We start from the raw sequence: 63106 nt of genomic DNA on the forward strand, positions 1-63106 counted from the left end.
TGATAGAATACAGATATTTCAATATGGTTTCTTCATTGCATTCCGCACTAAATTATCTATCAAATAATCTATAACGATGGTATTGTGATCTATAACACAAATGTACCAAGATTTTCACAATTTTTGCCAGTAGTGGGGTCTCTCTTTCTCACTCACACCCTGAGGGTGTGGTCCGCACCCCCTAGTGACACCACTGCAGCTGACAACAATATTACAATAAAATACAACAAAACAGCAATATTACAATAAACCCACAGAAAGCCAGCAAGAAAGATTATAGCAAAAAAAGGCAGAAGACAAAAAGAGGTCTCTAGCCCAGGTTCCCACCAGAATACCAACAGGGAGGGTGCTGTTACTCCACCTCCCTTCCCCTCCTCTGTCTCCCTTGTGCTAGTATCTAAATTGTCAGCCCCTCAGGGCAGGGACTGCTCCTCTCCATTCCTTGTAAAGCACCTTGTATTCAGATGGCACAATTTAAATAATAGCACAACTTGGGGAAAACTACACCCCAGATGCTGTTTCTGGTATGTATCTGTTAAAAGAGCTTCTGTTGGGGGCAGGGAAGAGGCATCCCTGCAGACCACAGCAGCTGTAGAGGCAAAAAGAGATGGGATCTACCCTGAAGAAATCGTGAAGAAACTCACCAAAGAAGGGCTTTCCCCACTTTTCCAGAGACAGCTCAAAGCAACTAACAAATTCAGACAAATATAAATTCATCAATAAAACATCAAAAGTTATAAATACAATAGAGCTAATCTTTTAAAAAAAATTCACAAAAAAACCCACATGCAGCCACCTAGAAACCCACAGCAACAAATTGTTCCCTTTTTCATAAGCTGTAGCATAAACAAACTTAATACCTATAACAGACTTAACAACCCAATCTTATGTATGTTTCCTTGGAAGTGGGTTCCACTTAATTCATCACAAACAATGTGTAGCCTTGGCACTCAATAGTTTAAACAATATATACAGTTATATCCCCAGGTTTTGCAAATCGCTGTGATCAGAAAGTCTTAATGATACAAACTTGCTCCCTGTGTCCTCTGCATCTAGCCCTGTGTCAATGTAATCCTAATTAAGAATTCCTGTTTATACAAATTTCCCCATTATCCAAACTTTTCAGAAGTCCCTCAAGCGTGTTGATAAATGAGATTGTACAGTATATGAATTGCACTGGAAATCTCCCTTATCTCTGCCGCACAGCCACTTATACATCACTCTGATCATTGTTCCCATTTTCCTTTATGCCTACAATGTGACAAAATCCACACATAATAAGACTAAGGTTATTTTGATGTCAAATCAGCCCACAGCATTGCCGGCTTTGAAGCCACGTGGGCATGATTCACACATCTGCTTTTGAGATAGTGGTCCCCACGCAACAATTTTCAACACCTCATGTTCATGCAGGGAGGCAAAGCAAGTGCCATTTCCTCGGAGGTGAGACATTCTGAAACGTTCACATGGGCACCATTTCACACAAACAGCTTCCCAAATGGAGGCAAATAAGTGGGTAGGAGTTTACTGCTTCAATAACAAACTTGCAGATTTCTTTCTGAGGTTACTAAGAGAAGAACTGAAATGGCACCACTTCTTCGACTACAATGATGGCACAGGCCCAGCTCACCTGGCTCAGGAGTGAAGGTCACAAACAAGTGACCGTGAGCAGGCTCCCTGGCAGCAACATTCATACCGCAAAGCTATTCAACTGGACCAACAAGTGTCAACTGTGTCAACAAGTTTCAACAAGATCCCAGTGCATACAGACTAAGGGCACAAGATGCAGCAACTTGCAGGCTCAGGGAGTGCTTTGAGGGCAGCAACTGCCTGGGAAGGAAGCCCACATATGCAGCCTTGAATTCTATTAGTGTAATAAAGATATTTGAGTTCCAGCAGTGGCACCACTGAAGGCTATACACCAGGTGTTGCAAACCTTGGGCAGGCTTCATATGGGGCAGTTGTCATCCGTGGAGCTTTGTTCCCAGCCTCCCAGGCCTTCCCAGTGGGGGAGGAGGCCTAACAAAGGGTAGAGGGAAGTGTCTCAGGAGCCTAAGCTGCTTGACCAGAGGGAGGGGAGTACAGCACCCTTCTCCTCTCTGTCTCTTGAGGGTGGCATTCACCGGCATCCTTCAGTCTCAGAAGACTATGGTATTGCACTCTGAATGGTGGTTCTGGAACAGAATGTCCTCTCCAGTGTGCAAAGCCTGGAGGATAGACTGTTTCCCATGCAGTAAATCCCCCCTCTCCACATTGCTGAAATGGTCTAATGGAGAGGCAGAGGCCAATACAGTTGGTTCCAGCAGCATCACAAGAGTTGCCAAAACGTGACAGTGTTCAGCCATGAATTGCCTCAGGGACTCCAGCTCCAGATTTTGCCTCAAGATTGACTCCTGAAGCCTTTTCCATAACTGGATGTAGCCACAAGGCAGTGGAGGCTTGGGATCAGAGTTTTCCTCCTCTCAGATGAGCTACCTTCCCACACTAACAAGTCCCATCTACATTCACCAGCAGCAACTGCTCCACACCTTGCCATCCTCACAGCTTCCCTTATGAAGCCCTCTCTGCTCTACCCTTCCTCCCTCTCTCTCCTCCCACTTCCTTTGTGAGAGCTTTAAAGGGGCTCTAGTCCCTGCCTCCCTTCTTTCCCTTGTGTTTGGTGGACCAGGCAGCTGGGCAGGAGTGCCTAGGGTCCAGGCAGCCTCTCCCCCTCCTCTTCTCAAGGCTTTTGCTGCCAGTCTGGGGACCCTCTCTAGGTTAGTTGGGACAGGAGGGAAGTAGCTGACCCCAACAACCTTTTTAGGCAAAGGGGCCAGACATTCAGCAACATCATTGCCAAACTTGTGGGTTGTTTAACTCCAGGAAGCAGCTGTGTGGAGCTTAGCTTGGGAGGCAATGCCTCTTGACAATTTGCCACACACCAAACAGGGAATGGCAGAGCTGCCTGCCCAGGCTCATAGAGTCCCTGTGCTGTGAGCCAGGGCAGGTAGCACTACCATTCCCTCTCTGGCACACAGCAAATTTGGCAGGAGGCTTTGCCTTGCAAGCCAAGCTCCATGCAGGATGGATTACTTTGGATGGTGGGTCAGATCCAGCCAGCAGGCCATAGGTTGCCAACCCGTACTCAAGAATTGACAAGAATCAACTCTGTTATTTTCAATGCAGTTACATCAGAAGTGAGAAAAATCATTTGTGGTTTCACACTTTCAAGTAGCTGCCCACTTCCCACCCACCCCCCCCACACACACACACATACACACATTGTGTGCACTAGAAGAACAGGAAAAGTATTCCTGTAACCCCTGCAGAAGACAACATCAGTTTCTGTTCAAAACAATGGTGCCACACCTCATGCACACTCTGAAAAAGCCTTTGGTGTTTTGTTTTTTTTTGCTGATTAGATAATGTGGCATGTCAATGAGGCCTCTGTGTATACATAAAAATTGGTTGTTCTTATTATCCATGGTCAGGTTAAGTTCAGACGACTTAAGTCAGTATCAGACATGCATAAGGACATAATAAGGTTCCCATAAGGGACTCACAGCCCAATCCTATGCCTGCCTACTCAGATGTAAGTCCCATTAGAGTCAATGGGGCTTACTCCCAGGTAAGTGGGGATAGGATTGGACTGTCATACTACCTCAAATTTCACACAGAGGCAGCATTTGTTTAATAGTGCCACCACGTAAAAGTGGCCACGTACCCACAAGATTGCACATCTGACTAGCTTCAAATGATAACTTGGAAATGCAAGCAGTTTCAAGCATCTCTTCTCATGAAACCCAGTGGTACAATGAGGACTGTATTGCCTCACTATGAACATCTAATAGGCCCTTACACTTGGCTAGCAGCAGGCAGACCGATCTTATTGAAATTCCCCTGTGATGATGCAGCAGGGTCAGTGCAGCTTGTGCTGTATCCCACAAAGGAATTTTGCAGTCTAGAGGTCTCCTCGAGGTACATTTGTCTCCTTCTCCAGTGAAAGCCCCAGCCGCAGCAATGGGTCTACTAAGACTAAATCGCTGGTGCAAATCCAAGCGGATCCATGTCAGCAGATCTAGCTGAAGAAGGGGGATAGGATACTGCACAAGCCAGTGTTACCTATCGCATCCCCTCCCATGACCTGATCTGTCCACTTCCTGCCCCTCTACTGCTCAGCATAGAACTTATCTGCTCTGACACGTGATGGGTCCTGCACTGGCACTAGCGAGACAGCGCAAGCCTTCCTACTGGTGCTACTAACTCCAACCCTGTTGCAACATGCTTTATGGCATGCTTGTGACACTTGCTCCACCAGCCAAAGGCACCATAGGATTGTGCATAAGGCAGTCATCCTATACATACTTACCTGGAAGTAAGTTCCAAGGAACTCAGTGGTGCTTACTTCTGAGTAGGCATGCGCAGGATTGCACTGTTAGCCTGCACAGCATTAATGCTCTTTAAACCGCAAGAGTAAACTGCATGGTTAATGTCTTGCTAGCCTCAGTTTTTCAAAAAGCAGCCTTTTACTCTAAGAGTATACCTGACGCACATGAAATCAGTGCTCCTAGACTGCTTTGAGGATCTCTTTTAAAAAAAAAATCTGCTTTTAGCAAACAAAGAAGTTCACTTCAAAGTGAGATGTTCCCAATGTTGCACACCATGGCATAGAGAGATAATTTGGTGTAGTTATGCTAAATGTCCTGCGCACTGGCACAAAACAGCTAAGAACTGGTTCAAAGGAATGCTAAGATTAAGTGCATTTAAGTAATTATCTGGGGAACTGTCTTGCTGGCCATGTACTGTCTTGTTTTTACAATATGCAGCACACAGAAATGCTACTGACGTGTACACGTTGAACTGTGGTATTTCTGAGAATTACAAAAAAGGAGATATATGCAGCAAGGCGCTCTTCTGAGGACTAATTTTGGTATGGTGGAAAAAGAAACAACAGACATGTTTAGCCACTACTGCAGTGGTTCCTATATTCACAAATTTGAGTGGGTAGCAGCAACACACTTATTTTAGCAGGTCTGGTTCCTGTCTTTCGCAGAATCCCCCTGCTTAACATTAGATTGCGTTAATCTAACACACATGACTTTTAGCCTGCCACAACAAAAGGAAGTTTAAAAAAAACCTTAATCCTGGCCACACAACTTTGTGCATGTGCGCTCTCTCTCTCTCTCTCTCTCTCTCACACACACACACACACACACACACACACAAAAGTTATCATGAAAGAAGGAAGCTTGTATGTGCTATGAACAGGATACAATACACAAGGCTTATAAAGTTACAAGAGCAATGGAGAAGGGCCATAGTTTCTGAAGCAGAGCTCATGTACATCTCCAGTTAAACTAACTTGGGAAACAGGGGTCCAGTTTGGAAGACTCTTCGACTATCAAACTAGCCCTGTATGACCATCTTAGCCCTTCACCTTGCACCCAGGCAAGTTTGCTTAATTGTGGCCAAGGGACGTTTGTCCAAACTGACCCTCATTGGCATCCTTCAGTCTCAGAAGACTATGGTATCGCACTCTGAATGGTGGTTCTGGAACAGAATGTCCTCTCCAGAGCACGAAGCCTGGGTAAAGTAGATATGGAGGATAGACTGTTTTCCATGCAGCAAATCCCCCCTCTCCACATCACTGAAATGGTCCAGTGGAAAGGCAGAAGCCAATACGGTTGGTTCCAGCGGCATCGCAGGAGTTGCCAGAACGTGACTGTGTTTAGCCATGAACTGCCTCAGGGACTCCAACTCTGGATTTTGTCTCAAGGTTGACTCCTGAAGCCTTTTCCATAACTGGATGTAGCCACAAGGCAGTGGAGGTTTGGGATCAGAGTTTTCCTTCTCTCAGCTGCCTTCCCAGGCTATCGAATCCCATCTACCCGGTGGTTGTTTAGTCGCCTCTTACAATAAGTACAGCCAAACTGAGGGCCTATTCTTATTCCCCAGCCCCCAGGGGTGATACCTGGCGGGTGAGGGGTTGAACCCTCAACACACCCTGCAAATATATGTATTCTTTACAGCTAACGCTGCAATCTGATTTCCACAAATCCTACTAAACTCAGAGTAATTTTACTTTCAAGTGGACATGCATCAGATTGCACTGTAGATGTAGTATTTGCTGCACGTGTAGTGGGGTGGTTTGGAAACATACATGCGCATGCACACACTCAATTAAGCAGACTCATCTGGGAATGCGGAGAGGGGCCAGGATGTGCAGGCCCTGTTGAGTGGGCCTGGGCTTAAAAGTGTGGGCTGCGTCAGGACTGAAGTTCTCCTCTACACTGGCTCTCTGTTGGGACAGAGCTGCTGCTGTTCAGATAATACTGGGCAAAGCAGGGCAACACACAAGACAATTTCTTATGTGCAAGAGGCACAATTCTGCTTCTTGGACGCATGAAAAGGGAGCGACCTCATTATTTACCAGAAGATGGCAGCATGGGTAGTTGAGACAACAGTTTCCCCAAGAGCCTCCTCTAACTGGCCTTCTATTGGTTTGTCGTAGGGCCCAGTCCCATCCAGTTTTCCAGCCCTGGTGCATTGCAGTGCAGCCCCTAGGCAAGGGAACAAATGTTCCCTTACCTTGTGGAGCCCTCCATAGTTGCCCTCCCACCACAGGATGCAGTGCAAACCCAATTGGCACGGCTACACCAGAGCTGGAAAGTTGGATAGGATTTGGCCCTTAGTTTCTTCATTTCCATCTAGCACTCTGCTGCTCGTTGCACTGACCACACCACACTGACCTTCATTAAATCAAATCACTGGCTCAATGGCTCTTTCCAGGTCCAGCACCTGCCCTTGTCCTCACATTCAAAGGCTTCTAGGGCTTTACTTTCCCTACCTCTCAGCCCTAACACTCTTGCGTGTGACCTTCTCTCTTCCAGCTCCATTACTCTCAACCATCCCAGCATGTAATCAACCCATTGTTGCCCAGCCCACAGGTGTACACATTTGATCCCTGTTGTGTATATGCATCGTTGGGCAGAAATGGCTTAATCGTCGTAACTCCTTACCACAAGATGTGGTGACCGAACCTGGCCTAAATGCCATGATGGATATACTCAGCTTCCTGGTTCTAGAAGTAGGCTATGTCTAAATGCCAGATACAGGGAGGTGGGGGGAGGCAATAGGATATGGGTCTCCTGTTGTTTTGTGCATTCTCTGATGGTACAGGAAGCTGGACTAGATGGGCCCTGGGCCTGATCCAACAGGGCTCTTCTTATGTTCTTATCCAAAGGGCTTCTGCTCCCTCAAATGACTCCATCCTTTCTTCTGATGTCTTCCTTACAGGTAACAGCAACAACAGCCTGAAGTTGCTACTCTATTTAATTGGGACTCTGCAGGCTGGCCTTTTTTTTTTTAAAGTTCTGAAATAGATAACTCAAGATGCACATGCGTCTGCTAAGAAGACCCATTCTCTTCCACGGCTGCTGAGGGTTGGGGGTGGATGTTATTTTATTTTAGCTTGCGTGGGGAGGGGGCAGTTCCTAACAGCATATGCCAGGCCTGGAATTCTCTGCGTCTTGCTGGAGATCCTGTTACTCAATTGAGGTATTAAGGACTGAACCCGGGGTCCTGGAATGCAGCCGTCTGCATGCTTTCCCTGCAATAGTTTACTCCGCTCGGTCGTATTTTTGTACTTGAAAACTCCACATGCAAACTGTGGCAGGAGCAGCAGAATCAGCAGACCAAAAATACATAGCAAAGCCTTCACATATGTTCTAGCCTCTCAGACTAAAATGTGGGGGGAAGAGAGAAAGAGAGAGAGAGAGCAGGGCAGACAAACACCCACCCTCCACATGTCCAGTAATTTTGTTAGTCAGCTGTCTTTTCCTTGACTGGCCTTCCGGTTGCTGTTGCCTGATAAACACAGGACCATAAAGGTGGGATACATACCTAATCTCAAAACAGAATGCTGAAGGAATACATTTGTGGGCCAATTTACAATGTAATGAACAGCCATCTATTCAAGCATTTAAAGATTAAAAGCCAGTACTGTTCCTCTGAGTGCTATTTCAGCCATTGTTTCTCTCTTTGTTTAAACTTATGCCTTGTTTGCAAGGATCAAGGTCTTGCTGTTTTCCTACTTGTCCCCTCCCCCTTCCAAAGGAGAAAAAAAAAAAAGGCCTGCTCTCCAGGCCATTTTTAACTGAGGCTGCAATCCTGACCACATTTTTATGAGAGTAAGCCCCATTGAACAAAATAGGACTTACTTCTGAGTAGACCTGGTTAGGATTGTGCCCTGAGCCTGCAAGAGAAATCAACAGAGAGGTTAGCAAAAAGACTGAAAATCAAATGGCAAGCAAGATGAATTAGACACAAATTCCAAAGTGATCTCCCAATTACCCACATCAAGTCCTCCTACCAACCAGGTTAACTGCATACTCTCCCTTCTTCGGGGCATTACTGTAACAATACAAAGGCAAGTTTGTAGATAAACATCACAGTCCTTGAGGTTTCTTGGCTCCTTTCCTTCTTGTGGCTCACACAGAATGTTCTCAGCCTTTCCCTAGTCTTGGGCAATTCCTAAACTAATGAGTTGAACTAACAGGGTTAACATGAGGCTTTACAAATTTGGACTGCATCACGGTGAAAAAAATGTCCTCTTATCACCAGCCAGCCAAATTCAGGCAAATCATAACAGTCACAATTCCCATTTTCAAAATCACAGCTTTTCTTTTTCCCAGTGCCCCCATCCAAGCCTCCTTTCATACAGACTTGACCAAATCATTCATGAAATCAATAAATGGCTGCAATAGCATCACCCACACCCCGAAGTATGGATTTTTGCCAGTGGCTCTTTGTCCATGGATTAGCATCTTCACAAGGAACAGAGGGAGAGTCCAGTCTCATTAGCAAATGGTGGAAAGGGTCCCTTGCTCTCCTTCCAGTTGCTCTGAACCTGGTTTTTGGGTCCAGAGCAGAAACCTGCTCCAGAGATTTCTGGGACAGTCCAAATATTCCCTGGGGTCACTCTGCAAATCTGGGAAACTCCACAAATCTTCCTCTGAGGGTTTCTTGCACAGGATCAGCTAGGCTCAACTCCTCAAACCAGCAGGTTGAATTCCAGGATGGGAACTCAAGTCAGTGACTTGGACTTGAGTCATGAAAATGTGCATTTTTGGTGACTCATTGACTCGTGAGTCTTGCGTGTGGAAGACTCTGAAAAACATTCAAATCAGGGGACCCCTAACTTGGCACTCATCCCCACACATGCTGATTCGAGTCTGTCTGTGTCTGGGTGTGCTTGCTTACTGTTTTCGCAGCATGAAAAACCTTATAGGGCTATCATTCAGACCAGGCAAGCAGCAGGGAGGTTCCAGCCATGAGGCAGGGAAGGGTTAATGTTTTGCAATGAATTTGGGGGAGGCAGGAGCAGGCTTTTTGCCCATCTGTGATAGGAAGGAAGGAAGGAAGGAAGGAAGGAAAGAAAGAAAGAAAGAATGATCACTGGACACAGCAGGAGAAGACCAAGGGAGTTCTTGCCTTAGGATTGGTTGTAGAACTCCAGGGAGGGAGAGAAAGGAAACAGGGAAGTTGGGGGGGAGGGAGGTGGTTTGTAGTAAACATGCTTTCCTTCGCATGGCTGCTGAAAGCTCCATTGTTACTTGGGGGAGGGAGCCTCATTGAATGACCAGCCAAAGTGGGACTACTTCTGAATCGAGCTGCAAAGGATTGGGTCATCCTGCTAAGCCTCACAGCTGCTGCGTGTGACCCTCCTCCCTCTTGCTGCTTCTGTCCCCACTCTCTTGCAGTCCCTCCCACCCCCTCCTGCCCTCTTTACAGATGGAACAGGACAGCAGGGGAGTTTTTAAAGTGAACTCCCACACACATACAGAGAGAGAGAGAGCCTGGCAGCAGTCCCGTTTTTTTTCTGCAGCTGGCTTTTTAAAGGGGGGGGTAATTTGACTCGAGTCTTATCGAGTCACAAAGGAGTGATTTGGTGACTCAGAAAATGCCCATTATGACTCATTTTCGAATCAAGTCATGGGGGCTGTGACTCTGGACTCAACTTGAGTCAAGCCCTGCTGGATTTTCCCATCCCTACTGAATTCCCTCTTTCTCTCCATAATCTCAGTCATTTACACTGGGCAGGATCTCAAACCAAGGCAGGAAAAAAAATCTTCCCAGTCTCTTTTACATCCATGACTTGCAGGCATCTGACTTGTTGTCACTGCTGGAACTTGCCTCTGGGGAGTACCAACTGCAGAGATTTGATCCCACCCACCAAAGCCTACCCAGGGTAACAAAGACCACAAGAAGCTTCCAATATCTCCAGGTGGTGCTTGTACCCCTTCTGGTCCACACGCCCCTCCCCCCAGCACTTCCTCCTGAGTGTATTATTCTGCAGGCACACATGGAATGGAGCAATCTGTCAGCAGGATCTCCTCGCCTTTGGGTTTCAACTTGTCTGTCTCCACGGCACTCACTTCCAGCACAGGCTGCGCTCTCTTCATCTTTATCTCCATCATCATCACCTCTACCTGCTACTCCCTTTTCAAAAGCTTAGACTGTGCCCCACCCCCATGGCCATGGGGCTCCAACTGCCTTGTGAGGAGGAGGAAGGGCAGGAGAAGCAGAAGCAGCAAGGAAAAGAACTCATTATTGTATTTTTTTTAAATCGTATCATATAGTTTAATTGATGTAAGCTGCACTGGAGAACAAAACATGGAATAAAAACCTCCATAATAAATAAAACTGAATACTGTATACATCTCCAACTCCTGCACATTATTTACTGGTTTTGAGGCTTTTCTTGCCACTTTGTACTTCCATTGCTCTGGCCCTCCAGAGATTTGTTGGAGCCCACACTGGCCCGACGCAACTGCTGTCAGCATGAGGGTGACTGTTTGACCACTCATGTGAGCTGTGGGATGAGGGCTCCCTCCACTGCTTGTTGTTTCACGTCTGTGATGCAGTAGCGGTAGCAAAGGAAAGGCCAGCCTTGCTTTGTGTAAGGCCTTTTGTAGGCCTTGAGCTATTGCAAGACCTTCATTCATTTCATATTCATTTATGTAAACTTATGTAAATTTATTCAAATTTTAAATGCAAATTAATTTTCCCCCCCCCAGCCCCTGACACAGTGTCAGAGAGACGATGTGGCCCTCCTGCCAAAAACTTTGGACACCCCTGCTGTGTAGGATCCTGAGGGTTCCAATGGAGGCTTCTATTCAGGACCATCAGGGAGTTGTTATGAAGCATTAGCTAACCTCTTGGAGTATTAGCTTAACAAGAGCAGTGGCTGGCATAGTATTCCTGCTAACCTGCCACAGTGCAATGATATTCATTAAAGTTGCAATTCTAAACTCCTTTCCTAGAGAGTAACTCCCACTGGACACACTGACTCATCAACATGCTTAGGAATGCTCATGCCTGCTCCCCCAGCGTCAGCATGGGGAATCTGGATTTCCATGCACAAATACCATTGAAAAATCAAGATCTACAAACACTGACACTGCATATGTAGATTCTCTGGCTAGACATCCACATCCAGCAGTTGGGATAATGCAGATGCTTCCTCATTTCGAGGCAGGAACCACTTGCATGTTACTGCAAGTGCATTGCATTGCATTGCAACGCACATTGCAACTGCATTGCAACGCACATTAGATATATCAAGCCTCATTAGGACTGCACTGTGTGGACAGGGATGCTTCACCCTCAACTATCTTGTGAAGCAGATGAAAATCAGGCTCCCAAGCTTCTGTAGAGGCCACCACACTTAGGCCCCAGAACTAGTGTTCCAACAGCACAAGGCCCTTCACAGTGGCATGAAAGCTGGGCCACTGTTGCGCGCTTCCAGGCTGCTGCCATAATTGGGCAGCAACATGGCATGTACAGCAGCAGCTCCCAAAGCCTCCACCAGTGCTGGTAAGCTGGTGGGAGAGGCATGCTGTGGGTGGGGAGAGAAGGGGTGGAGAGGGGAGGAAGAGGGTGGATCCCAGCAACAGTTACTGTACATGCACCATGATTCTATCCCCTCTTTCCCAGGACACACTGCCCCTTTTCTCTCCTTGGACTTATGCCAGCAAAATGGCTGCCATAGGTCAAGGAGACCCACAGGCAGGGTGACCAGATAAAATGGATGACAGCAGGCTTATACCTTTAAACATTGTATAGAAGAGGCAGGTGCCACTCATCATGGAAGGATTTAAAAAGCTGCACCTGCCAAAATTCCCTCCTCTATACAGTGGTTAAAGGTATAGGCACTCTGTCCTCCATTATATCTGGTCACCCTGCCCATTGGCGACTGAGCAACCTATTGGGGGGGGGAGTAAAAATATTGTTACTTCCTGCTGGTTGTTCATTTCCTTTCCCCCCACCACCACTGGATACAGAGCATGTTCTATCAGCACAGTTGCATTGGCACCAATGGTTGGGGGGTAGGTTTGGGCAGTTAGCCTGCAACCCTACTTACCTGAGAGTAAGCTCCATTGAACAACATGAGACTTACTTCTGAATAAACTTGGATAGACTTGTCTAGTTAGGGTATAATACTATGCGCACTTTCCTGAAGTTCAGTTCCATTGAACACAGTGGGACTTACTTCCAAGTAAACACACATAGGACTGTGCTGTGATTTGGCATGCATTCTGAGTTGCGTGCAACATACTGTGAATACAACTAACAGTCGGTGGATCAGGGCCATAAACCCTCTGAAGTAGCAGCTGTGAACATTTTTAGTATTTACTTATTAGATTTATATTTATTTAGTACATTATATTGGCAAAAATGCTTATAAAAGAGGTCGCTGGCAAAATTCTGTAAGCAAACAGTCACTCTTGTGCTTTCATACTTCAAGTAAGGTGAATTCTTGGGGTCAAGTCTTTAGAAGCTAAACATTCATTCTGCCGTTTGGCAACATCTCCCCCTTCTGGACATAAATTTTGCACTTTTAAAAAAAATCCATCAATGGTTAAGAACAGTACTGGGGGAAGGATAATTTCAAGCATCTCAGCAGGAAACTCAGATGCCAACGTTGGCAAAATGAAGCTCTAAAGCTGAGCCTCGCAGGCTACCAAGTTGTACAGTTCTCTGCTCCATTCATTTCTCCCAAGTCAGGGTTCAGCTTCCATGAATGGAAGGCCTCTGAGAACAATATGATACCATCTGCTATTTGCATGGGGGAATTTAAAAATGGACAAAGTAGAGCAAATACAGGCAGCAACTCTCTCTCTCTCTCTCTCTCTCTCTCTCTCTCTCTCTCTCTGACCTTTTCTTTGAAATTCTGAGTGATATATTATCAATTGTACAGCTCAAAGGAGCTGAAATCTATGCCCTGAGTCACTGGAAAAATCAATGCCCTAGCAACTACAGTTCTTCTAGTCTGAGACTGGTCAGTTTCAGGAACTGAAGGCAGCTTGCAAGGGGTGGCACAAGCTCCTCCTTCATCCTAACAATCCAAGTTTTTGTATAACTGGTTCAAGAGGCAGTGTGCCAAGCCATTGTTCTCCCAATCAGGCAGTGTGGGTGAGTGTAATCTTAGGATCTCTGCTGATTAAACAGTGCTGGAGGGCACTATACAATGGCTTTCCCATTTCAGTAGGCATGGACAGAACTTGCTTAGTCTAAACAGAGCCCAGTATGCCTGCTCTAGACTGACTTGCAAGCTGCTGCCTCAGCTGATCTTGTTGAGTAACTTCCTCTTTGAGAACACATGGGGAAGATCCTTTTCTTGTCCCCCTTTAGGTAAGAAACTTTACCGGAAGCTTGAACACTGGGATGCAACATTACAAAATGTTGACAGTTTCACTCTTAGTCAGTAATGTTGCCAAAACTATTACTAGCTTAGCATCTATATCAGGAATGTAACACATAAGGCCCGTGGTCCAAATGTGGCCCCCAGAAGCAATTTATCTGGCCCCCATTATAATTGGGTTCTCCCAACATGATAACTGTGCTCTCTAATATCTTGAAAATATGAACAAGATTTGCACATTTTCTCTTCTGCCATTTGCAGCTAATGAGTTTCTAAGTGAGAACGAAATGCTTATTTCTGGCCATCATCTGCTTAATGACATCACTTTCTTCGTAATGATGTCACTTCCAGTCCTCAGCAGGCACCATGAATACTAACTCTGGTTGTCTGTATGAAACGAGTTTGACATTCCTGATCTATATAGTGCTTTTAGAATATCCGTAGTGCTTTGGAGAGCTAGTGCAGTACTGTATAGTGGTTTGAGTATGGGGATAGGACTAGGAAGACCCAAATTCAAATCCTCATGTAGCCATGAAGCCCACTGGATAACCTTGGCCCTTTTCAGCCTGACCCATTTCAGGATAAAGGGAATATTTCCAGTGAGAGAGGGGGAAATGTGTGCCATCCTGAATGCTTTGGAGGAAGAGCAAGGTAATCATCTCAGAAACATATGATACTTTAATTTAGGGCACAATCCTGGCTCACCCATGGGCCGGCACAAGTCCCTTGAGCCAGCCCACAAATGTTGCCAGTATGCTGTAAGGCACATTTGCACCTCCTTGTGAGTCAGCTGGGCCAGCACAAGGACATGTGCCAGCCATGTGCCAAATTATGCATGGGAAGGATAGAGTGGATAGAGAGATGCTCTTTACAACCTCACATAACACCAAAATCAGGGGACATTCACTGAAATTTAGTGTTGGGAGAGTTAGGACAGACAAAAGAAAATATTTCTTTACTCAGCGTGTTGTTGGTCTGTGGAACTCCTTGCCACAAGATGTGATGATGGCATTTTGCCTAGGTGCCTTTAAAAGGGGATTGGACAAATTTCTGGAGGAAGAATCCATCACAGGTTACAAGCCATGATGTGTATGTGCAACCTCCTGATTTTAGAAATGGGCTATGTCAGAATGCCAGATGCAAGGGAGGGCACCAGGATGCAGGTCTCTTGTTGTCTTGTGTGCTTCCTGGGGCATTTGGTAGTTCACTGTGAGATACAGGAAGCTGGACTAGATGGGCCTATGGACTGATCCAGTGGGGCTGATCTTATGTTCTTAGCCCTCTGAAACCAGATCTGGCCTCCACGCTGACACAGGAAGTTTAGTTAGCCTTAGAGGCCTTCCCTCCTAAATGAGAATGAATCTCTCTTCTAAGATTATGCCTGCCATCTGCAGTTTAAATACTGTATTTTTAAAAAATATAAATATTAATGTTTGTAATGTTTTGCTTAGTTAATCAGGGAGGCTTTGTTGAAAAAGCAAATTTTAAAGGTAATGAAAAGCTATTAATTTTTTCCCCTCATCTGTCCTGCTTTATAAACCAGGATTCCTGTACAAAAGTTGGGGCTTCTTCTGGACAGTTCTTAAAAACAGTCAATGTGTGGCAGTATGGCAACACAAGTCATGTGCCAAGCTTGATGACAGATTTTAAATGGCTGCTGCACAATAGAAAAACGACAGGAAAATTTTGACTTTGCCCTTCCACCTCCCAAGCCACATGAAATTAAAAAGCATGCATTATGAACATTAAAATCAACATGCCATTGAGATAGCGGAACACGGAATTCACCGGAACACCTTCATCCAGTTGCTCTCATTCAGCTGAACAGGGTTGCTGCAAAGATAGCTGCATGTACTCTGCCCTGAGCGCCACTGAATATACAGATGTGGTAGCCAGATGTTCTGAGTTATGCAGTGACTGAATGCTTGTGTACACTATCCAATTATCATAAACCAAAGCAAATTTAGCCCCTAGCTACCTTGTAGCATACCCACAGAAAATATCTGAGAAATGACTCTGGCGTTGTAAGAATATGGGTCTAGCAGTTCACTGTTTTACAGTCCCATAATGAAGAAACACATTTCCCTGCACCAGTGGCATAGCTAGAAGGGGTGCAAAGCATTAGGGGCGCAAAGCATTAGGGAACCTCATTGTAGCATGCAAGAGGCCCTCCCCCTCCCCTTCAGGGCCATTCCAGGCGATGGGAGCAAAACAGAGGCATATGCAAAACTTAGCACTCTGCACCCACTCTAGCTACACCACTGTCCTGCACAAATTAACACAATTCTGTATTGCATTCAGACACAATGAGGATTCTGTGCACTCTTCCTTTAAGCACAGCCCAGACACTGTCCCACATCTTCCTTGGCCTATGAAAAACCCAACTGCAGGCCTGCACAAAGAGCCTTTCCAGAGAGCTGTGTCTAACCCTGTTCAACAAATCTGTTTAGTTACCAACCCCTGTGTTGCATCTAAATCAGAAGACAAAGTTCAGCTAACATCACAACTAGCAAAATGAGTGAGGCAAGCAATCCTCCAGTCTTCCCTTGAAGCCCAACACTACTCCCATGAAAACATGGTAGGCAAAACTGAGCACATACAGTCGGTTTCCTCACTGCCTCCCCCTTTAATGTGGGGGGGGGGGCAAGTAAGGGAAGGTCCCAGGCAGACCTGCAACATTTTGGGGAAAGCTGGTAGAGATCTGTGCCTTTAACAATTGGATGGTAAACAGAAATTCAACAACTGAAGCTTTTCCTGCTGAGATGGAAATGCTCTCCTGGTTGAATTTCTGCTTGTCAGGCAGCCTGTTGGAAGAGACAGCCAGAAAAAAGAAAAGTGGCCAGTGGCATTCCGGGGGGGGGGGGCACAGCAGTGGCCTTCCTAGGGGGCAAGGAGGGCAAATGCGCAAGAGCACCACACCTCTGGGGACGGCACCACCTTCCTCGCCCCCTACTGTGCCCCGCCCCCAGGAATGCCACTGGCCACTTTTCTTTTTCCTGGCTGTCTCATCCAGGGACCTTTGGAAGGCTGAGGAGGCCTGATTGCTGGATTGGTAGGTTTTGCAGGGTGTTCCTGTGTGTTATGTCTGTAAGTTATGCAGGATCGAAATCCTGCATAACTGATTGGCCCAGACTTATGGCTGGCCAATCGGGTGATGGATCAAAATCCTACCATCCAATTGGCCCTCTAGTTAAGGTTTCAATTGCACCAATCACAGGAAGTCTGGGCAGCGTTAAAGGCTATAAAAAGCCAGGGGTTTGCCTTGTTTTTTGCTAGGTTCTGTTCTGAAGATGGAATAAACGTACTGAGCTGTTATCACTATGCCTTCCTTTATTTGCATGGACCCACTATATAACACTCCCTCCCCCCCAAGTACAGTTCAAGATTAACCAACATAGTCCTGTAAGTGGCGGGGCCGTACCCGCATTCGCAAAGAATGACGTGGCATCAGTATCAGGACCTCTGGTTCCTCAGTCAGCTCTGGGGTTGGCACATGTATGGCAGAGGGACTCCCCATAGGTGCGCTGACATCTGGTGGCTCAGATAAGTCCAGGGAGGTCTCCGGTTCCTGCAGTATCACATCTGGACTGATGGCCTCTCCAGACTGTGGCAAGACCTGATGCTCTCCACTGGGGACTGGAATCAGTGTGGTGGGTGCTGAGTCAACCAGGCAGCGACGCATGTGGTCCACATGATGGCGGAGGGTCCGGCCACCTGGAATGGCCACCTCGTATGAGACGGGGCCAGTGATTCTAATGACGGTTGCTGGGATCCACGCTGGACCATTCGCATAGTTCCGTACATACACTGGGTCATTTGGGCTGAACCCACGCATACCCTCTTGTATCTCGGAAGTCGGTGGTCTTTCCGAAGTCCTGTCTGGGTGCAGCCGGTCAAGACGCGTTGTCAGGTGCCGCCCCATAAGAAGTTCCACTGGACTACGGCCTGTGGTAGTGCATGGTGTGACTCATTGGCTGAAAAGGAACGCTGCCAGCCGATGGTCCCACTCACCCTGGATAATGCGGGTGAGTGCTTCTTTTGTGGTTCTCAGCAGGCATACAGCTTGACCATTCGTGGATGGATGGAAGGGAGCTGATGTCACATGGCGGATCAAATACCTGCCGATGAATTCCTTGAATTCTGCTGATGTGAACTGGGCAGCATTATCAGACACGATCATATCAGGTAGGCCGTGGGTAGCAAAGATCTTGCGGAGAGACTTGACGACTGCCCGAGATGTCATAGCTGCTACTGGGACAACTTCTAGCCATTTGGTATAGGAGTCCACTAGAATGAAGAAATTTTGCCCGTGAAAGGGCCCTGCAAAGTCTATATGTAGTTGGAACCACGGGGTGCGAGTGGACTCCCACTGTTGTACGGGTGCTCTAGGTGCTTCTGGCCGAGACTCCTGGCAGGTGTTGCATCGATTCACCCATTGTTTGATGGCCACATCAATTCTGGGCCACCAGACATAGCTCCTGGCCAGTGCCTTCATTCGTATGATGCCCGGATGATTTTCATGTAGGGCCTCTAGGACCTGGTGACGGAGTTTGGTCGGAATGATGACCCGGCTTCCCCAGAGGAGGCAACCCTTATGGGTTGAGAGTTTGTGCTGGCGGGAGACATATGCAGTGAACTCTGCATCCATGCAGTCCGTAGGCCACTCCCTCCACACCCAGTTGAGAACACGGGAAAGAATACGGTCCTTGGCCGAGTGTGAAGCTACGTCCGATGCATGGAGCGGGGTTCTGGGAGCGATTCCAGGAGCATGATGCCATGTGCTGGAGCTGGATCGGGTCCATGAGCAGGCAGTGGAAGGTGACTGAGGGCATCTGTGCGGCCCATCGCTTTGCCAGGCCTGTAATTCAGGCAGTACTGATATGCTGCCAGGAATATGGACTAACAGAGGATGCGGGGAGACAGAATCTGTGGCATCTGTTTATCTGGGGCGAAAAGACCCAGCAGAGGCTTATGGTCCGTCAATATCAAAAATCGTCAACCATAAAGATAGTCATGGAATTTTTTGACGCCCGCCACTAAAGCCAGAGCCTCTTTTTCTATCTGTGCATAATTCCGTTCAGTAGGAGACAAGGTGCGCGAATAATAGGCTACTGGAGCCTCTCTTCTATCTGGGAGTGTGTGGCTGAGGACTGCACCAATACTGTATGGAGATTCGTCGCATGCAAGGACAACAGGAAGTGACTCATCAAAGTGAGCCAGTACAGCAAGGGTGCTCACACTTTTTTGGCTCGAGAGCTACTTGGAAACCCAGCAAGGCCTGGAGATCTACCAGAGTTTTTTTACAATGTTCGCGCCATCATAACATTTAACATTTATGTGTACAATGTATGTTGGTGTACCTTGCATAACCACATGAGCCAATATTGCACAACACAACATAATTAACTATAAACATTTTTTGTAATTATTTGAGTTTACTTTGATGACTTGCACTGAAGTGAATCAGCCAAGGATGCATAGTCCGGACAGTAGCTGCTGACAGCCAGCCTCAAGCACATTTCCAAATGTTCATCAGTCATGGTGGAATGGTACTTGGACTTAATGATCTTCATGTAGGAAAAGGCTGACTCACATAAATAAGTGGAGCCCTTCCTGCCTCAGGTGCTCTTATATCCCTGAGGGCCCTATTGCCCTCAGCACACTCTGCTGGATGCCCAGGCCTTACCCTTAAAGGGGCCACTGCTGACACCACATCTACCTCCTCACCAGATCTTCCTGGATTCCAATACAAGGGGGGGGGGCAGATCTCTATACAGACCAGTGCAAAAACAGGGGAAAGGTGCGGGGGAGGGAAGATCTCTATATAGACATCACAGCAAGACCAGTGCAAAACCCCTTGCACACAGAAACAACAGATGGAAGTTGGGGGGGCAGATCTCCATACATACCAGTGCAAAAACGGGAAAGGTGTGGGGGAGGGAAGATCTCTATATAGACATCACAGCAAGACCAGTGCAAAACCCCTTGCACACAGAACCAACAGATGGAAGGGGGGGCAGATCTCCATAAATACCAGTGCAAAAACAGGGGAAAGGTGTGGGAGAGGGAAGATCTCTATATAGACATCACAGCAAGACCAGTGCAAAACCCCTTGCACACAGAACCAACAGATGGAAGTTGGGGGGGGCAGATCTCCATACATACTAGTGCAAAAACAGGGGAAAGGTGTGGGGGAGGGAAGATCTCTATATAGACATCACAGCAAGACCAGTGCAAAACCCCTTGCACACAGAACCAACAGATGGAAGGGGGGGCAGATCTCCATAAATACCAGTGCAAAAACAGGGGAAAGGTAAGTTAGCCTCAGTAGAGTTAACGGGGCTCACTCCCAGGGATGCGTGGACAGGAGCTCACTCCCAGGGATGCATCACTCCCAGGGCAGGGCTCACTCCCAGGGATGCATGGACGGGAGAGAAACCTGCGATTGACTCATTTTGCCTGGCGATCGACCGGTGGATCGCGTTCGACGTACTGAGCACCCCTGCAGTATAGAGTTGGAAGTGAGTAAATTCTTTACTTCTCGGAAGGCAGCATCCTAGCAGCAGCCCCAGACCCAGGGGGTCCTCTTGTCCAGGAGGCGATGGAGTGGCTCTGCCAACGCTGCCTTATGTGGCAAAAAGGAATAGTAAAAGTTCACGAGTCCTAAAAATGCCTGTAACTCCTGCTTGGAGGCTGGAGGTGGGGCATTCATGATAGCTCGAACCTTTTCTGGTGCAGGATGGATACCATTAGCATCAATGAGGTATCCCAGGTACTCAACTTTCAGGGTTCCCAAGATGCACTTCTCTTTCTTTACCTTAAGTTCAGCAGACTGGAAGCGGCAAAGGACCTCGCAAAGGGAACTGGCGAATTCTGAATCTGATGCCCCGGCAATCAGCACATCATCAAAGAAGGGAATGACCCCAGGAATTCCTTTAAGGAGAGTGTCCATGAGGCCCTGAAAAATTCCTGGTGCAACACAGATGCCAAACTGTAAGCGCTTGACCCTAAAGGCACCCCGGTGGGTAACTAGCGTCTGTGCCTCTGCTGTGTCATCATCCACTGGCAACTGCTGATAAGCCTGGGCCAAGTCCAATTTTCCGAAAACCTTCGAGCCTGCAAGGGAGGCGAGATGGCTGATGACCGGCACCAGGTACGCATGCTGCTGGAGAGCCTTGTGATTGTACATTTGTAATCCACGCAGATCCTCACATCCCCATTAGGCTTGAGAGGGGTAACATAAGAACATAAGAACAGCCCCACTGGAACAGGCCATAGGCCCATCTAGTCCAGCTTCCTGTATCTCACAGCGGCCCACCAAATGCCCCAGGGAGCACACCAGATAACAAGAAACCTCATCCTGGTGCCCTCCCCTGCATCTGGCATTCTGACATAACCCATTTCTAAAATCAGGAGGTTGCGCATACACATCATGGCTTGTAACCCATAATGGATTTTTCCTCCAGAAACTTGTCCAATCCCCTTTTAAAGGCGTCTAGACTAGATGCCACCACCACATCCTGTGGCAAGGAGTTCCACAGACCGACCACACGCTGAGTAAAGAAATATTTTCTTTTGTCTGTCCTAACCCGCCCAACACTCAATTTTAGTGGATGTCCCCTGGTTCTGGTATTATGTGAGAGTGTAAAGAGCATCTCCCTATCCACTCTGTCCATCCCCTGCATAATTTTGTATGTCTCAATCATGTCCCCCCTCAGGCGTCTCTTTTCTAGGCTGAAGAGGCCCAAACGCCATAGCCTTTCCTCATAAGGAAGGTGCCCCAGCCCCGTAATCATCTTAGTCACTCTCTTTTGCACCTTTTCCATTTCCACTATGTCTTTTTTGAGATGCGGCGACCAGAACTGGACACAATACTCCAGGTGTGGCCTTACCATAGATTTGTACAACGGCATTATAATACTAGCCGTTTTGTTCTCAATACCCTTCCTAATGATCCCAAGCATAGAATTGGCCTTCTTCACTGCCGCCGCACATTGGGTCGACACTTTCATCGACCTGTCCACCACCACCCCAAGATCTCTCTCCTGATCTGTCACAGACAGCTCAGAACCCATCAGCCTATATCTAAAGTTTTGATTTTTTTGCCCCAATGTGCATGACTTTACACTTACTGACATTGAAGCGCATCTGCCATTTTGTTGCCCATTCTGCCAGTCTGGAGAGATCCTTCTGGAGCTCCTCACAATCACTTCTGATCTTTACCACTCAGAAAAGTTTGGTGTCATCTGCAAACTTAGCCACTTCACTGCTCAACCCTGTCTCCAGGTCATTTATGAAGAGGTTGAAAAGCACCGGTCCCAGGACAGATCCTAGGGGCACACCACTTTTCACCTCTCTCCATTGTGAAAATTGCCCATTGACACCCACTCTCTGCTTCCTGGCCTCCAACCAGTTCTCAATCCACGAGAGGACCTGTCCTCTAATTCCCTGACTGTGGAGTTTTTTCAGTAGCCTTTGGTGAGGGACCGTGTCAAACGCCTTCTGAAAGTCCAGATATATAATGTCCATGGGTTCTCCCGCATCCACATGCCTGTTGACCTTTTCAAAGAATTCTATAAGGTTCGTGAGGCAAGACTTACCCTTACAGAAGCCATGCTGACTCTCCCTCAGCAAGGCCTGTTCGTCTATGTGTTTTGAGATCCTATCTTTGATGAGGCATTCCACCATCTTACCCGGTATGGATGTTACGCTGACCGGCCTATAGTTTCCCGGGTCCCCCCTCTTTCCCTTTTTAAAAATAGGCGTGACATTTGCTATCCTCCAATCTTCTGGCACCATGGCCGTTTTGAGGGACAAGTTGCATACCTTAGTCAAGAGATCTGCAACTTCATTCTTCAATTCCTTAATAACCCTTGGGTGGATGCCATCAGGGCCCGGTGACTTATTGATCTTTAATTTATCAATGAGGTCTGAAACATCTTCTCTTTTAACCTCTATCTGACTTAACTCCTCGGTCAGGAGGGGCCGTTCGGGCAGCGGTATCTGCCCGAGGTCTTCTGCCATGAAGACAGATGCAAAGAACTCATTTAATTTCTCTGCCATCTCCAAGTCTGCTTTTATCTCCCCTTTCCCTCCCTCACCATCCAGAGGGCCAACCGCTTCTCTGGCGGGTTTCCTGCTTCTAACATATTTGAAGAAGCTTTTATTATTCCCCTTAATGTTGCTGGCCATGCGTTCCTCATAGTCTCGCTTGGCCTCCAGTATCACCTTCTTACATTTCATACATTACATTTCATACATTACATTTACTTCTTACATAATAATTGGAGTCTCCCAGAATGTGTGCGGCACTGGTTCTAAGACCCCTTGAGCCACAAGGCGATTCAGTTCCTCGTCTATCTTGGGCTTGAGTGCAAAGGGAACCCGCCATGCCTTCATGCGGATGGGCTTGATGGCCGGATCTAGGTGCAGAGAGACCAGGGGATCAGTGTAACAGCCAAGGGTCCCCTCAAAGACCTGGGTGAACTCTTGGCAGACTGTATCAAAGTCTAATTTGCCGATATTCTGGATCCCAATCACCTGGATGCCCAGAGGATCAAACCACGCAAGGCCGAGGAGACTGGTGTGATGTCCCTCGGCGACCACCAGATCCAGGAGCCCATCAAAGTGTTCATAACGAACCTGAAACTTACCCACACCCCGAACAGGGACACGGTTACCCTGAAAATCCGTAAGCAATGTCCAGTCGGCTCCAGGCTGGGGCCCTTTCTAGGGCAAATGCGCCGAAAAGTCTCTGTAGAAATAACAGAGAGTGCTGATCTGGAATCCACTTCCATTACACAGGGAGAGCCTTGAATTTCTACTGTCATAAGAACATAAGAACAGCCCCACTGGATCAGGCCATAGGCCCATCTAGTCCAGCTTCCTGTATCTCACAGCAGCCCACCAAATGCCCCAGGGAGCACACCAGATAACAAGAGACCTCATTCTGGTGCCCTCCCTTGCATCTGGCATTCTGACATAGCCCATTTCTAAAATCAGGAGGTTGCACGTACACATCATGGCTTGTAACCTGTAATGGATTTTTCCTCCAGAAACTTGTCCAATCCCCTTTTAAAGGCATCCAGGCCAGACACCATCACCACATCCTGTTGCAAGGAGTTCCACAGAACAACCTGTATCTTTTCCTTGGTTGGCAACCAGACACTCTGGATGGGGTGTACTGAAGTAGTGTAGATCTCTTCCTGGCTGACAGACCCTTGAAGAACTTTCTGGCTCCGAGCCTGAGAAGGCTTACTGCAACAAGCACAGGCAATATGGCCCCCCTTTCCGCAGGCCCGACAAGTCACATCTCGGAACCAGCAACTCTGACATTCATGTGGTTCCCCATAGCTGGCATAAGGGCCCTGACTGGAGACATCGGAGGCCTGCCGCACCTTGGGTCTAGGTGCTTGTGGTTCCTGGTGATCACTGCATCTTGACATACCACGATTAATTCGTAGCACCTCCCCTTCTTCCAAACGGCCTGCGGCTGTGTCTTCATGGTGGATTGCCTCGGCTTTTCGAGTTGTGGCTGGGCCGCGAGAGGCACAAATCTCCCTTGCTGCATCTTCTGCTTTTTCATACGCCAGCACCTCCTCGACAGCCTCTTGAAAGGTCAGCTCTTCCTTCATGAAGAGCTTCCTCTGAATCCTTTCGTCCCGGAGGCTGCATACCAACCAGTCGAGAAGCATTTCTTCCAGGTCTCAGAATTCACGTCTTTGTGCAAGATGATGAAGCACAGACGCTTCATCTGTTCATCTGTGAGTTGGAACAGACTCACTGGCAACCTGATCTCGCTTGTTAAAGGCATGGCGGCATGCAATATGGGACTGCTGGGGCGAAAAGTGATTCTGCAGGAGGCCCACGATATCCTTAGAACTGGTATCCCTTAATTCTGCTGGTGCCACAGGATTCTGGGCAATTTCAAAAGTGGCAGAGCCACAGACACTGAGCAAGGTGGCCCACTTTAGGGCAGCATCTTTAACTGCGTTGGCCTCCAGTAAGAACTCAAGACGTTCTGCATAAGTGTCCCATAGCTCTGGGGACACTGGATCAAATTTCCCAATGTGACCTTGGGTGGTCATGGTGGCAGCTCAACAGACGTATGGAAGCCGATCTTCTTTCTTCGTCTGGGGTGACAATTCCCCAGTGGTGAATCAGCTCTTGGTTCTAGCATTGTTTAGCGTGGAGGAATTGGATCCCACCTTCGTCGCCAGTGTTATATAGCGGGTCCATGCAAATAAAAGAAGGCATAGTGATAACAGCTCAATACGTTTATTCCATCTTCAGAACAGAACCTAGCAAAAAACAAGGCAAATCCCTGGCTTTTTATAGCCTTTAACTCCGCCCAGACTTCCCATGATTGGTGCAACTGAAACCTTAACTAGAGGGCCAATCGGATGGTAGGATATTGATCCATCACTCAATTGGCCAGCCATAAGTCTGGGCCAATCAGTTAAGCAGGATTTTGATCCTGCATAACTTACATACATAATACTGTGTAAGTTGTCCCTCCTCCTCACCACCAGAGCCATTCCAGATGGCAAGAGTAACGTGGAAGTGTCACCTCCATGTTGCTCTTGCCACCCAGAATAGCTCTAGCAGTGAGGGGGGGGGAACAGCTTACACAGTATGTTGAGGCACCAAGCAAAATGTGTTGTTGTGCCCCCCCCCCGGGAACACCACTTTAAGTGGGCAACCTTTCCTTCAAACACCTTCTTGGCTCTCCTAAAGAGATAGGATTCGTGCTTCCTTCCCTATCCTCTGGAGAACTGTGACTTAAAGGGCATTATGGGGTTATCAATCTGTACTAAGTGATGTTAGATCAGCATGTCTGGAGAGTCCTCTCTTGCCCACATGTCCCAATTAGCATGTCATGCCATGCATCAGGGGGTGGAAGCTGGCATGGGTGTCAGGTGTGAAATGCCCGCCCTTTGCCCCAGAAGATGACTGGTAGAATGTCTCTGTACTAATGGGGCAGATGCTTTGAGTTGTTCCCATCTAGCCTTTCAGGGGCTGCTTGAGCTGCTCAAGAAATTGGCTCCAGCCAAACCAGGTCAGGTCAGGCCTTCCAACAAACACACCAGTCGCTGTGCACGAGGTGGGCAGTCAAAGTGGCAAGAGCCACAAGGATCCAAGAGCAGGTCAGATCAGATCAGATCAAAGGGGTGAGGTCGAATGTAATTTCAGACGTGTCTCCCAGGACGGTCTGGGACGGCAAGATGTGAAATTTCATTCCTTCCTTACTCTGGAGGCCTTGGAAAGAGGAGACTGAAGAGTCAGCAGAGCTTGCAGTTCTGTATATACAGTGACTTGGAATATAGATGCCTGGCATTTGATACCATTCATTTGAGCGGGGACATGTGGTGGGTGGGGAGACAGGTGAGGCAGAGCTTCCCCACCGGAGTCCTTTGAGAAGCACCAGGGACATGTGATGGGTGGGGAGGCGGGTGAGGCAAAGCCTCCCCACTGGAGTCCTTTGGAAAGCACCTGAGATGTGCAGTGAGTGGTGAGGCACAGCCTCCCCACTGGAGTCCTTTGAAAAGTGCCAGGGATATGAGGTGGGTGGGAAACAGGTGAGGCAGAGCCTCCCCACCGGAGTCCTTCGAAAAGCACCAGGGACGTGCGGTGGGTGGGAGGCAGGTGAGGCAGAGCCTCCCCACTGGAGTCCTTCGAGAAGTGCCAGGGACGTGCGAGGGAATTCCTGAGAGTGGGACTGAACACTCTCCAGCTCCTTGCTGTGCCACGTTTTGGCCGACAGATGGCGCTGCCACCGCTTTTCTTAAAGCTGGGCGAATCCATCGACGCCGGGGGGGTGAACCTTTGTTCCTCCTGTCATAGTCCGCTCTCTCCCCCTCCCCGCCGCAATGGGCTCTTCCGTCGGCGAGCGAGGACGTGGCTCTAGCGGCGCAGCGCTGGGCCCTCCTCTTCCGATTCCGGTGCGGGCTGAGTGTGAGGACCCGGCCTGTCACTCCTCGAGGCGGCCCTCAGCTCGCGGAGGATGAGGAGGCCCCGTGGTGGGGGCGGAGGCGGCGACGGCGGCTGAGGGAGCCCGGCCGGAGCTCCGGCGATGGAGGAGAAGTTCGGCGCCGGGAGCGTCGAGGCCCTGGCCGGAAGCGGGCGGCTGGGGCCGGTGGACGTGCCCAGCGCCCGGTAACTGCCTGCCCGTCGCTGGGGCGCCTCGTGAGGGAGACGGGGGCTGGAGGGAGGCTCCCCGCCGCGTCGGCCCTGCCCTGCCGTGGAAGGGGCTGCTGCAGGAGGTGGAAGGAGCGGGAGCTCCCCACTGCCCCCCAGAGGCTTCCTTCCAGGGGTGGCCTTCCCCGTGGGGGCCCTGGGCCTTCAGCAGCTGTGCAGAGGGGAACGTTCAGCAGGTGCAGCTTCTCGCTGAGATGACGCCTGCCAGAATGCTCGTCTCTACCCCAGAGCCCCGCAAGCCACAGCCCGGGGGCCGGCTCTGGTGTTCGCCTGAGTCCGTCCGCCTGGTCAGCGGACCTTTCAGACACCACTGCCACTCAGACACCACCAAAGTTGCCCTCAGTCAGGGTACAGGGATGCTCTGGACAGGAGAGGCATCCTGTCGTGCAGCCTTCTGGGGCGCTGCGCAGACAGCACAATGCCCAGAGCATCTCTGTCCTCCAAACAAGGAGGACTTCATACTGCGTCCAAGTGGAATACTCAGACCCAGACTGCATTCAGGGCTCACAGCAGCCACAGCTTTGACCGCTGCTGCTCCACACAGTTGTTAAAGGTCCGGAAGCCCTAAAGGTGAAAGGTTGGCCACCCCTGCTCTATGCCATCCCAGAAGAGGACAGCCTTGTTAGTCTCTTACAGCAGTGTTTTTCAACCAGTGGTATAGGTACCATCGGTGGTTCTTAAGATGGTGTCTGGTGGTACTCATGGGAACACCAGACCTGTCACAATGACTAGTGACGTGATGCAACAAACAGCAGTAGGAGGCATTGACTTGGCGGGCAGAGCTTCAAAGCATGCCCTTAGTGTGCTTGAAAAAACCTTCCTGTCCACCTTGAGCCTCTTACTGGTGTTTTCGTGTCATGTCTGGCCTCCTAACCCAGAACTGATGGGCAGTGATGTCATCACCAGTTACTTCTGGTGGAATTTCTAATAGGTGGACCATGTGAAGTGGTACAGCAGGGGACAAATGTTGAGGAACACTGTCTTACAGCAAAAGCGACAAAGGCTCAGATCCTGGAGGTGCTGTGGCTTGGGAGTGAGCCCCTTCAAGTCCCCAACGTATGCATGTTGGGATGTGTACATTGCTGTAATCATCCAGTGACATTTTGTAGGGGAGCCTTGTTTGGGAGGGGGACACAAGCTTTTTCGGACCAGGGTGCTTGTGAGTTTGACAAAGCCTCCGAATCATGAAGGTTTCTGGCAGACTGTGTCAAACTTTTAAGATGTCACAGAGCTTTGCTCTTTTTACTTCAAGAGACTAACATGGCGAGTGTCTTCTGAAATTCATTGCTTTAATAGCTATGCAGAAGAGGTGAAACTTGGGAAGTGCAGGGACCTTCTCTACCCCCACCATAGCACTCTTAATAGCAAACTGTACCTGCCAGATTTCCCCCTTATACACAATTATTACAGGAACCCTTCCCTTCTTTGCACCCAACTGCCATGTTGCCACTTCCATATCTGGTGCAGGATTCTGTATCTAAGCAATGGATAGATAGATTTATCCTATCAGGGCCAACTTATTATTTGAAAGGTTTATATACTGTACTGCTTTTCAATAAAAAAAAGTTTTCAAAGTAATTGACATACAGAGGAATGAAATTTTGGGACTTGGGGTCAAATTCTTCTTTCTGTGCAACTTTTAGGTCCAGTGCACACATTACTGAGTCAGTGAGGACATTTTGTCACTTCTGGCATAGAAGTGAACATCCTCCAGATGTGTAAATTGCTGCATGTATGTACCTTCCAGAAAGGCATGGCCAATGTGTGCCAGTAATTTTCACTTAGGTAGGATTACCAAGTACAATGCTCTACCTGCAGAAGTTGCATGATTTCTGCATAGAAGCTTGGTAGTGTGTGAAGCAACTGGGAAAGGCTCCGAAGGTCTTCAGGATTTTATGGGACCACCTGTGTTGAGTTGTTCAGAAATCTGATGCAGTTAGATATGTGAGCACATTTGTAAGGCTCTGCATCCCATTCACTTGTAGCCATCCACAGATGGTTACTGTTCCAATGCCACCGAATTCCAGATTTTTCAGCGTACAAGAATTGCATACCCTGCTTGCATATGCACCATAATCCGGTGATTATAAATCCAGCCAACTTGTTGTTTCACCATTAGTACATGAGTGTCAATCCTTTTTGATCAGGGACCTTTCCAAACACAAAGATTAAGTCCTGAAACGTGGGTGTATGCAAGTGAGAAGGCTGGCTGGCTAGCTAGCTAGCTATCAGCAATGCCGATCAAAAACCCTCCTGGGATGTCGCTTGTTTTTGTGCTATGATGCCCTGGAGCAAGAATACCCAAAACCATGTAGAACTTTGTGCACTACATACTTACACATCACAGTTCTTTTTTGCTAGATGAAAAGTGTCCCATGTGGACAGCATCTATTTTCAAGATATTTCTGCCTCGGAATGCTTTCTAGAGTTAGTAAGCACATCCAAGACTAACAGTGTTTCATACGTCATATTCTTTATCATCTATTTGGTACCATAGACGAGATACCTTTTTATACCAGAGACCATTTATCCATCAGAGGAAGGAAAATGTAATGATTAATAAACCTGGAACATTGAAGATCTGCTTAGTTCAGTGTCCCACTGAAAACGTAGCTTTTCAGTAATATGTTGCTTTTATGTTATTGTGCATCCTTATTTAAAAGTGTACCAATATTTCTTATTAACTTTCCTTTCTTTTTTCTAGGTTGACAAAGTACATTGTATTATTGTGTTTAACTAAGTTTTTGAAGGCCTTAGGATTGTTTGAATCTTATGACCTCCTGAAAGTAGTCCACCTTGTACAGTTTATCTTCATAGTAAAACTTGGGTAAGTTGACTGTTACTTGAGTAGTCTACAGTATTTTTCAGCCCTTTGTTTTGAGATTCGTTTGGTATCTACTTGTGTGTTGTTACCCTAGCTGTTGAGGACGCAGGCCCAGTATTTGACAAAGTATGGTAATTGTTTAGGAGCGTTCCTAGTACTCTTCCCCCTCCCCCCAGGATACCAAATCTGTGGATAAAAGGGAACTTATACTTAACTGTGGCACTGAGGACTCCTGTCTCTTCTTTTGCAGAACACCAGAAAAGGAATGTGAAAAGCAGTTCGTCAGAATGCTGCAGAAAGGAGACAGCAAGAACACAAGCAGGAAGCTTCCTGTTAGTGTTGTTTTAGTCTCTCTCCTGCAGCATTCTTGCTGATTGCTTCTCACATTCTGCAAAGGAAGAGACAGAAGTGCTTGATGCTATCATACTTAAAACCTAAGAAGAGCCTTGCTGGGTTAGGATAAAGGAAGACAAATAGATAGTGGGCATAGGGGAGTGAGGAGAACCATGGAGAAGTGAAAAAAAAACAGAAGAGGGAGAATATGGTGCTCCTAGTCACCAAATTATGGTTTGATATGTGGGCTAGTTATATCGATACTAAGCATATTTTGTGTTTTCTGCCTGTTTATGAAAAGCCGATAAAGTTTTGCCTTATTTCTAGATGTAAAGTTTTCTATTGAATAAAAAGCACAATTTTATATTTAAAGTATGATGTAGCCTATTGATAATTAAGATATTTAACATTTGTTCTTATTTGGCTCTGTTATAAAGACTTCTAAAAGTGCCAATTGTGATATTCAATTGTATGTTGTAAAGGCACGTTTGTGATAGCAAAGACTGGTTTTGTGGAGTTGCAGAGGTTAGTGGCACTGCCATGTAATGTGCTTGATGATATATATAATGTCGAATTTCAAGGGTATTGCAGCCTTAAACATGAATAGGGTAAAGCTGTGGGAGATGATGGAGTGTGTGTGTATATATGTGTTTCGTTTTCATGATAAAGAAAGGGGAAGTGTTATCTTTGTATAACACTATAGAGCCTTCTATTGAACCATTTTGATGTGGTCCAGTAGGCTAGAGTTGCAATTTATCAGCTACTGACTATCAAGTACTGTGTGTACTTTGTACAGTGGGCCCTCCTTTACCATGCGCTCAGCATCCACAGATGTGAATATCCGAGAATGCTGACCCTGGGCTGGAGGCCTCCTGGATGCCTCCGAAATGCATTTCCTTTTGCTGGTATAGGCCCCCTGCAGATTTCATTATCTGCAGTATTCAGTATCCACAGGAGGTCCTGGAATGGATCCCCTCAGATACAAAAGGCCCACTGTACATTGCAGTTACCTTGACATGCTATTCGTGTCTGGTGTTTACAAAGTATTACCCCAAGACCATATTTTGCAAACACATGCATTTATTTTATTTTATTTATTAGATTTATATTCCGCCTTTCTCCCCAAAGGGCACCCAAGGCGGCTAATAATCAAAACATTAAAATACAGAGTAAAATACAAATAAGCATTAAAAAATAAAAACAAGATAAAATACACGGCAGTCAGCAATAAAACACATAGTACAAATAATTTAATATCTGAATTTCCTGGGAATCTGGGTAGGAGTAATACTGGGTAATCATGTCACAAGTTGTGAACATGCCTGATCTAAACGTTCACATGTGCAGAAGTAGATTGAAGTCAGTGGCACTGAGTGGGCAGGAATCATGTAAGTGTTGCTTTGTGTATATATATATATATATATATATATATATATATATATATATATATATATATATATATATATATATATATATATATATATATATATATATATATATATATATATAATGTACATATTATATGTATATAATGTCATTTCATATTAGTTCATATGCATAACAATTGTCATGGAAGAAACTTGGTAATATGTAGCCCTCAGTGCATTCTGAACTTATTTTTATTTATTTATTTACACACACACACACACACACACACACACACACACACAAAATTTCTCCCAATAGGCATTCTAAGCTGCTTATGATACAAATATAAAAATACAAAACAGTACAAATATAAAATATAAGCATTTAAATTACCTAAAAACAATATACAACTTATCTCATTAAGAGCCAGCAGCAGACAGTGAAAAGTAGTCAGTAAAAATGCAGCCCATTAAAAAAAAATCAACTTAAAAACTTAACCCTCAATATTAAAAGCTCAAACTCAGAAGGCAAGTCTAAAAAAGGTGTTCAGGCTCTGCCGGAAAGCCTCCACGTAGGGAGTGTTACCGAAAGGGCTGTTTTGTTTAGGGGAATTATTACACTGCCCTTATTGGAACATTAGGATTGTAGGCTGGATAACAAGACGGCGTAATGCAGAGCAATTCCCTTTTGCTTAAAGAGGAGACTGAGAGAAAGATAGCTTTCAATAAAAGATTATGGTTTATTACAAAAGAACAAAGGTAAAAATAATGCACATGGAGAATATATTTCTTAGTACCTAGCTTTCATAGTGGTTGCGTGTGAAGAGTATTTGGTGCAACTGAGGAAAACAGAAAAAGGAAGAGGGGTTGTAGGGAAGGCTTTAGGGGTCCCTGCTCTGCCAATCCCAGCTGCTAATAAAGATGGGGTGAGAAGGGGAGAAAAAGGGAGTGGGAAGAAGGGAAAGAGTTCCAGGCACAAGATAGTTACCTGTCCTGTAGAGCAGTTGGGGGAGAGAGAGTCCTGTGGAGAGGACCCTCTGACCCAACACAAATGTGTTGGGCCTTGGAGAGAGAGCCAGTGAGAGAAGAAGCCCTCTCTTCTAAGGGGTTGGGAGACAGACTGAGCTGGGAGGTAGTTTGATTGCTAACACAAAGCTGGGTGCTTGGAGTAATGCTTTCATATGCATACATTTGATTGGGGATCAGGATGTATGTCAGCAAAATTCAATGGGGTCAATGCCTGGCTTCCTAGATGGGGGAACTTAACAAAGACTGTGGAAAACATAGGTACAATGCAGTGAATCAGAAACAGAATTTCCTTGAAGGCAATTCAAGTTTGCATACAGTAATGTAAGAGATGCTTAAACAGTGATTGGATTAAGACATAAGACTTCCATAATGAGTGACTGGGGGGGGGGGGTTGTGTAACCATGAGCTTGTGGCTTGACCAAAGTCCTGGAAATGTGGCCTGTATGCTGGGAGAACAGTTTAGCTTGCATGATATTATAGCCCATAATAGTATAACCAGATATAGAGAGAAAATCACAACTAAAAGGCAAAAGGGGATTTTCACATAACAGGAGCAGTTCTTAAAAATAAGAGGGAGGGAATTATATAGAGAGTGCCACAACGAAGAAGGCCCTACTCATTGCCGCCTAATGGTTGAGGGTTGGCTTGTTTGTAGGTTTGAGATCAAAATATGTTGATTTTTTTAGATGGGTATTGTAAAACACACAGCTAGTATTGGTCTGAACAGGAAAATGATTCAATTTATTATTTTTTTCAGAATTGTAATTTTATTTGATCTAAAAGAAATCTCTTTGAATAGGTCTGCATTTTTTATGGTTTTGTTTCAAAAACCATTTTCTTCTGGGAAGGCTGTAACCAAACATCAGGTGAGTAGAACCACTGTTACTAGTAAACACCGTTTGTGAATATCATATTTATATGGATAGCTTGCATTTTTCACCCCAAAATATACACTTTGAAGCTAAAATTTCTTTTCTGAGAATTGGATACATTGTCAACGGGGAACATAGCTATACTGAAATAAATTGCAGCTGTGAGGTAACTAATGTTCCTTTATTTCAGTAGGTATTACACATAGTTTCCGGTTAATGTTGTACCCATAGACTTTGAGCTTTTAATGCCATAGTGTGTCTGTAAGTTTAGGTATAAATATATCAGTCATTTCTGGGGGGGGGGGAGTGGAGGAAATTTAGAGCAATAAGAGATCATAATGTTGAGGGGAAAAAGATTTGTACTGTAGTAAAATCTTATTGCTTCTCTGAAACTGTATTAAATCAATGTATGTATTCCATTGCCATTACAATATTTATTTGGACAGTGCTGCAATATACCGGTTTGTTCCATAGGAAAAGATAATGCTTGTTAAATATTTGGAATTCAGATTTGGGTAACAGTATCTTATTATTATTTTTTTACAGTGGATCAAAATAATTAAACATGCTGTTGTTGGCTGCATAATTTCACTCTTGTGGTTTTTTGGCCTCACCTTGTGTGGACCTTTAAGGTAAAGATATAGCTTTGAAATGGTACTTGACAATTGTATATACTAATCAGGTTACTGAGTACCATCCAGATCTTTGGTGCAATTGTATGCCATCTTTAGAAGATTCTTCCGTAAACAGAAGAGAGTGTTCCTTTTGCATGAACATAACTTTTTTTCCAATCTTGGAAGGAGCTGCTAATGATGCTATACTGCTGCAACAAAGATCTGGCAGTACTTAGACATCAAGTGGAATAAAATACTGCGCTTGTACAGAGCTTATGTGCCATTGAAATAGAGGACCTTGCCTTACTATGTGGCAGGGCCTCTAATGATGGCCAGTTTTATGGTTTGGGGTAGATATAGAATGACATTTTCTGAAGGGCCTGCTGTTGTTTTACATTTATAATTTGTTAGTAAAGTCATATACAGGTGATGCCTCTGTATCCACAAGGGATCCATTTCCAGACTCCCCACGGATACTGAAAACCATAGGTAATGAAATCCATGGTTTTTGGAGCCCATCTGAGCTCTGAACATGACTGGAGCCTTGCTGCAGTCACATCTGGAGCTGTTCTGAGCCTCAGAGAGGCTGTGAGTCTCTCTGAGGCTCAGAATGGTGCCTGGAGTGGTTTTTTGATGACTTCCAGTAAACCAGAAGTCATTGAAAAAATGCTCCAGGTGGCTTTCTGAGCCTCGGAGAGGCCGCATGCAGTGCGAGGTTCCAGTTGCATCTAGCAGGTCTACAGGGAGGCTATCCAGGGGTTTGGTATCCACAGTGAGGCAAATCAGATAAAGAGGCTTTTACCTGCATTTTATAGGTTCAAGTAAAAAGATGACTATACATGATTCTCAGCATAGGATTCAAAAATGAAGCTCATCCTTTTGGGTAGTAGCTGTCAAGTTGAGCACCCAACATTCATTTCATCCCTTTATTATACAACCTCAAGAATGTCTTTGTTAAGTCCTGGACTGATGCATCAGCACAGGACAATGTAGCAAACTAGGATCTGCATAAGTAATGTTTTAGTTTGATGGTTAAGGGCCCAGTCCTGTCCAATTTTCCAGCACTGATGTAGCCACAGTGTAACCCTGAGGTAATGGAACAAATGTTCCCTTACCTTGAGGAGGACAGCATGAATGGCCCCCCGGTACAGGATGCAGTACGTGCCCTACTGGTATGGTTGCATGAGAACTGTAAAATTGGTTACAATTGGACCCTAAGTTGGTCATTGTGCATTGAAGTTTAGTGAACAAGCATCTACTTCAGTTGTACTATCAAATCTTTTATGCAGTGATAGTCCAGTCAATAACCTGTCCAATTACTTCAATTTATTATCTTTAATAAGTAGATTTGTTAAAATGAGAATTTGTATCTTTGTTTTGCAGAACTATATTGCTTTTTGAGCACAGTGATATTGTTGTAATTTCACTACTTAGTGTACTGTTCGTGAATTCAGGAGGAGGACCAGCAAAGGTATCCTTTTATTTTATACTGAATACCTGCATGAGATCCAGTACTTGCACTTTATAAATGTTCTTTTAGTGCAGAATATACGAGGGTCGCCCAGAAAGTAATGCACCACATTTTTTCTCTTCAACAATTATTTATTGAACACAATGAAACTTACACACAAGAAAGAATGATGTTTCTTCTACACTCCCTATTTTTCCACGTAATCTCCGTCCAGTTCTATGGCCTTCCTCCAGCAAGACACAAGGACATGTATGCCCTGTCGGTACCACTCCTTGTTCTGGTCACGAAGCCATTTCTGCACTGTGCAAATCACCTCTTCGTCATCCTCAAAATGTCTTCTGCGAATGGGATCCTTTAATGGCCCAAACAAGTGGAAGTCTGAGGGAGCTAGGTCAGGGCTGTAGGGTGGATGGGGTAACACAGTCCAACCCTGTTTAGTGATGTGTTCCGAAGTCCTCAAACTTGTGTGAGGCCGAGCATTATCATGTTGAATCAAACATTCACCTGGGTTGTTATGGCGCCGAAGTCGCTGGAAGCGCTTCTTGAGTTTGGTTAATGTCTTCACATAAGCTTCAGAATTAATGATGCTGCCTCTTGGCATCACATCAATGAGTATGACGCCCTCTCAGTCCCAAAACACAGTGATCATGACCTTACCGACGGAAGCAGTTGCTTTGAATTTTTTCTTCTGTGGAGATTGAGGATGACGCCATTCCATCGACTGTCGTTTTGTTTCGGGCTCAAAATGGTGAACCCAGGTTTCATCACCTGTCACAATCCTGGAAAAGAACGCTTCCCCCTCATCTTCAAAACGTTTCAGCAACTCAGAAGAAATGTTTTTTTCTGAGAGATTTGTGGTCCACCGTAAGACAGCGCGGAACCCATCGTGCACACACTTTTGAGTAATCAAGAGCACGGATGATTGCATCCACACTTCCTTTGCTGATTGACAGCTTCAGCGCCAACTGCCTAGTCGTTATGCGTCGGTCCTCGCGAATGAGCACATCAGCAAGCTGCGTCTTGTCAGGTGTGACAGCCGTGGATGGCCGCCCCGAATGCTGCAAATCTTGGAACTCTGCCTAACCGCCTTCTAATGGCCTCACCCTCTCTGCCCAGCGACTAACCGTACTTCTGTCGACTGCAGATTCTCCATAAACTGTACACAAACGTTTGTGAATGTTCCCAACAGTTTCTTTCTCCGCAGTGAGAAATTCAATGACGACACGCTGCTTGTAATGTACATCACTTACAGACGCCATTTCGAGACACTGCTGCAGCTACGCTATCTGTCTGAAGAAACCAAAAATTTGTGTGCACACTCCTGAAAATTCAAATAATGTATATCTAAAGTTTCGCATTTGTACCATTACTGTAGGCTGAGAAAAAAAATGTGGTGCATTACTTTCTGGGCGACCCTCGTACATTTTTAACGAAGGAATCATATTTAGGATTTATGACAGAGATATTCCAGGCACTCTTCCGACAAAATAATTCACAGCATTGTATCATACTCAACTTATCAAGGTGATCAGCATCAAGACAAAACAGATTTAATTCTTTCTTGCAACCCTCCTCTCTTCTCTTCCTCCCACCATTTCTTGTTTAGAAATATATTAAATTTCTTTTGATTTGGTGTTTTTGGCATATCTCTGTTTTTCTGCCATTTCCAATATTTGTGTTCCAGACTTTTCTATTGTCATTTTTGCTTTTCAGACAAGAGGTGTGGCCTTTTTCATTATTGCTGTGATCTGTCTCTTGCTTTTTGATAATGATGACCTCATGGCTAAAATTGCAGAGCATCGTATCCTTTCTGATATATGAGAAATAGAATTGGCTTTGTTCTAGCTGCTTTATCTAGCTGTTTGTGACTGTTAATGAAGAACTGCTTTGCAGTGTGGTGGTTGATTCTGGATTCTTCATGCAATGTAGAATGTCTTGGTTTTGTGTTGCATAGTTTGGGTTTCCATTCAGTCTTGGACTATTTCAGGTATCACACTGGGCATAAACTCTCTCCATAGACTTAGACAAAGCCCTTGGGTTTCTTAGCTTCAGGCCTTGATCTGCAATAAGTCAATATGTATTACAGGTCTGCAATAAGGATTACTGATGGTATATTCACAAAGTGCTTTGAACATTATAAAACTATAAGTTATAAATAACAGTATTGCTTTTCTTGTGTGTATGCATTTTTCCTTTCTGGTCTCAGCACTGTAAGACAAGCCACGTTAATTATTGTTAGGATATTTATAGAGTTGGCCCAGCATTCTCCAAAATGAAGATGGCTGCATGCTGGCAAAGCCGTCCCTGGTGCAGACGGAGCTTACTGCTCTGTCCGGGGCCTCCCTTTCATGCCGCAGATTGCCCCTGACCTTCATGCTCTCCAGCTACTTCCAGGGTCTTTCTTGTGCCCAGATTTCCAAGCATGCATGACTAGCCGGCGCAAAGGTCGGGGCGCGATCTGTGGCACGAATGGAAGAGTCCCCAGGCAGAGGAGTAAGCATCGTTCACCAGTTATGCTTCATTCAGTGAGTCTTACTCCCAAGAAAGCATTGCTAAGGTTGTAGCCTTTAAATTTGCTATCCTTATATTGTTTATTTAGTTTCTTCAAGAAAGCAGAACCTAGAGATGTAGTGCTCTTCTTATTTGACTGTGATTGGAGGCAGGGATAGGATTCCGCTACAGTATTTTCCTAACCATTAAATACGTTAGCTGAAGGACACCATGACAGTGCTCTAACCCACATACTTTACACAATCATTGCTTTCTTAGGAGTTGCAGATCACAAGGTAAGTGCCTCTTAAAATATATGGTTAATTTGTCTTTGAAATGCATGGCACATGATATTAGGAATGTCACTGGATTCTTGCACTGGTAGCATGTGGCAATAATACAGTTGTTTTAATGACCTTTAATTTTGCTATTCTGACTTGTTGATTTAATTGGTAAGTTTCAGATATGCACACCTGCATGTCTGTTTTATTTGTTGAGGCAAAAATTATTATTGTAAGGACATTGATGCAGTTCACACAATCCACTAACCGTAGTTAGTTAGGATCTAGAACACAACCAAAGTCTAATGAGTCTATGCGCTTCCTCCTCAACCCCAGCATGGAGCTGTGACATTTCTTTGTCTCTTTCAATCGTGCCCATGCAAAGCTAGGAACTGTGGTCAAACTCTAGTTTCACATCCTAATTGTTTATCAGAGTTAAACCACACTCTCAAACTTTGCATAAGCCATGGAGGTGAGGCTTAAAGGAATGTGGTGATGCTCAAGCTAGGGAGAGTGACATGGAAGAAGTGGAAAGCATGCTTGTGCATTAGGTAACTTAAGTTCGTGTTCTTGACCCTAGCTACCTGTAGGTCATTGATCATGTGAACCAACTCATGCTAATTATACTTGGGAGCAATCCAAATAATTAAAGCAAGTAAAAATTAAAACCTATCAAGCATCAGACTTTCTATATCATATTTTTTAAAATTATTAATTTTGCAGCTACTAATTGGCAGCACTTTAAACTGCCTTTTCACTATCCTCACCTCTTTTACATACTTAGTTTTATTTTAATCAATAATCAACTGATTGATTAAAGAATGAACTGTGCAGGTAATAAGATGGTGCCAGGATGGTGATGTGGTTCAGAATTTGGACCCGGAAGATCCAGGTTCAAATCCCCACTCACCACGAAGCTTCCTTGGTGACCTTAGACCAGTCAGTATCTCTTAGCCTAATCTACCTCACAGGACAAAAGAAATGGAGGAACTATGTATACCACCCTGAGCTTCTTGGGGTAAGGGAGGTATAAAAATGTGAAAAATAAATCGGATAAGAATGTCAACATATTTTATGATTTCCTTTTCACTACTGACCTATCTCTTGTAATGAAACTTGTAAATTGATATTGCTGACACAGTAATAAAAAATAAAAATAAACAAACACAAATGAGTTATTAATGTGTTTTTACTTCTGTAGCATATCTCTGAAAACGTACTAAAAGTAGAGAGAAAAATTTAATATAGGACAACACAGAAATGCTTAAGATGGCAACCACACCAATGTGTTGTTTTATTACTCATAGTGAAATGCATGTTTAAGCTAGTATGCAGCTGTTTATGTAGCTGTTCATCCTGTATTTTTGTGATAATTGCAATGGATTAGGCCCTAATCCACTGCAGTTATCACAGAAATACTGGATGAACTCCCTAATTATTAGGGAGAAGAGAACTTGAATTGAGTCCAAAGAAAAGGAATCGGGTTGCAATTTCAATAGCATAAACAATTATATTTTATTTTGCTGTGTTCCAGTTTCCAGTTGCCAATAATAGAAATGCAAATTGAGGAAAAATTTGCCCATGTATCTTTTGTGACAATTTAAGTTCAGCAGGAAAAAAAATTAAAAGTACACATTATCTGGCCTCATACATATTATTCAAAGAAGTGAAATATTTGATTTTTTTTTAGTACTGGTAAGATTGTCTTTTTTTTTTTTTCCTTTTGCAGGGTGGAGTAATTTTGCTTGTATTAGCACTGTGTTGTAAAGTTGGTTTTCACACAGCTTCCCGAAAGCTCTCAGTAGATGTAGGTGGAGCCAAACGCCTTCAAGCCCTGTCTCATCTTGTCTCTGTCTTCCTTTTGTGCCCCTGGGTGGTTGTCTTGTCTCTGTCAACAGAGGTAAATAGCATAAGTGTTGAGAAACAAACATAACTTTTTGAAAATCTCATTTATAAATGGAATCTAAAATTCTCTTTTAAAATCTCCTCTAGATTAAACTGTTTTATAATATACAAGCATGCCCCCTTATCTGTGAGTGTTCCATTCTGGAACCCCTCACAGATAGCTGAAACCATGGATATGGGTGAATGCCCAGTCCCCAGGGGCCAACCCCTCTTCAGAGGCAAGACGAGCTCTGCTACCAGCTTCCCTGGACCTCCCAATGCCTTATAGAGCATTAAAAACGTCTCTTCCTGTTTCTCTGTGAAACAGAAGTCACGTTATTTTGCCTGTCAAGCTCAGTCTGAGCTCAGCAGAGGCCGGAGATGGGGTGAAGCTCCACTTGCCTCTGGAGGGGGCGCGTGGGGGGGGGGATGGACCCAATCTGCAGATATGGAATCCACGGATATGGGGCCCCGTGCTAGAGTTTTTCAAGGTGTTCTTTTTCATTTTTCACTGGTAAAAATGCTTTTGTTATTTATAAATTGGATTTCTTCCTTGGATAACAAGTTCCCAAGGCAGTACTCTAGAGAACCACAATTGGATATTACTACAGAAAATATAACAATCTGTCTTAAAACGTGAAAAGCATTTCAAGCTGTTTTCTGTTCCATGGTAATGTATAGCAGAAATGTGCCAAAGGTCTGTTGGCAGACCACTGGCCAATTCTCAAAGGGTTTGCTGGAATTGTGCAAAAAATGCTGAACTAGATCTTAATTTGAATCAGCATGGCATTTCCTGAGGTTCTTAAACAAGGATGCATACTGAGGATGTGTGTGGATTTATTATGCCTCAGTTGTTAAATGTGCACTCTTACTTTGTGTTTGAAATGCATTGATAGTTCATGTGGATTTTAGTTTCAAAAAACAGACCACACTTAACTGAAACCAGACTCACCCTTGAGGTCTATAATCAATATTGTATAATGCTTTTGTATACATGCCTATGTTAAATGTTTGAATCTTTTGGTTGCAGAGTAAAGTAGAGTCCTGGTCTTCTCTCATCATGCCGTTCATAACAGTTATCTTTTTCGTCATGGTTTTGGACTTCTATGTAGAATCTGTGTGTTCCATCAAGATGGAGGTCTCAGAGTGTGCCCGTTATGGATCCTTTCTCATTTTCATTAGTGCTCTACTGTTTGGCAACTTTTGGACACATCCAATAACAGACCAGCTTCGAGCAATGAGCAAGCCAGCACACCAAGAATCTACTGAGCATGTTATTTCTGGAGGAGTGGTAGTCAGTGCCATTTTCTTTATTTTGTGTACGTCTTAGTCCTCCTTTCAGAAGCATGGTGGCAGATTACTAATGACTTTTTTGTACGTTGATAGAAAAAAATTCAGCATGCTTTGATATAGTGGACTCTGTGAGTGCCAGGTCAGGACAGTGAATAATTTGTGGTGGTGGGACTATATAACAGCATGTTAAGTTGGTCAGTGAGCTGCATCAAGTGTTTTGTAGTTTTAATAGATTTCTGCACACATAGGTATCACCACTCCTCTCTTCACACTTACTGAATTGCTTGGGAGAACATCACCAACTGCCTTGAGAGCATCAAACAAAATAACATATGGCTCTGTTTCTGTGGCCAGTTGACCTGCCTGCCTCAGTGAAGCTCCTTTGGAAATCTCACTCCTAGTTAATGTGGTCATAGGACTGAGGCTGGATCAAAATCAGTTTGGGGTCATGGGGTTAAACTGATTTGACCATAGATCCAAAGGCACTTGCCCACCTTTGCCAAAAAGTGTGAATTATAAATAATAGTTAAAAAAAAAACATGCAGGTAGTAACCAGCGTCTCTAACATTCAACACACAAAATATCCTGGGCCTTGAATTGTACAAAAACCAGTACAATCAGTACATATAAGATAATACAAGGGTTGCCCAGAAAGTAATGCACCACATTTTTTTTCTTCAACAATTATTTATTGAACACAATGAAACTTACACACAAGAAAGAATGATGTTTCTTCTACACTCCCTATTTTTCCACGTAATCTCTGTCCGGTTCTATGGCCTTCCTCCAGCGAGACACAAGGGCATGCATGCCCTGTCGGTACCACTCCTTGTTCTGGTCACGAAGCCATTTCTGCACTGTGCGAATCACCTCTTCGTCATCCTCAAAATGTCTTCCGCGAATGGCATCCTTTAATGGCCCAAACAAGTGGAAGTCTGAGGGAGCTAGGTCAGGGCTGTAGGGTGGATGGGGTAACACAGTCCAACCCTGTTTAGTGATGTGTTCCGAAGTCCTCAAACTTGTGTGAGGCCGAGCATTATCATGTTGAATCAAACATTCACCTGGGTTGTTATGGCGCCGAAGTCGCTGGAAGCGCTTCTTGAGTTTGGTTAATGTCTTCACATAAGCTTCAGAATTAATGGTGCTGCCTCTTGGCATCACATCAATGAGTATGATGCCCTCACAGTCCCAAAACACAGTGATCATGACCTTACCGACGGAAGCAGTTGCTTTGAATTTTTTCTTCTGTGGAGATTGATGACGCCATTCCATCGACTGTCATTTTGTTTCGGGCTCAAAATGGTGAACCCAGGTTTCATCACCTGTCACAATCCTGGACAAGAACGCTTCCCCCTCATCTTCAAAACGTTTCAGCAACTCAGAAGAAATGTTTTTTCTGAGAGATTTGTGGTCCACCGTAAGACAGTACAGAAGCCATCGTGCACACACTTGAGTAATCAAGAGCACGGATGATTGCATCCACACTTCCTTTGCTGATTGACAGCTTCAGCGCCAACTGCCTAGTCGTTATGCGTCGGTCCTCGCGAATGAGCACATCAGCAAGCTGCGTCTTGTCAGGTGTGACAGCCCTGGATGGCCGCCCCGAACGCTGCAAATCCTGGAGCTCTGCCTAACCACCTTCTAATGGCCTCACCCTCTCTGCCCAGGGACTAACCGTACTTCTGTCGACTGCAGATTCTCCATAAACTGTACACAAACGTTTGTGAATGTTCCCAACAGTTTCTTTCTCCGCAGTGAGAAATTCAATGATGACACGCTGCTTGTAACGTACATCCCTTACAGACGCCATTTCGAAACACTGCTGCAGCTACGCTATCTGTCTGAAGAAACCAAAAATTTGTGTGCGCACTCCTGAAAATTCAAATAATGTATATCTAAAGTTTCACATTCGTACCATTACTGTAGGCTGAGAAAAAAAATGTGGTGCATTACTTTCTGGGCGACCCTCGTATATGTACCTTATATTATAGGAAAAGTAATATAGGAATATCACTCTTCCTATGCATAGAGTGATAAACTGGAGCAGTGTGGTATAAAAGCAGTCTTTAAGGCTGAGGCTAACTGTTCTGAATGTCTTTGGAAACTTTTAAATTTGTAGATGAGTTTCTTGTGTTCTGAAACTAAGATAAAATATTTGTTGTTCACATTTTTTTAACATCTCTTTAGCTGCCAATATCCTCTCCTCTCCAACACGAAGAGGGCAGACAGGCACTCTTATTGGTTATTCTCCTGAGGGAATGCCACTGTACAATTTTATGGGTGATGCTCTGCAGCACAGCTCTCAGTCCTTACCTCGGTTTATTAAAGAATCACTGAAACAAATCCTTGAGGAGGCTGACTCAAGGCAGATCTTCTATTTTCTTTGCCTAAATCTGGTAAGCATTCTTTTCAAAAACTTGGATTAAATTGGGTTCACCCATTTTAGGGTACACTTAGTTTTAGAGTCAAATACTCTTGTTCTGATATAAATCCGTGGTCAAAACAGCTTCACAACTCATCTGGTTCAGTCCTTCAATTCCTGAATGTTTGGATAGGGATCTCCTGTACATTATTTCTTTGAAGGATTCAAAGAAAGAGATTCCACTCTCTCTGTGGGCAAAAAGCAAGACGTCATAGTCCGACAATTTTTAACATTTCCAGTAATTATCTTGAATGATCCGTAGTACACTGGCATCCACCCGTTTCCTTGGCTGTGTCTGTGAAAATGTCTTGTTAAATGCACTCACCATTTTATGAACACTACTGAGTGCATGAGAATGTAAATAGCAATATAAAAACTAATTGCCAAGATTCAAGCAAGTCTTAAAGTAGATCTGCAGATCCAAAGTTCCTTTAGACTTGTTTTTCCTCAAACAGCACCTTCCCCAACTTCTGCCTACATGGCAAACTGTTTTTGAAACTGAGGGAAGGTTCAAAAGTCATTTGTGATATGACAGAGAAGTCTGCTGATCTTTTGGGCATGGGTGGGAGCCCAAAATTCTTTTGAGCTATATCAGCACTTTAGATCCCAGCTACTGTTTTCCAGATAATTCTTTTGCAGCAGTGTTTCCCAAATTTACCTGGGTCACAACACCCCCATAGCACCTTCTTTCTGGCTCAGCTGGGCACTCAAATCTCCAAAATTTCATGAGATTCAAGATAGTGGTGCCTGGGCGAACAGGTAGGAGGATGCCACTAGGACATTTCACAGCGCCCCTGTGAATGTGCTGTGATGCCCTAAGGTAGGGCTGTCAAACTCATGTCATACAGCAGGCTGAATAGCATTCATGATTTCTGCTAAGGGCCAGAAGTGATTATATCATTTGGCAGGAAGTGATGTCATTAAACAGGTCAAAACCGGGAATAAGCACTTTGTTGGAACGCATTAGCTGCAAATGACAGAAGAGAAAATACACAAAACTTGATCATATTTCAAGATATGGGGGAGCCCAATTATCATGCGGGCCACACTTTCAGCAGTGACACCTCAGCATTGCTCAGCAATTGAGCCCCAAGGGCCAGATAAAAAGGTTCTGCAGGCTGCATCCACCCCCCCCCTTATGTTTGTCACCTCTGCTCTAATGCATTGTGATGCACATCTTGGAAACAGCTGCTTTACAGTATTGATTAGCTTTATCCAGGGTTTTGCTCAAAACATGGGGCACGTGTTGACTTCAGAAAGAAGTGGAGTGGCCAGAATTAGGAGGAAAGGATTCTGCTTATAACCAAAAGTGGAAAAGAGGAAAACATTGCAAAAATACTTTCTCATGTTACTTTCCAGTACCTAGAAGTTGATGCTAAATCATTGTGCTCCTCTTGAGGGAGAATTTTTCATAGAACAGACATTTATGATAACTGAGTCAGAATGTAATTTTCTTCTGGATTACTGAATAGTATGTGAATGTTTTTGTTTTTTTTTTGTTTAGCTGAATTTATTCAGCTGAATAAATGTGAAGTTTGAGGGATTCAACATTTGTTGACCTCATCCTTTCAGTAATTTTATGTTTAATTATCAACGACATAATCAAATTTTATTCACTTTTATTTTAGGCATTTACTTTTGTGGAACTGTTTTATGGTGTGTGGACCAACAGTCTTGGTTTAATCTCAGATGGATTTCACATGCTTTTTGACTGTTCAGCTTTAGTAATGGGTCTGTTCGCAGCACTGATGACTAGATGGAAAGCAACCCGCATATTTTCCTATGGGTATGTATGTTGAATTCGTTATGATAATTGTTTAAAGGGACACTGCTAGTTACTGTCACTTCATGCTTTTGGTAGCTTTCCAGAAACAACAGTGTTCCACTGGTATTTGACAACGTAAACTTGACAAGTACTCAGTAAGCCAATTACAAGAGAGTTTTAGCCAGTCTCTCCTCTCCACTGTGAGTCCCCAGGTGCTTTGAGATACAAATTACATATTTGCCACAGCAAACACAGTGGGGTCTGGCTGCTGGAAAAAGTGTGAGGCAATTGGTTAGTCAGAGCATAGTTGTCTTTATCACAGAGATGTGACTATGAAGGGAAACTGTTTTTGGAAAGCCACACTGCATGTTCATTTAATCTAGTCAAATACTTCTCAAAGTAAGGTAGTTTTGAGGCTAGTGTGAAAGCAATGTTATGTGTTCCTTCTTCATTTTGCATCCTTTTAAATCTAAATGACTCAGAATTTTTTAGGGAGTAGTTAAGCAGAAGTTAGGAAATCCGAGGAGCTGTTAGTATTATTTAAGTTTCCCCTCTCCTTTCCTCATTTTTTATTTTGGCATAATCCAGCATTCTTCCTCTGTCCTGACACACACATGCACCCAATTCTTGCATTCCAAACTTTAGAAAATTGCATAGCTGTAGTAGCCCTGTAGCAACCCTGCATTTTAAGCAAAAGCGTATAAACATACCTCTTACGCTTTCTTTTTCTTGGTCAACTAATGTTGGAGTTTGTGACAGAATAGCTAGGATTTTCACATAATTCAGGACACAAACAATATCTCTTCAGTATGTTTTTTTATTCCTCACTTTTTCAATTGCAGGTATGGCCGTGTAGAAATTCTCTCTGGGTTTATTAATGGCCTTTTTCTCATGGTAATAGCTTTCTTCGTCTTCATTGAGTCTGTGGCCCGATTGGTTGATCCTCCAGATATTGATACAAATATGCTGACTGTAAGTTTTACCTTAATTTCTGTTAATACCAGTATGAATTCAATATTTTTAAAGAGTTCTTACCTGTACAGGTTAAGCCTTCTTATCCGCGGATCTGGCTCAACATGGGTCCCCTGGGCCCACGTTGAGCCAGATTTGGCCCAATCTGAAGACACAGCGCAGTGTCTTCAGATAATACAAGACACAACACAATGCTAAAAATAACAAAAGGCAAGCTTCCTAAAAACTACTGATCCTGTCACTCGCCCATTCTTCAAACCTCTGGGCATAAATGAAGCACAATTTTTCCTACCTATTCTACCACATCTGGTACAAATGAGTGTCCCTCTTGGAGCAGTGTAGAGTCGCCCCCGTTTTGTACGTCAAGGGTATCTATGCTTTGGAGCCAGAGTCTAACCAATCAGAATTAACCAAACCTAGAGGCTGATGTAATCACTTGGAATTATTGGAAGTCTCTCTCTCCAACCCTTCCCAATTGCAAAATCCCAGTTGTATCCAGTCTATAATTAAGGTGTTCTTGTAAGGGGTGTTGTCTTGGTGCAAGGAATGCACTAGCACACTGCTGACCTGACCAGTTGTCAGCTTCATGATACGTGAGCACTTCTCACTATGTTAAAATAAGAAGTTTTTCCACAAAGAGATAAGGGCTGTTCTCACCAAAATGGAGTCGGACAATGCTCTTGCTTTTAGCTGTCTTATGAGCTAAATAGCCCATATGAGGGGAAAAATGCTACTCCCGCTTCCCCCTGGAAAATGGGAAGTGATGTTTTTATGCCTTTAGGGCATATACCTTTTAAGGGATAAATAAGTCCAGTTTCCCTCAGAACACCCAAAGTAGCATTTTTTGGTCCATAAGGGCCATTCTGAAGCCCGCAGAGGCTGTGGGCAGGAGCTGTGCTCCTGTTGCCTTTGGAGGGTTTAAGCCATTTCTGCCCAATGTTGCATATACGGAATAGGCACCAAATGTGGGCCAGGCAAAAATGGGTTAAGGGGTTGAAACAGCAGATTTCATTATCCATGGTTTTCAGTATCCACAGGGGATCCGAGAACAGATCACTTACGGATACTGAGGCCTCACATGTATAAAACTTAGGAACTGTTAAAGTTACCATGCTATACATATTTTCTTAGGCACAGTTAGGAAATAGAGTTTAATTATTCTTTTTGTTTCCCTCATGCAGCCTGTGTCAGTTGGAGGACTGATAGTAAACCTGGTTGGTATCTGTGCCTTTAGTCATGCACACTCGCATGGGTCCTCTCGAGGAGGATGCCATGGACATGACCACAGCCATTCCCACCATGGACATGGACACAGCCACGGGCATGGCCATTCTCACAGTGATTATGGGCATAATCATAATCATGGACACTCACACGGGTCTTTTGGAGGTGGCATGAATGCTAATATGAGAGGTAAGTGGAGAACAATGGATTCTTTTTTGTCAATGTACATGGAAGCTAAATAGAATTAAGAAAAAATTACCAACCTGTATTAATGTTGTATTACAACTTTAGTAGGATGGTTAAGTAAAAGAACCAAAATGACTGTGACATCAAAAGACTTTTGTATATTGAACTTTTTTGTCTTTTCCAAATGCAGCGTATGCTTACTGTTCATAGTTAATTGTTGGGGGATCACATTAATGATCTGAAAATTTGTTTTGTTTCAGGAGTGTTTCTACATGTCTTGGCAGACACCCTTGGTAGCGTTGGTGTAATCATATCAACGATATTCATTCAGCAGTTTGGATGGCTGATAGCTGATCCCCTTTGCTCACTCTTCATTGCAACATTGATTTTTCTCAGCGTTATCCCATTAATAAAAGATGCCTGTCAGGTACTCTTGTTGAGGCTGCCAACAGAGCTTGAGAAAGATCTGCATATGGCTTTAGAAAAGGTTAGGATTTGTCTACCTATTGTATTTTTCTTCACATTTTGTCACATGTGGTGGGACATTCTACCAGACATTTAAGTACTGCTTCTTGGTATCTTAGTACAGTTGTCATCACTGGGTACAATGCTGGTAAATAGCATCCTTTCAGAAGGGTTTTGATGGTGCATTTGGGTTTGTTCACTTAAAATCGGTGACCTTTTTCAAAATTGAGTATAAAGTTGGGGTTATGTTGGTAGTGGAGAAAGAGATGCAGAAAAAATGCAAGTTAATGAATTGTCACAAATTTCCTCTTCAAACTGAGAATCTCCTCAAACACAGAGATGCTGGGGGAATAGTTTACAAGTCAAAGTGACTAAAATATGAAACATGACAACATGTTTTAAACAAGCTTGTATTATAAAGATGCGCTCCTATACATTTCTACCATAATAATTTTTACTATACAATTTTGAATGTCATTTAATGAAAAAATAACTGTCCAGAGAATCATAAAATAGTATTGTAAAATGTTGTAAGTACTGTTTATATTAAATATTAACCTTCTTACAGATCCAGAAAATTGATGGTGTCATCTCCTATAGAGATCCGCATTTCTGGTGTCACTCTGCTAATGTTGTGGCAGGGACTATACATATACAGGTGATGTCAGAAGTGATGGAACAGAGAATTATACAGCAGGTAACAATATATTCCTGCTTTATGTACCTGCTCCCAAAAAAATCAGTCCATGCTGCTGAATTTTTTCTAATAATTGTGTGGATATGCAGCAGTGCAAAGGAAAAATTACGTAAACCAGATGGTGTGTAGACACAGTGAACTGATGGCCATCTCTGTTATCAGAACCACTGGATGCTGCTTACTATAATCAATTTTTAAAAGTCTGTGCTCTTTCAATTTGTGAAAGTTTTATTTTGGAAGGTGTTCTATGGGTTAGGCCAGAATACCCTGGAGACCACCTCTTTTCCTGTGGCCACTAAGACCTCTGTGATTTACCAAGGATGCCCTCTTAACTTACATGTCTCTGATTCAGGCAGAAAATTCCCTCTCACTATAGAAAACGTATGTGCCTAAGCACTTTTCTAAAGCATTATAAAGTCTACCTGTTTGAGTTGGCCTTGGTTCTCAGATTTAAATCAGGAAAGGATGGAAAAATTTAATTTAAAACATTGTCCCATTTTGCTCCTGAGGGAGAGGTGGCTTTAAGACAGCTTTGAGCTTTCTCAACGGCCAATCTCTAAATACCAATACAGCCACATAATAACATCCCAGTCAGCAACTGACTGCATATATGACGGTCCCCAAACTCACCGGTCCAGCTTCCTCTTTACTTGTTGTCACGTGCTTTCCTTTGCACTTCTGCAGCCATCCCCCTTCCTTCCTTTCTGTCTTGCCAGCTCAACTTGCTAGCCCCTGCTTCACACGTGCACTTTAGTTTCACTTCTGCAGCACCTCTCACTGCCTCCCTTTCTGCTTTGCTGGCTCATTAATCCTCACAAGGCAGAAAGGAAGGCAACAGGAGTTGGCTGCAAAAGTGAAACAAAGGTGCATGCATAAAGCAGAAGTTAGCAGCAAAGCATTCTGGGGGTTTCTGAACACTAACTAATGTGCTTAACACAGAGCATATCTCCTGTCTTTAAGTGACGCATACCTGTATATTTGTTTATATTCACCAGTCGTGTTTTCTGTGCACATCGTTGCATCAGTGCAAAAACACATTCCAGTCATAGAACTTGCCATATATTCCTCCTCTGTCCTTTTCCCACTGCCCATTTTTAGCTTTTTAAGGTGCTACCATAGCACACCTTCTAGTTAGCAACATGTTTGATGTGACTCGTGTGAAATATTATTTGCTTATGTAATTCTTCATGGATAAAATTACAGCTACAAAATTTTACCTCTTGTCATATTTCCAACAAAATTGTCTCGCTTGGAGCTTTAGAGACATTTGCTAAAGATTAAATGTCAATATTTTTATTCTGTTCAGGTTTCATCAATTCTTAAAGATGCTGGAGTTAACAATTTGACTGTCCAGGTGGAAAAAGAAGCCTATTTTCAGCATATGTCTGGTCTCAGTACAGGATTTCAGGATATCCTTGCTATGACAAAACAAATGGAATCTCTGAAATATTACAAAGATGGGACTTACATCATGTGATTTTGAAGCTACATCTGCAGGGTTCAACATTTGTATTATTTTGTTGGGGAAATTTGCACATAACTGTACAGAGACAAATGTATTATACATTTGGATTTTTAAAAAACATTGCATACATTTTAAAACCAGATCAAGAGGTTTAAAAAGTGATGGGACTAATAGAACATATGCTGTATATGTGGAAATAATGGCAATGTAAGATACTGTATTTGGTGTCTATTAAACAAATTTTGCTACATAAGTGTGGATGGGCACAAATGTATTGCACACTCCGCCCCTTTGGGTTGCAGACATCTCTCTTCCAGCTCAAACCTTAAGGAAATAATTTTAGGTTGCTGCAGAAACCAGTAGATTCCAAAAGCTATTTCTTCAAAATTATTTTGAAGTTTTGCTGGGGTGTGTGTGCTTACACATTAAACTGAAGCAAATAGTTTTTTCAAAGTTCATTAGATACAAATGAATATGTACAATTTTGTATCCAGTTTCTGTATATAATCCTATTTTTAAGCACAGGTTTGTTGAATAATGAGGGGAAATAGTCTACCATTTTAAAAATGTTAGTGAATTTTTTAAAGAAAAAATCTGGTAGTCGTGTTAAGTCAGGGAGAAATAAAACTACATTTTTTGTTCTTGCACTCCTATGTTCCTTTTCAGTGGGAAAGTTGAAAAACTAATTTGAACCACTATGTAAAATAAACATAATTTTTATACAATTCTAGTAACATATTATTGCTTAAACTGCAACTTTTAAAAATTCATATTTTATGTCTCCTTACAGTGGTGAATGATTTATTGCTCTAGTAGGCTGCTATTAATTCTTCCTGACTAATCAAACATTAAGTGATTCTCATAATCATGGAAATTGTGTAAAGTGTTTTCGCTATTGTCCCCAGGAAAGATTTCAGTGGTATTTAATAACAGGACACATCACTACTCTGCTTGTTGGGATACTTTTGTATCTCAAGATTTCCATGTCTCAAACTTGACAACCTTGGGACAAGGGGGGGTGGCAGGCAGGCACACAATGGGAAATAACTTCCACCTTCAGAGGGTATTAAGAGGCCACTCTGTGTTATGGTTCCCTAGATTTTACCTACCTTAGCAATCTTGTTTGAAATAAAGGGGGTGTGTGCAAAAGAGAAGCAGAGAGATTCTCTGTCACACATATGAATTCTGTTTCCATCTAATCAGATACTACACATTTCTCCAGCTTTCACTTTAGTTTAGGTATGTAATACTCTTCATCTCTTAGAAATTTGGGATCCCATGTTTCCCCTCTCCCCCATTGATAGTGTTTGAGAAACCGTTCTTGGCATACCAGGTGTTAGCAAATGTAGGATTGGCACTGTGCCACCCATGTACCAGCACTCTAGGGCTCCCCTAGATTCCTTTTAAGAGTGTAAAGGGAAATTGAAAAATTTGAAATAGGATGATTCTCACACTACAAAGGCCAACCATGTGAGTATTGGAACCAAGAGCAGCTTGATGTTCTGCCTTAAATAACCTTTTTTAGGGATGCCTGTCTGCGTTTCTGATTAGAGAGATCAGTATCTGAATGTGCCCTTGGTTCCAGTACTCCAATCAGAAAGGCAGATGGACATCTCTAACGAAGGTTATTTAAGGCAGAACATCAAGCAGCTTGTGACAGTCATCATGGGGAGGGGCAACATTGTAAACAGCTTATCAATGGAACTATAAGCAAAACTGATGTAATAGACAATGCTAGATTTGGTCTGGTGAGACCTGGGTTCAAATCGCATAGTCATGTCTATTAGAAGTAAATCTCATTTTGTTCAATGGAGCTTATTCCCAGGCAACTGTATAGGATTGCAGTTTAGTGGCCTTGTGTAAGAGTCACCATCTGCATGGCATTACTGGGGGAAAGGTTTGGGAATGAGGTGGAGAAGTAATTAATCCACACAAACGCAGCTCATACTGAGACAAACCAGTTAATTGATCTAGTTTAGATTCTATATTCAGTGTAGTTCATTCAGAAGTGGCCTGTTGGGACACTCTGGAGGTATTCATGGATTTTCATGGTATCTCCAAAAGACTGTGAATATCCACTTTCTGCTATAGTCCTTAGGCTGTGCATAGCAAATTTCATAATAATTGGGTGATACTTGAACTGAAATCCTACTCTTTTCTGGGAGCAAACCCCACTGAACACAATAGGACTTCTGAGTACACATGCCTAGGATTGTGCTAATAATCTTTTGGGCAGTCCTGTGTTAAGAGCTGTGTATGCTCCTGCAGTACACAAGGTCCTGGTCTCCCCTTGCATCCAGGGGAATTTTGGGCTACCTTTTAAGTGCCAGGTGTATGTGTTTGCACCACCTCTCAACATGTGCTGATAACCCAAGAGTAAATTTATCAGTACATGTAGTGAGATACTTTGGATAGCAGTAATGTATTGTCCACATGGGTCTACTGACTGCACCCCATCAGAAGACAATTGCATCCCGTTTGAGGGACATTCATGGTGTACTGTCCCAGCATGGTGTCATGTCTGTAGAGTGTCACCAACATATTGTATATATCTCATCATATCATATATATAATGAACTTGTGGGTGACCCTATATACATAAATACACATACATACATATATATATATCTGGAGTGTGTATATACTACTCACTATACATATATAGTGTCGCCCACAAGGTCATCATAGTAGGCACGCAAAGAGAAGGCCAGGGAGCCTGAAGCCCCTTCTTCCCAACGAAGACTGATGTTGCCTCCTCTGCAGACGCCCACCCGAGCCCAGGCGCGCAGCCTTGCTGGGCAACAGACGGCGCGAGACCTGCCCTCCTCGCCACGCCCCCTTTTCGAACCCTCGGAGGAACCAGCCTCCCGTCGCTGTAGAAACGCATTCAAAGTGGATCGCCGCGTGGCCAATGGGAAGCCGCGGAAGCCAACGAGGCAGCCAATCGGCGCGGCCCGGTGCGAGTTTTAAACTCCGCAGCGGTAGGCAGCGCACATCGGGCTCGTGAGTCGCATCAGTCGGTCGGCAGGCGGCCTCTGGGCTTGGACGAGGAGGAGCTGCTCCGGGTGTGCGAGAGGCGCTTGTGCTGCGGGACTCGAGGCTCTGCCATGGCTTTGCGGATCACCAGGGTAGGGTGGAGGCGCTTCCTGGGGAGCTCTGGCTGCGTGCGTTGGCTGGCCTGACCCTGTTGCGGGGGAGGGTGGGCTGCCCACTCGGAAGTCAGTCCCATTATAGTCAGTGGTGCTTCCTTCCAGGAGAGTGTGGCGAGGATTGCAGCCTGAGAGCACCATCCTAGGCTTGCCTACTCGGAAGTAAGTCCCATTATAGTCAATGGGGCTTCCTCCCAGGAAAGTGGCTAGGCTGGCATCCCCAAGTGTGCTGGTCACTTCACAGTTTTTTTAAAGGTGTCCTCTTGTTAGTCTCTGTACTGCCCTTAGGCTTTGCTTTGTTTAATAGGTCCCTGGACGGAGAGAGGGAGGAAATGGAGGGGGTGATGCTCTTATACTCTAATCCTATACAATGGTGTTCTTAAATCTTGGGGTCAGGACCCCAATGGGGTCACAAAACCTCAGTGGTGGGGTTGTGGCAACTTATGGGAATAAGGACTACTGGACTAGGCACCACTGGTAAAGCGGTTGGTATCTGGTGTACCCCTTCTGGTGCCAGGAAATTGTGTCCTAGTCCTGCTCAGATTTATTTAGTTACAGATTTATATCCTGCTTTATCCCCCAAGTGGGCATTCTTGGCCATTATGCTGAAATAGCATTTGCTAGTGCCAGGCTTCCTGGTAACTTTTTTTGCTCTCGAAATAAGACTATTTGGTTTCAGTGAGCAGTGCTGGTCAGGTGTAACAGGGGTGGGGAGTGAGTGGTGATGGGGTGGGCAGGTAGTATCCTGGGAGGGGATCAATACTGGTCTCGTACTGTATATTGGGGTTGTGGCATTAAAAAGGTTGAAGACCACTGCTATACATTCTCCTGAAAGCCACACTAATATAATGAGATTTACTTCTGTATAGACATGCATAGGATTGTGCTGCTGGTCTATTAAACTTCCAGACTCCTTATGAGATACTTATCCCCCTATGGCTAGTGAGGTGAATGACTCTTAAGATGGATGGCAGCTGTTAACTCTGAAGTGTTTCCTCTTCCTTGCAGAACACAAAGGTCAACGTGGAGAACAAAACCAAACCTGTAATGGCAGCCAGCAAGCGGGGGCCTGTTGCTGCCAAGCCAGGTTTAAGGCCTAGGACTGCCCTGGGAGACATTGGTAATAAAGCATGTGACCCAAAGCCCAAGGAGCTAGTGAAAAAGGTAACCCTTCTCTCAACATTGCATGCCTTCCAAGCGAAACTGGACCCTAAGAGACCCAATGGACTGTTGCACTGACTTTTCTTTTCTCCTCTTAGGACATATTGAAACCTGCAGTTGTAGAGAAAATAGCCACTAGGAAAGCTACACGGGCTGCTGAAAAGGCAATTGAGCCTGTAAAAGAAGATAAGCCAATCCTGGAACCTGTTAAGGTATTGCACAGCTTGCAGTTGCTCTTCTTTAAAAAGCCTTGGTGTGTCTGACAGCAATAACGCCTGATCCTGAACTTGAATTCCTAACTGACATGGAAAATGTGCTTATTACTTGGACTCTTTTTTTCAGGCCAGGCTTGTTGGCCTGGCTGCTTAAAACCTTACTGCCACTAGGTGCTGCTCCAACAGACCTTTGAATTTAACTGTTGCTCCACTATTGAGGTAAATGGCCAAATTCCTGTCAAGATATCGAAGGTCCAAAGAAGCTTGGGGTTCACATTGACCAAAGTTTTTCTTCTAGGCTCTGAAGCCAAAGGTTAGAGATCTAAGGTTTTACAGGAGTGATGTTTCTTTATTACTCTACAGCAGATCTAGTCATCATGACAATCAAACTGCCAATATCTCTGCACAGCGGCTTCCTTAAATGATGTTAAGTAAAGCAACAAATTGCTTTGTTGGTAGTGGTGCTTTTCAGAATTTTTATCCTGGGCTGAATTAATATAATGCAGAACTATATCTAAACAGGCTGAGTCTTAAAAGAAGCTGCTAGATGTGATGTCTCAAGCCTAGTCGACTAAAGATGAAAGAGTTTAAACATCTACCGGTTCTGAGAGTTTAAACATCTACTGGTTCTGTTGTACTTGCTGCTTCTGCCCTGCCCCGGTCTCTTGAATTGGCTTGATGCTCTTAACACCTATTGCGTAGACTAGAGTCCTTCATCCTTGTGCCCTAAGAAGTATACTGTAGGATTAAGTAGACTGGTTAGTGCAGTTCAACAGCCTTGGATGTAGCAGTAAAAACATAGCTAGAAGGAATATTGAGAGTCTCTCAGCTCACTGTTATTCAGGAGGTGCAAATCTAAAAGGTCTGCAGTTAATTTGATTTTGAATATTGTAGGTTCCACTAAAAATAACGGACACTTCTGTTCTGCAGTTGGAGTCTCCATCCCCAAGCCCAATGGAGACTTCCGGTTGTGCACCAGCTGAGGAAATGCTGTGCCAGGCTTTTTCAGATGTTCTGCTTGAAGTGAAAGACATAGATACAGATGATGCTTCTGACCCAAACCTCTGCAGTGAATATGTTAAGGATATCTACAACTACCTGAAAGTTCTTGAGGTTGGTCCAAGTAACTAAGAATTGGTTGCAATATTGGCTCCTAATCCTCCTTATTCCTCTCCAAGGCAAAGAGTTTTACCCTTGTAACTATGCTGTACTTCCAAAATGCAGGACAAGGCTGGGGACATTCCTGTTCCCTAGGGTGGTATAGATCTGGCCCTCTACTTCTTGGACCTGGAAAGGGTTAGCTGACCTGTTTCTTTCAATATACCTCTTGCAATTGCAGCAGCCAAAATAAAGCAGCAGGTTCAGCTCTGTACACTTCCATATGTAGCTGCCCAAACAAGTCCGTATCTTATTTCTGTTCGAGACTGGTGGCAGGGGTGAATCTTTTGACCCTGTGCTAGTGAGTCACTTGAAGTTGACCACTGAATTGCCAGGTAAATTCCTAACCTTTGTCACAACCTCAAAGCTGAGGAATGTGCAGGAACGACTCCTTCCCCCCCCCCCTTCAAAGTCAGAGGAAGGCTGGGGCCCTTTATACTTGCCATAATGACTGAAAAAATGTTGAACCCTATACTTGGGCCTGACCCTTGACTGCAGCTTGTTCTGTAGGAATCTGTCACTTGAAACATGAGGTGTACAGTTGGAAGCAATGGACAATAGCAGCACTTGGCTAGCTTACTCTTTGCATGATGACACAAACTGATGAATTGATAGGCAGCAGTGCAGAGCTCTTGAGCTTCAAGATACTTTTCTAGACTTGAAAGTAATGCCATATATGCCATGATCTGGATCTTTTGCCTTCTAGGGACAACAGTCAGTGAGACCCAATTACTTGGCAGGTCAGGAGATTACTGGAAACATGCGGGCAATCCTAATTGACTGGCTTGTACAGGTTCAGATGAAATTCAAGCTCCTGCAGGAGACCATGTACATGACTGTTGCCATTATTGATCGCTTTCTGCAGGTAAGAGCACCTCACCTCACCTGACTTACCCATGCACTGCTTTGGGAAATAACAAAATGGCCTCAAGCTGTTATATGCACATTCATACACAGATTTTGGTTTAGAAGCTGCAACAGTTGTAAGAACTACAAGTGGCCTTTCCAAAAATGCATCTCAAAGCAGTATGAAGGTTAAAAGAATGGCATTGCAGTACTGTGGGTTAGATGTGCTTGATGTCTTATTATGGCTCCAGCATAACATAAGAGCCTAAGGGCATATCTAGTTCTGCTTCCTGTATCTCACAGTGGCCCACCAGATGTTTTGGAGCATACAAGATAATATCTGCCACTCCCTTGCACCTGGCATTGGCCACCTTGATGTCTGGGGAGGCAATTCTACAATCTAAGTGGCTTTTCTTCCATGAGCCTCATGTGTTGCAGTAGGCAGGAAAGGTCAACTTGATCTTGCTCATTCATTAATAGCAGACTACAAAGAAGGCTGCCCAATAAGAATCAAGAGAGCTGTTGCTCAAGCTTGTAGAGTAGGAAGCACGCTAAGGCTTTAGTGCAACAGCTCTAAAGACTCCTATGGAGCAAATAGTCCGACCCATACATATAAGGATGGTTTCACAAACCTAAAATCCAGAGCAGTGTTTTGCGAACAGTCTGAACTGCTGTGCTTATTGTATTGCAGAACAACAAAGTCACTAAGAGGCTGCTACAGCTAGTTGGTGTAACAGCCATGTTCATTGCCAGCAAATATGAAGAAATGTATCCACCAGAAATTGGAGATTTTGCCTTCGTGACAGATCACACTTACACCAATCTTCAGATCAGGCAAATGGAAATGAAGATACTAAGATCTCTTGACTTCAACCTTGGCCGTCCTCTTCCACTACACTTCCTAAGGAGAGCATCAAAAATTGGAGAGGTAAAGCTGCTTTAAAGATTAAGTCCTCAAAATGGCATTCTAGCCAGTGTCCAACTTTAAATACAAGCTAATAGGATCAAATTTTAGAATTCTGAGGTGCTGACTTCAGAATGACAGGAGAGCAGGGCTCCAGGAAACCACTTTTAACTTGCTCCTAAGTGAACCTACAGTAGCCTGGCAGTGAAAGTCAAATTGAGAAGAAATTTGGCTTTAGAACTAGCTTCCTCTAAAACAAAGCTGTAAAAGCTCTTACAGCTATGCCTGCAGCATCTTGCCTGAACTGCTGTGTGTAGTGTAACTTTTGTACTTGGGTATGCTGCATGCAGAGTACAACAGGCCTCAATTAAAATGAGCACAACCTTCATCCTAACTTTATTCTAGGCAGATGTACAGCAGCACACACTGGCAAAATATCTGATGGAACTCTCACTGGTGGATTATGAAATGGTACACTACCCTCCCTCTCAGATTGCAGCTGCTGCCTTTTGCTTATCTACTAAAGTACTTGAGGAGGGAGAGTGGGTAAGTAATGGAGGTGGGAGAAGACCCTGACTGCAGGCTGGTGGAAACTTAGATTTAACCATGAGGTGCAGCCTTCTAAACTTTTCTCAGGCAATGGTAAGAATACACTGATTCAAAGTTCATGTATCAATTTTGTCTTCATGTACTTCAGTAACTTCCATGGCTTGCTTCATTCCTGGCCTTTATCTCCTTTCTGAATATGGAAGAACTTGCTGCAGCAATATCTTTTCAACTAGCCTGAGCAAAGTGTATTAAACATCCTGTAAGAATGCCCAAGGCTACTTGTTACAAAGGTTGAAATGAGACCCATTTCAAGAGCTTGCACTAAGTTTTCTAGAAATGCACTAGAGCAATAGTTTCTTGTCTGTCTCTTAGACACCAACTCTACAACACTACATGTATTATGCTGAGAGTGACCTCCTTCCTATTATGCAGCATATGGCAAAGAATGTGGTGTGTGTCAACCGAGGCCTTACGAAGCACATGGTAAGCAAATATGCACACTAGTGTAGCACACTTGTCACATACTATGTTGCCATTCTGAACTGTGGAATAGAAAGATCTGTACCTTGTTGGTGTAGATGCAGGAGAGTTAACTCTAGAGCAGGGGTGTCCAAACATTTTGGCAGGAAGGCCACATCTCTCTGACACTGTGGGGGACTGGGAAAATTAATTTACACTTAAAATTGAATAAATTTACATACAAAGAATTCATACAATATATTATGATTGAAAGATCTCACTATAGCTCAAGGCCTTGTGCAAAGCAGGACTGGCCTTTCCTTTGCTGCCGCTTCACAAATGTGAATCGGCAAGCTGCTGAGTGAGTCCTCAGCCTGCAGCTCACATGACAGGTTGAATAGTTGACCCTTGTGCTGAGAGCAGTTGCGCTGGACCAGTATGGGCTCTAGCAAGTTTCTGGTGGGCCGGCAGCTTATTGGAGATTGAGGACTGTTCATGAGCCAGATTGGGGGACCCTGAGGGCTGCAAATGGCCCTGGGGCTTGGGCACCCTTGCTTTAGAAGAAACCTGCTTGGGAAACCTCAGTGACTTGAAAAATGTCACTAACCATGAAAATAAAAGCAGTAATTGAGCGTTGCAAAAATATCTACAGACTTGGCTGTGAAGGGTATGAATGTGAAGACCAGAGTAGATTCCTGATTTACTAAAGCAACATGCAGTCTCCAAACATTTGGCCAGAGGGCCGCATCAAATATCTGGTGTGGTGTGGAGGGCTGGAAAAACAATTTAAATATAAAACTTAAATCAATAAATTGGAGATGAGTGAATAAATGAATCAATGGGCTCATTCATTCAACCTCTCTGGTCCTCAGAACACCCTCCAGACACAATCGGAGCACAGTTCTGGTCATGTTCAGTTGAGTGGGGCAGAGGCTTTCAGGGGACAAGAGGTTGGCCGCGGGCCGGAAAGAGACTTACTGTGAACTGCATCTGGCCCCCAGGCTGGGGTTTGGAGACCCCTGCTTTAGTTGACATGTTGAAGTGTATAGTTAAAACACCATTTATTCTCAAGCCTAACTTCAAAAAATGCCCTTCTCTTCCTCTCTTCTAGACTGTCAAGAACAAATATGCCAGCAGCAAGAACTGTAAGATCAGTACCCTTCCAGCCCTGAACTCTGCAATCATACAGGATCTGGCAAAACCACTGTCAAAATAACCTAATTTAACTCTTTAACTGTCAAGACAATGTTGACACCATGTGTCACTGGTTTGTGTATATATACATTGTTAAAATTTTAATAAAACTTCTTTTTACCTCAACTCCTTGCTATTGTGTAATTGAAAGGAAACTTTTGTGTCAAAAGGTCTACTGTACTCGATGGTGTAATCTGCTTGTTGAGATACTTGAAAAAATATTGTAAGTACAAAACCCTTGCAACATAAAAGAGCTCTTGAATAGTGGTATATGGCAAAGAGTTTAGTTTCCTTTACTAGGTGAACTACTTCAAACATACTTGGCATTATGGTGTCCAGTATAAGAAGATGATGACAAGCAGGAGACTAAGTGAAAATGCTACTCCTGCAGGCTGCCTAAGCTCTCCTAGAGTGATTGGTTCCTCTTGTCTTAAATACTACTCACTATACTGACTGTGGCCACTACAGAAAAATGCTGTTTGGGTAAGGCAGTGGTATTCAAACTGGGGCATTGTGATGCCCCAGTCTGTGGGTCCTGGCCTCTGCCCCCTTAAGGGGCGGGGGCAGCCAGCAGACGGGGAAGGCAGTGGCGTGATCCGCAGGATGGCGCTGCTCAGGGGGGCTGCAGGGGCTTGGGTGCACTTGCCCAAGCCTCCTGCAGCCTCCCGGGGGTGCGGGGAGCCCTGTGCAACCTTTGGCAGGGCTCCCCCGGTCAGGAAAAGGGAAACTGGAGCGAGGGCGCCCCACTCCGCAAAACCAGAATTGGAGCACGATCGCTCCACTTTCCCTTCTGATGGGGCTGCAGGAACTGGGGTGCACTCTCCAGTCCCTGCAGTAGCCATCCCTGTATGCGGGGAGCCCTGCGGGAGGGCTTGCAGGGCACCCCAGGTCAGGGAAAGGGAGAGTGGGGTGATCACGCTCAGCTTCTGCTTTTGTGGAAGCAGAGCACATTGCTCCACTTTCCCTGACCTGGGGTGACCTGCAGGCACTCACGCAGGGCTCCCCACACACAGGGATGGCTGCTGCAGGGACTGGAGGGTGCACCCCAAGTCCCTGCAGCCCCCTGAGCGATGCGATCCTGGGGATTGTGTTGCTGCCTTCCTGCTGCCTCCCCCCAGCCCTGCAAAGACTTACTGTGAGTTTCAAACTCCCAGAGCATTTGAAAACTGCTTGGGTAAGGTATGGTGTTTCAGCACACTCCAATTTGGATGCTGTCAATAGCTGCAGAACCACTGGAGTAGATAAGGAGCGTTGCAGTTGCAGGAAGGACCTTTCCTCATAAGTAGACAAATGTAAATGTGGCAGATGGAGTTGGCATGACTTCCATGCCCCCACTTCCACTGTCCTTGAAAATTGCCTGTGTATCACCAATTTGGGGGGCTTACTAGGGTGATGTCTCAACTTCTACTTTAGAAAGTTGCTGTGTAAGAAGCCAGTATTTCAACAGTGCTAATCTTCCACTCATCTGTCAGGTATGGTCTTCTCCCAGAGTGTGCCAGTGGTATATTTGCTGCCGATGCCCCTGCAGCAAGCAGTGGCTTGATAAGTCCCCAACTCTGAAATTGCCCTAATTTTTTCCTTTCTGGAACCAGCCAGCACTTCCCCCTGACTTGTAGGGTTGAAAAGAATTTACTGCTAGGCTAAATTTAAAGAGTATTTTCATACAGATAGGACACTTCATGTTGTATACTTTATATATTGTATAGCACCCATATCTTGGAATGTCTGAAGACCTAACTTAACAGTAATCTATTCAAACTTGCATTTTGAATGTAAAGTAGTGCTGGGCACAGTGCAGCCATAAAATAGCTCTTAACTTGGTGTGATGTCTATAATACATGCTCTTCGTTATGGTGTATCCATATGGGCTAGGAAAAATGAGTTGTAATAGACCCAATTACATGCTAGTGTGTAGTTTTTAAACTTCAGTAGGTAACAGACTTGGAAAACCAACGTCCTCCTCAAATTCAATCCTACCTACTAAGTACCTTGTGCTGGCCCAGGAGGATTGCAAATGTGCTGTAAAGCACATTTGCGCTTCCTTATGTGTCAGCTGGGCTGGCGCAGGGATGCACACCAGCCCACAGAGGCAGCAGCCAGCCTCCACACTGATGCAGAGGGAAGGCTACGCCAGCCAAGCTTGGCCAATGCAGGGAGGGTCTGTGGAGGGTCTGTCTGTGGAGGAGGTGTTCTGGGGCAGGGGGAGGGTGGGCAGAAGGTGTTCCAGGGGAAGGGTGGGGAGCAGGAGGTGGGGCTGGGACCCAACAGTTGTGCTGAATCCCGACCCTGTTCCCTGAGCAGCTCAGAGCATCTCCAAGCTGCTACATTCTCCTTGGACTTGTGTCACCTGAGCTGGCACAGGTCCAAGGAGACCCATTGTTGAGGCTTACCCAGGGCTAAGGGGAAGAGTTTCCCCTTGCTTTTGGCTGAGCTGGTTCTGGCCTCAAATCTTGTACTGGATCATCACAGGCCTCCTGATTTGCCTGTTCCAGCACAAGATAGGATTGCACTATACAAATTTGTAGTTTTGCACTACAGGTGGAGCCTATTTATACACTGTTCTGTGAGTTCTGTTCTGTGACCTGGTTTGATTAACAAATATGCTTTGTGCTAAATTCCATAGTTAGGAAAATATGCTGCAACCTGACCCTTGGGGCTGGAAGGAAACTAAGGCGGCTGTTATCAATCCCCCCCACTCCGTACTCAGCTGTCCCCCTTGCTAGCTGTCCCTTTCTTTCACATGTGGGATGCTGAGCTTTTAAGAGTCCAGTCCTATGCATTTCTACTCAGAAATAGTCAATGGGGCTTACTCCCAGGAAAGTGTGGATTGGATTGCAGCCTAAATCTCATGCTTTGGCTTGCTGGGAAGACTTGCTTGCTGGGCTGTTTTGTTTCCATAGGCTGGAGCATGGAGAGCCTGCACTGTCTCAGTCTGA

The 63106-nt window shown here is 44.6% G+C and overlaps 2 protein-coding genes across 3 annotated transcripts; both read left to right on the forward strand.

The window, feature by feature from the left end:
* Positions 1-26621: 26621 nt before the first annotated feature.
* SLC30A5 (solute carrier family 30 member 5) lies at positions 26622-51260 on the forward strand. The gene is made up of 16 exons (XM_066613748.1): positions 26622-26839; positions 29586-29708; positions 33234-33300; positions 33853-33938; positions 35304-35391; positions 37105-37192; positions 38101-38177; positions 39892-40062; positions 41077-41365; positions 43527-43735; positions 45390-45547; positions 46369-46498; positions 47680-47911; positions 48169-48395; positions 48942-49070; positions 50377-51260. The coding sequence occupies exons 1-16, from the start codon at positions 26757-26759 to the stop codon at positions 50545-50547; spliced, it is 2328 nt and encodes a 775-aa protein (XP_066469845.1). The 5' UTR covers positions 26622-26756; the 3' UTR covers positions 50548-51260.
* A 2305-nt stretch (positions 51261-53565) lies between these two features.
* CCNB1 (cyclin B1) lies at positions 53566-60296 on the forward strand. 2 transcript variants are annotated; one of them, XM_066613749.1, is made up of 9 exons: positions 53566-53663; positions 54693-54848; positions 54944-55057; positions 55991-56173; positions 56925-57083; positions 57756-57992; positions 58374-58514; positions 58890-59000; positions 60088-60296. In XM_066613749.1, exons 1-9 carry the CDS (start codon positions 53643-53645, stop codon positions 60190-60192), a joined length of 1227 nt encoding a protein of 408 aa, XP_066469846.1. In that variant the 5' UTR covers positions 53566-53642; the 3' UTR covers positions 60193-60296. The 2 variants fall into 2 exon arrangements, with proteins under 2 accessions (XP_066469846.1, XP_066469848.1); XM_066613751.1 differs by having other exon boundaries at positions 58950-59000.
* Positions 60297-63106: the final 2810 nt, after the last annotated feature.

Source organism: Tiliqua scincoides, chromosome 2 (genome assembly GCF_035046505.1).
Source record: "Tiliqua scincoides isolate rTilSci1 chromosome 2, rTilSci1.hap2, whole genome shotgun sequence".
NCBI lineage: Eukaryota > Metazoa > Chordata > Lepidosauria > Squamata > Scincidae > Tiliqua > Tiliqua scincoides.

Excerpts from the sequence above, each read along its gene's own strand:
- CCNB1 (XM_066613749.1), top strand. The coding sequence starts at position 53,643 with ATGGCTTTGCGGATCACCAGG. Across the intron at positions 53,664-54,692 it reads TGGCTTTGCGGATCACCAGG|AACACAAAGGTCAACGTGGA; the intron begins GTAGGGTGGAGG and ends TCTTCCTTGCAG. Across the intron at positions 59,001-60,087 it reads GAGGCCTTACGAAGCACATG|ACTGTCAAGAACAAATATGC; the intron begins GTAAGCAAATAT and ends CCTCTCTTCTAG.
- SLC30A5 (XM_066613748.1), top strand. The coding sequence starts at position 26,757 with ATGGAGGAGAAGTTCGGCGCCGGGAGCGTCGAGGCCCTGGCCGGAAGC. Across the intron at positions 26,840-29,585 it reads GTGGACGTGCCCAGCGCCCG|GTTGACAAAGTACATTGTAT; the intron begins GTAACTGCCTGC and ends TCTTTTTTCTAG. Across the intron at positions 41,366-43,526 it reads TGCCATTTTCTTTATTTTGT|CTGCCAATATCCTCTCCTCT; the intron begins GTACGTCTTAGT and ends ACATCTCTTTAG.